At 41.1% G+C, this 63,236-nt stretch overlaps 2 protein-coding genes and 1 pseudogene across 4 annotated transcripts in view; 2 read left to right on the forward strand and 1 right to left on the reverse strand.

Annotated features, from left to right (window-relative positions):
- LOC129685406 (cytochrome P450 2J4-like) overlaps positions 1 to 8,144 on the forward strand; it is a 45,057-nt gene extending 36,913 nt beyond the window's left edge. Inside the window, exon 9 of the mRNA XM_055618950.1 lies at positions 7,265 to 8,144. Within this exon, the coding sequence (XP_055474925.1) occupies positions 7,265 to 7,443 (179 nt within the window). The 3' untranslated portion in view covers positions 7,444 to 8,144. The remainder of the gene's footprint in view (positions 1 to 7,264) is intronic.
- A 15,457-nt stretch (positions 8,145 to 23,601) lies between these two features.
- Positions 23,602 to 46,371, forward strand: LOC129685434 (cytochrome P450 2J3-like). 3 transcript variants are annotated; one of them, XM_055618975.1, is made up of 9 exons: positions 23,602 to 23,875; positions 27,372 to 27,534; positions 29,894 to 30,043; positions 30,407 to 30,567; positions 34,527 to 34,703; positions 37,125 to 37,266; positions 40,741 to 40,928; positions 41,017 to 41,155; positions 45,802 to 46,371. In XM_055618975.1, the coding sequence occupies exons 1-9, from the start codon at positions 23,666 to 23,668 to the stop codon at positions 45,978 to 45,980; spliced, it is 1,509 nt and encodes a 502-aa protein (XP_055474950.1). In that variant the 5' UTR covers positions 23,602 to 23,665; the 3' UTR covers positions 45,981 to 46,371. The 3 variants fall into 3 exon arrangements, with proteins under 3 accessions (XP_055474950.1, XP_055474951.1, XP_055474952.1); XM_055618976.1 differs by lacking the exon at positions 23,602 to 23,875 and adding an exon at positions 24,355 to 24,585; XM_055618977.1 differs by lacking the exon at positions 23,602 to 23,875 and adding an exon at positions 25,732 to 25,750.
- A 5,429-nt stretch (positions 46,372 to 51,800) lies between these two features.
- LOC129685412 (60S acidic ribosomal protein P0-like) lies at positions 51,801 to 53,358 on the reverse strand (annotated as a pseudogene).
- Positions 53,359 to 63,236: the final 9,878 nt, after the last annotated feature.

The raw sequence follows: 63,236 nt of genomic DNA on the forward strand, positions 1-63,236 counted from the left end.
AGACTCTTAGTCCCATAAATGTGTACTGAGCATATATCATGTCAAACACACACATGAGAGCAAGAGAGTAGTGTGGTAGAAGATGAGGCAGAGCTGCCCCTTGGAGCATGTGTCCCACTGCAGCCTTTTAAGTTGGAATCAGTGAGCACTGCACAGATGTGGACACAGACTTGGTAAATGGGCTGTAACTAGAGCTCAGTTTCCACCAGACTTTCTCACACTGTAGCTTGTGCGTTTCCTAACACTGTCATCAGACGGGGGCTAAATGCTTCACAGAAGCCACACTAAGAAATTCTGGGCTTCCCTGGTGTTGTCTGGCTTGAACTAATTTTGTTCTCTTGTCCTTTGCTTGTGTTCCCCTGTCACCTTTGTTGACTTTTCACAATTCACCTTAATAGGTAAGCTGACAGAATACAGAACATCTGTCCAGTCTTCCTGTTCACAAAAAAAAAAAAAATTTTAAAGATTTGAATTACAGCTAAAATCTCAGCAATGGATTTTGTTTATTCTAATTATTTTTAGTTATTGATTTAGATACTGAAAGTCTAGAAATATGACTCTTTTTACATTCCATATAAGTGATTTTTGTGTTGTTTTCTAATGCTGCAGTGAAAGAAATGTTAGTATATTACAATGGCTTTCAAAGGAAGATGATCCTCTAGGCCAAGTGAAGCCTGCATAGATCTATTCCTTTCATATTGCTAAATCTTTTCCCCATGGTGGCTTCATGGCTCATCTTACTTAAAGTGCCTATTCATATCAACTGTAACATAAAAAATGCTGGACAGAAAGACTCACTAGTCTTTACTACTGACAATTGTATTATTCCCTATTAGATGGTTCTTTAGCAGACAACTTACCTCAGACAATCACCAAGGTAATGGAGTTGTTAGCAACCTAAAAGGAAAGAAAGATTAGTATCTACCTAATCTTACAAGTAGACTCCACTTAAGCGGAGAGCTCTTCCTTATTCAAGACCATGTACCCAAACAATTGGTGGATAGAACACATCAGGCTTAAGTTTTCATTCCTATTTTGCTTCTTTCTCTATTACATATACATGATACCTGACCTCCAAGTAAGAGGCCCTTACACTTTGATTTCATGAGATCATGTCCTATCTATGTGTTAGTCAGAATCTTGCTGCATAAAAAGTGTTCAAAATGATATTGTTTAATTTTTTAAAAACATATTACCTACTGAGGTTTCCAAGTCATATCAGTGGCCTAGCTAATCTTGGTTAACCTAACATACTTTATATCCTGGCCATTCAAATGCTGTTGCTAATGATCCCTCAAGACAGAGTGAAAGCACACAGGCCTGGTAATATCTACACTTAAAATTGTCACTCCATGACTTCTGGTAACCTATAAAAAAAATAGGGCACTCGGTTGCCAGCCTAGAACTACACATCCTGCTTTAGTCCATGATGATCAGATAGGATACAAGAGATTATTTCAAAATGCTTGTATCTGTTGAGGCTTGCTTTGTGACCAACTCTATGGTCTATTTTGGAGAAGGTTCCATGAGGTGCTGAGAAGAAGGTAAAGTCTTTTGTGTTTGGGTGAAAGGTTCTGTAATTGTCTGTTAGGTCCATTTGATTCAAGACCTCTGTTAGAGATATTGTTTCTTTGTTTAATTTCTGTTTTGTTGACCTGTCCTTTGTTGAGAGTGGAGTGTTGAAGCCCCCCGCTATTAATGTGTGGGGATCTATGTGTGGTTTAAGTTTTATTAATTTTTTTTCAAATGTGTGTGCCCTTGTATTTGGGTCATAGATGTTCAGGATTGTGATTTCTTCCTGGTAGAATTTTCCCTTGATGAGTATGAAGTGTCCTTCTCCATGTCTTTTTATTAATCTTGGTTGAAAGTCTATTTGAACACCATGGACTAAAGCTGTACCTCAACAACAACAGAAATAGCAAAATGCCTACACACATATGGAAACTGAACAACTCGCTACTCAATGACAGCTGGATCAGGGAAGAAATAAAAGAAATTTAAAGTCTTCCAGAATTCAATGAAAATGAAGAGACAACATACCCAAACTTATGGGACACAATGAAAGCAGTGCTAAGAGGAAAGTTCATATCACTAACTGCCTTCAAGAAGAAATTCAAAACATCTCATTCCAGCAACTTGATGGCTCACCTAAAAGCCTTAGAAAAAAAAAGAAGCAGACACACCAAAAAGGAGTAGTTGGCTGGAAATAGTCAAACTCAGGGCTGAAATCAATAAATTAGAAACAAATAAAACAATTCAAAGAATCACTGAAACCAAGAACTGGTTCATTAAGAAAATCAACAAGATAGACAAACCCTTAGCCAAACTAACTAAAAAGCGGAAAGACACACAGGGTATATACTCACTCGTAAGTGGATATTGGACATATAATATAGGATAAAAATACTAAAATCTGTACACCTAAAGGCCATAGAAGAAGACAATGCAGCCACTCCTGATGAGACCTAATTGACTAGGATCAGAAGGAAGGAAAAGAAGACCTCTCCTATCAATGGACTTGGGGAGAGGCATGCATGCAAAGGGTAGAGGAAGGTAATGATTGGGACAGAAGGAGGTAGGGAATCACAGGGGGGATACAAAGTGAATAAAGTGTAATTAATAAAGAATTTTTAAAAAGAAGCTAATCAAGAAGGAGGACTCTAGGTAAGATGCTCAGTCTTCATTCAGAAAGGCAAATGAACATGGACATCAGAAGAGGGGGGAAACAGGAAACAAGATAGGAGCCTACAAGAGAGGGCCTCTGAAAGTCTCTACCCTGAAGAATATCAAAGCAAATGCTGAGACTCATAGCCAAACTTTGGGCAGAGTGCAGGAAATCTTATGAAAGAAGGGGGAGATAGAAAGACCTGGAGGGGACAGGAGCTCCACAAGGAGCTCCACAAGGAGCAACAGACCAAAACAAAACCAAAACACAGGGGTGTTTTCTGAGACTGATACACCAACCAAGGACTACGAATGGAGATAACCTATAACCCCTACACTGATGTAACCCATATCAGCTCAGTCTTCAAGTGGGTTCCCTAGTAATGGGACCAGGGACTGTCTCTGACATAAACTAATTGGCCTTCTCTTTGATCACCTCCCCTTCAGGGAAGTACAGCCTTACCAGGCCACAGAGGAAGGCAATGCAGCCACTCCTGATGAGGCCTGATAGACTAGAATCAGATGGAAAAGGTGGAGGACCTACTCTATCAGTGGACTTGGCAAGGGGCATGGGTGGAGATGAGGGAAGAAGGGTGGGATTGGAAGTAAAAGAGGGAGGGATTTACAGGTAGGATACAAAGGGAATAAATTGTAATTAATAAAATTAAAAACAAAATATTTTAATTAAAAAAAAAAACAAGACCAGCCCTAGATCTGGAGGACAGTAAGTCCTACAGTCTTTGGAATATTTGTGAAGTCCTAGTGCAAATACCAAATACCAAGGTAAGAGCAGTCAACTGTTTTGCTCTAGCATTTCTTCTTGACAAAGGTAAATGGAATTCAGTTACTTGGAGATGCCCAATGGAACCAGAAGGGGTAAACCTAAAAACCTGTTGGGTTGACAAAACAGAAGTCTGGATTTTATATACAGCCATATCTTTGCATGTATGTGCTTTCCTTTACCATTTCTAGAACTTTCTAAAGACAACTTCCCTGGAGCTGTGACATTAAATAGCCTCTCTTCTCTTGAAAAAGATAACCAGATGTACTATCGTTATTTATATGTTATCACAGAAGAGAGACAACAAAGTCATACGTTCACATGTTGTGCTGACTTATGCCTTCCTGTATTAGAGCCAAAATTAACAGATAGCTTCATATCTATTGAGATAATTATATTAGGATGAGTAACATATGAAATAGGAATGTTTTTAAAATTTACAAGTGGTGTCATAGAACATAAAAGCAGGGATGGTGAAGACCATTGGAGATAGCCTGTATCAGCCCTCTTAATTTGCTCAGTAGGTCATTTTTCTGATATGGGGGAAAGGGAAGAGGTCCCAGTAGCCTTTAGCCCAGGCTGTGTTTGTTAGCTTACCCTCCTTCATACAATATCTGAGATGAACAACTTCATCTTTTTGTCTTTTTAATTTTAATTTTAATTTATTAATTATAGTTTATTTACTTTGTATCCCAGCTGTCGCCCCCTCCCAGCCTACCCTCCATCCCTCTTCTTCTCAACTTCTTAAGAGTAATTTTTTGTTTGGCTCATGGTTTCACTGGTCTTAGTCTGTGGTCAGCTGGCCCTGGGTCCTGCACTTGGATCTATCAAATGACAAAGAGCATTTGTTAGGTGTGTATGGCTAAAGACCACGGTCACATCTCGGTTGCCAGAAAGCAAGGACAGGATGCTACCAGACTGTGGATATCCCATTAAGTCATGGCTTTAATAACCTACCTTATGTGCACACCTACTTGATTACCTACCACATAGTCAACTACACATATTCAACTAAACTACCCATATTCAATTCACATAGGCTAGGTGAACATTGTGGTGTTATTCGAGTTTCCCAGTTGAATGACTGCATTCTCCAGAGAAATACCAGATATGAGCAGTGAAAGTGCATGTTTGAAGAGATGTGCCCTCTACCGATACAATAAGAGACACATTAGTGAAGGGTACAGCTTGTGCTCTCTCAGGGTTTGGGGCTGGGAGCTTAAAGTGTATGTTTTACCTTACCAGTTATTCCAGAATTACTTATTCCTTGAAATCCTCTGTCTTAGTTTGTATCCATTGCTCTGATAAAAAACCATGACCAAAAAGTAACCTAAAGAAGAAAGGGTTTATTGAGTTTGTAATTCCAGTTTACAGTCCATCACTGAAGGAAAGCAAGCTGGGAACTCAAAACAGGAACTGGAGACAGAAACTAATGCACAAACCACCGAGGCACTAAGTTCACTGACTAGTTCCCATGACTTACTCAGCCTGCTTTCTTATAACACCTAGGACCATTTGTTTAAGAGTGACACTTTCCACCATGACTTGTGCCATTAGTGGAGAGAAATGAGAAAAGAGGCGGGATACGAAATGAAAAAACAGAAAAAAAAATTCTTCTCTAGCATGAGCTCTGACACCAACATTGATCAGGATGATCAAGGAACAGACACTGTCAACAGCATGTGTGAATATTACTCTTTTTATTTACACAGTCATCGCTGTATAATGACAAAATGTCCTTCAGCTAGTTGGAGAGTAAGAGGAGTGGGTAACCAGTGCTCCCCAGCTCCCCCCCCAAAAAAAATCCTGCAATCCTTGAAATAAGAGGAACATATAATGCAGCCTGTACCTGAAAACCTGAAAGTCTCCTGCAGAGTTGGAGAGATCCCAGGTTCACAGACTAAAGAAGGTGGAGTGGGTTGGTCTTGAGTAGACACAGCAACACAGTCACAGGCTCGGGAAGAGGCAGCCTTGTCAGGCGACAAGTGCTGCCCAACTGGATGCTACCATGTGTCCATGTGTACTCAGGACAGGTCTTTCTTCTCACTTCAACGACCTACAGGACAATCATTTCTGAAAGGACCTAGCAGATAGACCTCAGTTTTCTCGCCATCACTCTCTGGTAATTAAGCATTCAAATATAGGAGCCTATGAGGGCCATTCTTACCTAAACCACCCGGTAAGCAAGATTACCCATCACACAGGCCTTCACACAAGTGTCTTCAACATGTTCCATGCTGAACAAGTTTCCACCTGCCCATCCATGCACAGGAAGAAACAGAATATTTCATGTAATTGTCAAATAAGGAAGGCTTAGCATCACGACAGTCATAGAGAAGGTTGCAGACAGGTTACACCATGAACTCTGGGTGCTAACTTTACATATCATGGTATGTGGACTCTTAGAGGAAAATCCTTATTATTTAATGAGTTGCAAGCCATGTTATTCATGACAGGTTAACAGGAGGAGCATGAGGATAACAGAGAACTGAAATACAATAGCGAAAAACACAGGTGTAAAGTAAGATGCTGGCATCATCCTAACACATTTATGTTTACTGTGCACCTCTTCAGGTCTGCTTTCATTTTATCTCCCCAACGACGTGTACTAGTCAGACAATGTAGTGGAAACATACATCCATCAGAAAATTGCAGAATGTTTAATTTCACTGAAAACCAATGCAGCTTCTTATACATTAGCCTGCAGAGACTGGTGCATGCTATCATTCTTGCTACTATAATCATGTTGGAAATCCCATGTAGAAAATATGTTCAAATATTAATAAATAGCTTTGTCTGAATGCACATCTGGGCATTCTTGTTGTTCTTTTCACAAATTTCTTTTTCTTGACTTTTTAAAATCTTTCTTCAGCCAAGAAAAGCATTATTTTGAAAGAAAGAAAACACTTGGCAGCAGAGTGAACATCTCACTTGGTAAAGTGCTTGCCTCGGGAGCATAGAACATAATTTGAACTCACATCAAAAACCTTGAGCATGAGGGCATGTGTTTATAATCTTAGCACGTGAAGGGAGAGCCTCTTGGGCCTCAGTTGTCAGACTGACTTGACAAGTTCTGAAGAGTTAAGGCCCTACCTATCAATGGTGGGGGACATGGCACTCAGGGATCAACACCCATGGCTGTCCTCTGGCATCCACACACATGTACACACATGTACACACTTGATGAGCACACATATGCACAAACACGTCCTCACACAGAAAGGCTTAAAGATGGGCTAGAGATTGGACGCAGTGGTGCGGTGCTGTGGAGATACTTGATGAGGGCGGTCATGGAGGAAAGGCACAGTGGGGTGATGGGGTTGCCCTGTCTCATCAGATACCACCCAGATATGTGAACCCAGATATTCAATAGAGAGAGTGACAAGTAGATGGACACAACAATAAATATAGACACAAATACCTGTGTTTACGCAAACCCTTGGATGAATACTCAGAGGGCATGTGTGTATGGTATGAGGTGTCCTAGAGCAATGGCTCCCAGGCTTGTGAGAACGCTTCCTGCCCAGGTCTTACTTCTGCATATCAATATTCAATGCAAGGAAACAGGATACCTGGGGCAATGACAATTTTCTGTGCTGACAAAATGAAAACACACATCTGAGATATGCTGTTGTGCCAAATGTCGGTAATGCCGGATTGAATGGGGCTCTAATGGCCAAATCACAAAGTTGCTGGTGATAATCAGCTGGTCACAAGTTCCAGGGTCAGCTCAGCAGTTGCAGTAGGAAATTGGGGACACCAGCCCTAAGATGCACCAAAGTCAGCTGAGGAAGTGACTCTTCTGTTTTTGTCCTGCAGGAAAGAGAACCTGCCTGGGAGAACAACTGGCCAGGTCTGAGTTGTTCATTTTCTTCACCGCTCTTATGCAAAAATTCACCTTCAAGCCCCCAGTCAATGAGAAGCTGAGTACAAACTTCAGAATGGGCATCACCCTTTCCCCAGTCAGTCACCGCATCTGTGCCGTCCCTAGACAATGATGCTGGAGACGGAAAGAAAAGGGAGAGAAGAAACGACATGCACTTTAAAGCCACTGATGCCTACACACACGGGAGGAAACAAGATGAAGACGTCAGAGGAAAGATAGGAGGAATTAGAGTAAGGAAACTAAATCAAATGCCTGCTTGCTGGACCCCCAAGTTGGCTCTGGTTATGTCATTTATGAACTCATTAGAATTGCTCAAGTGAGTAACTATTATTTCCATTTTAACCTGCATTAAAAATCCTATTTAACTTATAAGTCACATAACAAAAGGTGTGTCTTCAAGTCTCTTCAGCCCTCCTTTTGTAAACATGCAGTTACTTCTGGCCTGTAGAAATGGTTCATTTGGAAATGGTACAAAGAGAGCAATTGTGATGCTGTTGATCTGGTTGTATACACGACTCATCTTAAATGGAATAAGAGGTAGTTTACTCTGGATCCATTTTTTTTTGAGTGATCATGGCCCAGCAATACGGGTTCAGGTTACCATGAATTCCATGTTCCAACACTAAAGCAGTTTTACAGTTTTACAGAACAAAAAAGTCATGAATCAAGTTGAAAATCCATTGGTGGGTACATCAGAGAAGTACTTACAGGAAGGTGGGGGAAGTTTCTCCATAGACCTCAGGTACCTTGGACGTGTAACATCCCAACCTTTCTTGAAAGTACTGAACTTCTAATGGGTCAACCAGCCTTTGCAGATACAGCTTCTTTTAAAATAAATAAATATATATATTAAACAGTATATATATTTATATATATATACTTTATTTATTTTTTTATTATTAGTAACATTTTATTAACTCTGTATCCCAGCTGTATCCCATTCCTTCATTTCCTCCCAAACCCTCCCTTCCTCCCTCAACTCCTCCCTGCCCCTTTCCAAGTCTGCTGATTGGGGAGGACCTCCTCCCCTTTCATCTGACCCTGTTTTATTGGGTATCTTCAAAACTGGCTGCAAATTCCTCCTCTGTGGTCTAGCAGTACTGCTCCTCCCTTCGGGGGTGGGGAGGTCAAAGAGCCTGCCATTTAGTTCCTGTCAGAAATAGTCCGTGTTCCCCTTACTATGGGAAATCAGTTGGTTACTGAGCTACCACAGGCTTCATCCGAGCAGAGGTTCTAGGTTATATCCATACATGGTCCGTGGTTGAGTGTCAGTCTCACAAAAGACCCCTGTGCCCAGATATATTTGGTCCTTGTGGAACTCATATTCTTTCCACTTCATACAAACTCCCCCTTCTTTCATATGATTCCCTGTACTCTGCCGAAGGTTTGGTTATGAGTCTTAGTATCTGCTTTGATACACTGCTAGGTAGTCTTTCAGAGGCCCTCTGGGGTAGGTTCCTGTCCTGTTACTTGTTTTCTCCTACGTCCAATGCACTTCTCATTTGTCTTTCTAAGTGAGGATTGATCATCTTACCACGGGTCCTCTTTCTTGTTTATCTTCTTTAGGTGTATAGATTTCATTATGTTTATCATATCTTATAGGTCTATATGAGTGAGTATATACCATGTGTGTCTTTCTCCTTCTGGGATACCTCAGTCAGAATGATCTTTTCTAGATCCCACTATTTGCCTGCAAATTTTATGATTTCCTCGTTTTTGATTGCTGAGTAGCATTCTATTGTGTAAAAATAACACAATTTCTGTATCCATTCCTCCGTTGAGGGACATCTGGGTTGTTTCCAGATTCTGGCTATTACAAATAAAGCTGCTACAAACATGGTTGAGCAAATGTCCTTGTTGTGTACTTGAGCAAATTTTGGGTATATGCCTAGGAGTGGTATAGCTGGATCTTGAGGAACCACTATTCCTAATTGTCTAAGAAAGCGCCAGATTGACTTCCAAAGTGGTTGTACCAGTTTACATTCCCACCAGCAATAGAGGAGGATTCCCCTTTCTCCACAACCTCTCCATCATGTGTTGCCACTTGAGTTATTCATCTTAGCCATTCTGATGGATATAAGGTGAAATCTCAGGGTGGTTTTGATTTGCATCCCTTGATGGCTAGGGATGTTGAACATCTTTTTAAGTGTTTCTTTGCTATTCTAAATTCCTCAACAGAGAATTCTCTGTTTAGCTTCGTACCCCATTTTTTAATTGGATTACTTAATTTGTTGCTTTTTAACTTCTTTAGTTCTTTATATATTCTGGATATTAGCCCTCTGTCAGACATAAGGTTGGTGAAGATCCTTTCCCAATCTGTAGGTAGTCATTTTGTTCTGACCACAGTATCCTTTGCTTTACAGAAGCATTTTGGTTTCATGAGGTCCCATTTATTGATTGTTGCTCTTAGAGCCTGTGCTGTTGGTGTCCTGTTCAGGAAGGAGATTTTGTTCACAATGCACATACTAGGCCAATGACAGGTCAATATGGCTACCACCATCACACTGCAGGTATCCAGGTGATGAAAGTACACCCTTTCCTTGGTCTGGTTTGTCCAATATGTTCTTGGACCTAATTTTCCTGATATGATGTTAATATGCCATGAGCCCCCTTAGTGCCAATTCACCTCAACAAAATCACGGGGTGACATTCTTTTTACATACAAAATGTTTGGGTAGTGACAGACCGATGGTATTGTTCGTGTGCACCATCAAAGTCATCCTTCACCTTCAAAATAGAGTTTAAACCCTTGTGAAATGAAATGAACAACAAACACCAAAAGAAAAAAAAAACATTGCTTTACATGATATGGAGTATGAGATCAATGCACAACCTAATCATAATCCACTAAATACAATAAATGTAAAAATGTTGGGGCCTCCCTTTCCCTGCACTTACTTTGTAACTTAGTCCTCCGCTACAACTGTTCTAGTTTGCCTTTTATTGCTGTGATAAACACCATGACCAAAAGACACTTGTAAAGGGTTTATTTCAGCTGACAGTGGTAGTCCATCATGAAAGGAAACTACGGACGGGCACTGAAACAGAAGCCACGGAGAAACCCTACTTACTGACTCGCTCAGCCTGCTTTCTAATACAGCTCAGAACCACCTGCTCAGGGGAGGTACACCCTCCACCCTGATGGACTGGGTCCTCCCACATCAGTCACTGTAATCAAGAAAATGTCCACAGGCTTGTCTACAGACAAACTTGATGGGGGCATTATCTCAACTGAGGTTTCTTTTTCCCAGACGCCCCTAGGTTGTGTTTGACAAACAAACAAACAAACAAAAAACCCTAATCAACAGAGTTGCCATGCGATAAATTTGAGAAAACTAATGCAAGGAATGACTGTGTATGTTTTTTGTTTGCTCTTTTCCGGGGAAGAATGTAGTAACAGGTTTGTTTGGTTTTTTTTTTTTTTAACCCAGTTATGTTATATGAATTTTATTATTTTTTTTTTAATCCCAAGTGTGGCATATGGGCTGCTTTAGTTTGTCCACAGCCATTAATCATGATTGTCTTGTGCCCTAGCAGGGATGTGATTTGTGCCAGCTGCAAACAGTTTAATTCTGACAACATGTGGAAGGTATAAATGCCAGCACCTCAAGAGGGCCTGTGGTGGCTGGTGCATCCTGCTGCTGCATTTGCTATTGCTGGTTTGCTGGACTGCTGCATATCCTGACTATGAAGATTAGACTTGCCTTAAGGAACTACATCCCTAAACAGGAGGAACTAGTCTAAAGAGATATATGCTGACCCTTCCCCTCTAATTTTCTTTCTCTTCTATCTAGTGTTGGGGGAGGGGGTTGGAAGGGAACCCCAATAAATAGAACCCCAATAAATAAAATAGTTAAAAAATAAAAAACAAAAGTTGGGACCTCAACCTGACACCAGAAAGCCATGGGACCTAGAACAAAGTATCATGTAACTGGAATGAACCAGAATCTTTGGGAAGAAAATTACTGTGAATCCTAATAGAAATTTCCACCTATAAAATGCCTCCTTTTTTCACAGTTCATTGGATATGCTATAAAGAATAAGTCTCTTTTTTCCATTCAAGAATTTTACAAACATTGTTTGAATGCAATTTATTAGCATCATTTCTCACTTATTATGGACACTGTTGTACTTCTGTCCTCTTCTGCTCTATCCCTTGGGCACAAACATATCTTAAGATGTGAATCTTCTCAACACTACTCTCCTACAAACAGACATAGACCTACCGTGCTTCAGTGAACATTTAAAATAAGGCAAGACTGTCAGGGTCTTGGAATAAAGAAGGTAACATGTCTGGCTGAATACAGATTGGTTTCTTGAACAAGGCAGATTTCCAGACCTGAGGTGAAGCTAGCCTAGTTAACTATGTAACAAAGATGGCTTCCTGAGACCATGAGCTGGGAAGTCAGGGCAAGGTACTCCAGAGGTCTTTTCCTGGTATACAGCCTTTGTCTCTGAGAGTTCATCCAAGACTGAAGGATCAATTTATGAGCTGTGTACCAAAACCAAAAGGTGGGAAATATCATAATGGCATGCTCATAGACTCTCACAGCTTTCTCGCACAATCAAGAATAGTGCAGTGTCTTCTAGAGAGAAGAACTTACCCACCACTCCAAGACTTTCACAGACTTCTTGTGATATGCAGCTTTGATTCATTATGTGCCCCTAAACCTTGTCATTCCAGAGATGCTGCAAATACATGAAAGTCTCTCACCTGGTGAAAGGATTCATGCCCCTAGTCTACACCTATTCTACTCTTCACACGGACTGGGAGAAGAAAAGGTGCCTCTTGACATTTAAGGCACTTACCTGAGGCTTAGCCCACAAGAACCCTCCCTGACTCATATAATCACTAGAAGCTTGCCGACCACCAGATATATGAGGGTCAAATTTACTCTAGAGGTATGTTTTTGTTGGTTTGTTTGTTTGTTTGTTTGTTTGTTTGTTTGTTTTTGGATGATGAGTTCTGCACAGGCTAGCTAAGATTAACCACACAAAATGCAGGAAGACCCATCAAAGTTACAAGTTATTAAAGTCATTGTCACTAATGAGGGATGACAAAATATAAGGAGGAATTTAGTTCTCTCTCAATAAGAGAGATTAGTCCAAAGGCTTCTCCTTTCTATTGCTCATGAGGAAAGGATGGATGAGGGGAACTCTTCGGAGTGTGCTCTGGAGAGAAAGACTAAGTGTTATTGAACTTGTGGGTCACTACCTGGGCTCCGAGTCTGGCCTGAGCATTCTTCCTAAACAAGCCAACAAACCAAGCTAAATTAAAGGTGGGGAACAAAAAAAGGGATATTTACTTCATGTGACCATAACAAAGAGATCCAGAAACTCTCCTAAGTCATCTTCAGAGCCTTTTAGTGAGATTAAAGTTTCACTGGAGAGCCAAGGACATGTACACATAGGCTGTTTCAGTCAGTCTGGTCCTGCCCATCACGGACACAGCACTTTAGTCTCGTCCTGTTAAACAATCTGACAAGTTTTTAAAATTGTGTGAAATTTTTCTCCAACAGACAAGTTTCTCCTCTGGCTAGGGACTTTTTCCTTTTCCCAGCATGAGAGACAGAGGTGTCTTTTCAGATTATCTTCATTTCTGTCGGGTCTACTATAAAAGAAGATAGGGAAGATGTTCCAATATATGTTCCTTTGGTTACACAGAGGAGTAACATAACACCCCCAGACAGTATGAACTTGACCAAAACCTTAAAAGAATAAATGCTGTTTTCCTGCACTGGAGCCTGACCTAGTATCAGACTGGAAGTTAAACAGTGCCCTCTAGCGGAAAATATCAGTCACAGTATTATCTTTTTCTGTAGCGTTCATTAAGGTTTCAGATTATGTGCCTCCACTTGGAGACAGGCAGACTGTGGGCATAGGCTTTCAAAAGTGGGTCCTCAGCACCAAGCTAGTCAGAGATTTTTTTCAAATTATACCCGTGTAAAACAGATACTTCCATTAATTTTTTTTTCCTCCTTTACCGTGAGTGTCAACTACCACATACTCTTGACTCTATAATCTTTTAAAATAATCTTCAGAAGGGAGCATCGCGCCTGCTCCAGTCGCCTGTCGCTGGCTGCGCGGGCCGGGAGGCAGCTCCAAGGGGACGAGTAGGGGTGAGTGGGACCCGGGTGTGGGCGGGCAAGGGGGAAGGAACCCGCAGGGCGTGGGGACTGTGGCCTCCATGTCCCCTGTTGTCACTGGGCGGGCGGGCGTTCCCACAGCTTCCTTTCTGTGACTTGCTGTAGCCCCTGCTCGCAGGAACTTGTTTTCTGACCCCACTTTGCCCTCTCCGATTCTGCCACGCTCTGTGTCTTCTGAAATCTAACCCCGGGGGTGATGCTTCTGGCAAGGAAGAAACCTTATTCTGCTTTGAGATCCGGCTCGGAGGTGTTCTGCCTCCCAGATACAAACAACAGAAATAAAAGCCTAAACTCCAACAAGCATGGGATCATCTTGAACTAGGGAAAAAAGAGAAAGAGAGAGAGGAGGAGGAGGAGGAGAAGTAGAACAACAAGACCAAAAAAAAACAAAAAACAAAAAACAAAACAAAACAAACAAACAAAACCTGATTAAAAGCCCAGATGCTGCCCCCTGCCGCGAACAGCTCAGGAAGTGCAGGCCACCGTTGTGCTTGCTGCAGAAATGCTTTCTGAACGGAAGGTAGCGCTGGGAGAGGATGGGAGTCGGTGAATGTACAGCTGCATGGAGAGAGCCCCGGTCGAAAAGAGGAAAGCCCGCCCGAAGAGGGCCCACGGAGAGCAGCACTAGGGCCCCTGGGACCCCTTCACTGTGACCTTCAAGAGGAGCCACTGACAGAGCTGCCCTTCTCCTGTACCCTGGTGGCCAGAACATTTACCACCAGCTCTGTGGGACAACAGGTGGAGGGGACAGTGGAACCGGTAGTGATGGTTGAGGTCCATTCTCACTGGTTGGAGTCTACACCGTACCAGTTTCTTAGTATCCACACGTCACACTGTGTGCCGACTATATTCTCTTCAGAGAGAGAGAAACTGAAAGGGGCCATGTTAGTATATCAAGGGCTCTGAGAAGCTCTGCAGCCGATTGCTTAGAGACTATTAACTCAATATCTCCTCAATTAAAAAAAAAAAGTCAGGTGTTCCTTCAAAATCAAGTGTTCTATCTCTAAACATACTCTTAAAGTAAAAACTGTGTCTCCTGTCAACTCCTCTTCCCAACGCATAATCAGGCATATGGCAAGATTCATCTGGACAAACCTGTATTGGTTGCAGAAGAACAGATGAATAAGGAATGGTTATTAATGGAGCTAAGGAAATTGCGTGATAAATTGTAATTGGTCTGTGAACTTGGAACCCTCGGACTTTTCCATTTTCGGTGGCAATTTTATCAGATGATCAGCCTTGTAGACAGTTCAGTGTAAGATGCGGTTCCCCTGTGCTCTGTGATTAAGCCCAATAAACACATTGATTTGACAAGTTGAGCATTGCTAGAGCAGTACTCTGTCCTTTGATTAATGCCCTGTCTGAAGTGAATAGGCCTTTGTCTACATCTGCTCAGGAATAGTTAGTGTAATATCTTAGTGATTTGTGCTTCAATAATAAAAAAAAAAATAGAGATGGTGTTATCTTTATTACATGCTGATCATGATGCCTCTGGGTGAATGCCCAGAAATGGGACAGCAAAATTACATGGACGTTCTATTTTTAGGTGTTTTTTTTTTTTATCTCCTATACTTATGTCCAAATAGAGTAAATTAGTTGTTTACATTCATTTTCACTAAAAATACTTGAAGTTTCTATAACTTGTGGTGGCAAGAATAAAGATCATCTAAAGAAACAACTGTGTGCCCACCATTAGATTGGTTATTAAACTATTGCAAGAATTGTTCCCAGGGACAATTGGTGTTTCTCTAGGAAAGTCATGCTGGGAAAAGAAAAAGGATGAAGACTGGTGGCCAGAAGGGGAACTTAGATCCTGACACCTTCTCAGATACCTTGTAGGAGCCTGGAGCTTTTCACCAGGAGAGACTGGGACCCAGACAATTATACTTAATGATAGTGGGTATTAAACCTTGACCAGGCCTGCGTAGTTGTGAACACTTCTTGTCTTCCATTTAAACTCTCCACCTGAGGTTAGGACCAAAGGTGGACTTGGATAATCACTGGACCGCTTTACTCCTCCTCTCAGCATGGTTACATTGCATACATCTCCTCTTTCTACATGTCTTTTTAATTGTCCTATTGAGGATAGGTGACTAAGTCTAGATTTGTAAGGCTGCCAGAGCCTGAGGCTCCAGTGCTGAGAGATTCAGTAACAGTTTTTTACTAGCATAGGTTGCTCTTGGTTTAGAGATGATAGACATTCTGACTTGGGTGAGATGGCATCTCAATGGAGTTGTCATTTGTATTTCCTGATACTAAACATGTTGAACTTTTTCATGTAGTTATTAAGCATTTGTATTTCTTCTTCTGAGACACATCTGTTCAGCTTTTGCCCAAATTATTGGGTTGTTTATTTGTTAGTACTTCTATAGTCTGGTCATCAATTGCTGACTAAATAAATAGCAGACAAAGATTTTTCTTTCCTATTCTATAGGCTGGCCCTTCACTGGTTTCTTATCTCTTTTGTTGTACATGCCACCAGCATGTATGGCAGTAACAAATATATTCAAAATAGGCCTCTCTCTGGCTATCAGACAATTGAAACCATGAACCCCATGACATTAGAATTACCTCCAGGAATCTCCTGCTACATAAGACAATTCTGAAGTCCTGGGATTTGCCAGGTGAGAAATTTACCTTCCAGAGTAGGCTCTTGTCTCCTGGAGAGAGATTTACAACTTGTCAGTTGAACTTACTGAGAGACTTGGATTTGAGACAATGATGGGTGGGACCACATCTTGGCTAGACGCTTACTTTGCCATATCTCTTGACTTATATTTAAACTTTAGTGTCATTTCAGGACATCAATAATAGCCATGGGGAAGGAATTGGCTAGATATATTTGTTTTTCTTTTAGTTGTGACCACATTAAATAAGTTTCTTGTTTTCTATTTGTGTTATTAATTGGCTGGTTTAACTGGCTTATCCAGAAGGGGTGCCTAGCCCTAGCATATTGCAGTACATACTGTCATTTTTCTGTAGCAGTATGGATTTACTTCTGGGTCCTCTGTTCTATCCTATGTCCTACGTATGTATTTTTGTGCCAGTACCTTGACTATTTTGTTACACTAGCTCAGCCGTACAATTGTACTATGATCCTTCAGCAAGTGTTCTTCTGTTGGAGACTGGTTTGCTGAAGCCTTTGTGCTTCCATAGGATTTTATAATTCTTTCTATATCCATATGGATAGCATTGTAATTTTCAAGAAAATCCCATACATTGATTTTGGTAATATAATCAATTTCAAATTACGAATTATTCTAGTTCATGAACATGGAGAATCTTTCCATTGTCTAGTTTCTTCTTTAAATTTTTTTCTTCTTTGCTTTGATGCACTGTTATTCCAAGGGACAAGTTTTTTTTTCTGATGTTATTATGGCTAGAATTATTTATTTAAGATTAACACCAGCCTTCCTATACTGAAGCAGTTGCCTTTTAGGTACAAGCAACCCCTTGGGCTTTCTCCCTTCACAGGTTGGTGCTTCCTAGGTGGGGTATTGCTCTTGTGCAGCCTTCCCATTGTTTCAGTGCAGAGCAGCAGGCCTCTCTGTCAGACCACTAACCTTCTTACCTATTGCAGCCTTCCTTTCAGTACGGCATTGACTTTACCACTAATGTTCTTCTGCTCTCCCAACTAGATTTTGTACTTATTTCTGGCCTCCTTCCTCCTTTTCAGTGTTGACCTGCGTTGTCAGCAATAAACATGCCACAGACTCAATATTGTGCTCTTTTGAATTTTTTTTCAGAGTAACCCATGCTTTCAAATTTAGCTTCACACGAGTTCTTATGACAAGGACAGAGGGCAGCCATATTCTTTGATAAACTATCACACAAATGGCCTCTAGCCCAGTTGTGGTTACAGACCTTGCTTCCCCTTGAAACCACATAAACGACATGAGCAGCACCCCCACGGTCTATCATACTCAATACTGCTGTCTTCTAAGCTCCTACTAGAATGGCTTGCTAAGCTCTGGTACAGTAATGAATCATTTGGCTAGCTGCAAGTTCCAGTATCTTCCATACTTCTCTAAACTGAAATGCATGTCCTGTTTAACAAAAGAACAGTCCAAGTATAAATATTAGTTACTTCCCCTTGCAGTAATAGAACTTCATGACCAAAGGCAACTTAATGATGAAGGAGTTTGTTTCACCTACATGTACAGAGAGACAGCCCAATATTGCAGGAGATACCTGGCAGCAGAGACCAGAGCAAGACACTGAAAAATCATAGTTCCATCAACATAAAGGAAGCAAAGAGAAATGTAAAACTGAAGTGGGCCAAGGCTATAAACACTCAAAGCCCATTCCCAGAGACACTCCTTTCCCAACAAGCCTCTACCTCATAAAGGTTTCATAACTTCTCCAGTCACTACCATCAGCAGAGACCAGGTGTTTAAATATGTAAGCCTAGGGGGATTTTCCTCATTTAAACCACCACAGACACCGATAGTGTCCAAATATTTTCAACCTGCCATATTGTAATGATATTTCTGTCCTGTATGCTTCTTCATATGCTAGCTGTCTGGGAGCACCCTTGGGGACTCCTGATCTGAATACAGTCTAAGAGTTGAGAGGTAAGGTACCATCGCCAGCTGGAGAATGGACTCTGCCTTGCTCAATATCCAGGTGTTTATACCACTGTGCAACCCTCCATTCAGGTTTTCTCAGCCACTATTGCTGGCCCAGTTGGTGACAATGATCTATGCCAGACAAATTTAGCCTTCATCCTCAGGTCCATCTATGGAAGTTCCCTGATCCTTTTGAATTGAGGCTCTGATTGGTTAGGAGTTTCTGGTTCTCTGTAAAAATCCTAAATGCTCTTAACCTCTGAGTCACTATTAATCCCTCAAATTACCTTAAAAATACTTGCTTATAAGAGGTCATTTCAATCACTTGTGAGGAAAAATAAGTTTTCTTCAATGCAGTCTCACTGGGTATATAAATCACTCTTAAGAACAGGTTCCATGCCCGGCAGTAGAAACCCAACACAAAATGAGCTCAATGTTGTTTTTCTAGAACTTTTTCTCTTATAATGCTTTTTTTTTTTTTTTTGCAGCTTTTTGTTTTACTTTGCTTTGTTTTATTGGTCTTTTGCTTGTATATTATTTTGGTTTCTGATTTTGTGTGTGGGTTGCTTTAGGGAGTGTGTGTGTTTCTTGTACTTTTTTCACTTTTTTAAAACAATTCTGGTTTGTTTGCTTTTTATATTTGTCTGTTTTCTTAAGACAGGAAAAAAGTCATGGAGTCAGGTAGGTGAGGAGGTGGGAAGAATTTGGAAGGAGATGGGAGAGGAGAAACTATCATCATTTTCAGAAAAATGCAGAAATAAAGTGACTGGAGTGTTGTTCATTTAGGATCTCTGGGGAGGGGGGTTGCTTTCGCCCATTCTGTTTTAGAAACCCTTCAGAGTTTACAAGACCTAATCTACTGTAATTCTCCCTAGGCATACCAAGATAGGAAAAAAAGAATATTTCCTACAGTTACATGACAATCGAGACTTCCTCTGTGTGCGTGTTAACAAATATTCCTATAAAGAAATTTCCTCTCTGTATCTTCTGCAAGGCTGTTTAACTGATTAGAACTGTAATAACTGTGGAGAGGTTGAAGTGCTGCAGGCCCAGGGCCAGATACACACTATCTTGAGCTATCTTTAGAACCTTTAATAGTCGTAATCTACTTTTTTATATAACCTAAAGTGAAACCTTTGAAATGTGTTAATTTAACAGACCACTGACTTAAACCAACCAAAAGACTGAGATTGTCATCAGGTAGTAATAGCCTCTAAGCCTCTAAGAGATGTTTCTGAGGTGTTCTTCAATGTATTTGAAGAGCCCCATGATTTATGATTTCCTTCGTTCTGTTATTACTATACCACTTCATGAAATTGTTAACACCCTTGAACATGGAATTTAGGGTAAACTGAATCTGTGTTCCTGGGCCTTGGATACTCATTCTTATGTCCAGAATAAACCACATCCTACTCCTTTGAGGTAAATTTTGTGTTTTATGTCAACAGTTTTGGTCCCCAAATGTGGGCCACTTCTAAAAAATAAATCACTTTCCACTGGAAAAGCCAGATACCAACATGGATCCCCTGTATCCAAAGAACCAGTATTATCTCTTCAGGTGGATTTTGGTGAATACTTCCTGTGGTTCAGATCTCCCTTGATTTGGTCAACAGTCAAAGAAATGTAACTATTTTAGATTTATACCTCACCTATTATCCCCTGACCTTGCCTCATCATTCTTTACTCCAAGCAGAGAAAAATCCATTTCTAAAGAGAAGATGCCTATGGCCTAGTTTAAGATAAAAACAAGAAGAGGACATCCCGGAAGTTCCATTTGGAAACCCTAGTTTCTCTCTGAGGAGTTCTCGAGGCTGTTTTTGATGACAATGTGCAGCTGTGTCTCTGTACCAACTAAGGTTTCTAGGAGCTCATGTCAGAATTCACCTTGAAGCATTGTTGGTGATGTTGTCCGATCACCACTCAGCTTATCTTTATCTTTCTTGCCGCACATGGCTTACAAGTGACCTTAGGTTCCCACTGAGTGTTGAAATGTACAACTGCCACCAAATGTAGAAATACTCTAAACTCATCCAAACCCTATTCCTGCATAGACGAAGTAATATGTGACTTTTCTAGGGAGCGTCATCATAAAAGTTATTCTCCCAAATGTCCTAAGCCACTTTCTAGCCTACAGGAGTGCATCCTGAGACAGAAGGGGCTGCTTGAAAAAGCAGTACATTCTGGATTCGAATCACATTAGGAATAGTTGTGTCTCCCTTAAATTATTCAAGTGACTTTCTGCTCCTTCCCTTCCCTCCATGTCTTCTCTATTTTATGTCAAGTTTTTTATCTCTTTTTTTAAATTTCAGTTTAATTACTTTACATCCCAAAGTTGCACCCTCCCTCCTCTCCTCCCAGTTCTCCCTTTTCCTCCTTCCCCCACCTCTCTTGCTCTCTCTTCAGAAAAAGGGAGCCCCTCTCCCCTGATCTCAACCCTCCAGATGAAGATAAGATTTTTATAAAGTTAATTGCTTAGAAATGGCACTCTGCCAGCTCTCCTACCCCCCCCCCCACACACACACACAATGTTCTGAGGAAGGAGCTAACTCCTGCAACTTTTAAGGCTAAAATAGGTGAATTTACATTCAATGCATTTTAATTTCTGGAGAAGCTGAAAGCCCAGCTGTCTTTTGACTTCATACTAGATGAGCGTTAGCATCTTAGCACCTTAGAGACAAAGCCTAAATTCCCTAGATTAACAGTGGATGGAATCAGTTCTGATCTACAGGGCACTAAGGAAGTCTAGAGGGGAAAGTAGCCACTAAGCATTAGTGATGACCAAAAGCCAGGTAAACATGGAACAGATCATCTGTGTGTAGTCCAGGATAAGAGACAGGGGAGACTGGTATGAGGCAAGTGGCTGTAGCTGGCCTATGATGCTATGTCTATTTATTTCCCCTCCTTTCGTTTAGATATACACAAGCAAGCGTGAGAAATGGAGTTTAGCCCCCACTACAAGTAAAAGAGTAAATGTTTTTGACCTAAATTAACATTGAGAGTGGTAGCTTTATCTGTAATGACGTTTAATTCACAGATAGTCAGCTATAAAGATTTAAAAAAAGGATGGTGCCTTAAGTCCACCTGATAAACTTGACCTTTTGGATTTTTTGCTCAGCCTTACTCATATCATAAGGAGATAATGATACATAAGCATTCAATGTAGTTCTACTGGGCACAACTAGATTGCACATAATTATGTCTTGTCTGTCTATGATAATTATTTCCACATTTTTTGTCCCACAGGAAAACTAAGTGACAAAACTTGTGACCACTTCAATTTTTTTATTTATTTAGATTGAATACTAAAATCATAACATATATATAAGATGCCCAATTAAAATGTACAGTTTATACTTATAAATGTGTTTGGATTATTTTATTAAATTGCTTGATAAATACATATTGTATATAAACATGGGTAGGCTAAAGTTCTTAAAACCTATTAAAATGGCATGTGCAGGTCTGTTAAGTGCTTTGTTGTTGTTGTTAATTTGGCTAATTGTTTTTCAACAGTCTTTATCTTTACAAGAACACCATCTTTTTCTTTCTATGTTTCTTTGTATTGTATTTTTTCCTTCATTTTACTGGATTTTATTAGAGTTCCTTACACAAGTACTGTGTTTACATTATTTCTTCCACTTTCTTCCTGTTCAACTCCTCCTGTGTCCCCTCTCTCAAATGTATGGCATCTTCTTTGTTATTGTTACATCTATGTATCTCTGTGTGCATATGCATGCACTGTGTATAAATACAGCCTCATAAGTATTTGATATTTGTCTCAATTCTGGTCTAGAAGATTATCTAAATACCCCTACTGTTAGAGGGATGAACTAGCTTTGAGGAGACAATTGCTGCTCTTCTAAAATGCAGCTCTTTCTCCTCACAGATTATTGCCATCATTTAGGTTTAATTTGTTTACTAGTTTGTGGGTACCTCAGTTTCCCTGGTAACATCCCAAAGAGAGTTACCATCTGGTGTGGAGTAATACACTATAGAGAATTGGCCTAGGGAATACTTTATCGTCTTGTAGAAGTTTCGCAATAATATCCTGTAGGGTTACCTTTTCTTGGGGAGGAAAACAAATGCCTCTTCATCCCAGCTGGCCACCAACAACAGACAAGACTACAATTTCACCAGAGCCCAGCTGTTGAGACCAATTGGGCTTTCTTATAAAGCACAAGTGAGGGCTTCTTACAGTATTGTGGGTGGCCCTAACCACACTGTCCCACCCCCATATCACGGATGGTGACCCCATGAAAACTGCGTCATGCAGCATTTCTTTCAATTAATTTTCTCTTTCCTTTCCTATATATAGTTAATCTTCTCTCATAGTTACTTGAAGATAGAAATTCTCCTGTCGGTCCCTAGGGAGTTATCAAGAGGATTTTTCTTGTCCTCAGTCAGACTTTTCTTGTCCTCAGTCAGACTTCTGTTTCCAGATTCAAGGACAACTTTCAAGAATTTCCCAAACTGCACATTCATGCCTTCTCTGCTAGAATATTGGCTGAACATCTTCTAAATGTTTCCAGTAATTGGCAAACTATAGTCATAGTTTAATGACACAACCTCTTTCAACCCAAGCCTTTTAAATCTTGGCCTAGCCTCTCAGGAGATCACAGGGAAATTCTTTAACCCTAAGGCAGTACTGTCAATAGAACTGGGGTTTGGGTTCTTAGTCTGTCCTGCCACTTAAATGCAAACAAAGGTTGTGATTCTGACTTCACCTGGATAAAAAGGAAAGCATCTTTTAATTCCAACACTGAAAACTATGAATTGTTCTCATGAAACGACATTACAGAATACATGAGCTGGTAGTAATAGGGTGAGTGTCATTAATTGTACATGAGTTTGGGACAAACCGGTACTTATCAAGAGTGTTGCTTCTTCATTGGTAGGATGGGGGTCTCATACTGGAATCAACCTTTACAACTTTAGAAATCTCTGAATTTACAAGCTTTTGTTTTGTTTTGTTTTGTTTTGTTGTTGTTGCTGTTGTTTTGCGAGCTTTTGCTTGTTTTGTTTTATTTTGACACTCATTTCAGTAGCCTGGCTCTCTACAAGAGGCACATAGATCTTTCCTTAAGGCTTTCCGGTTGTTTTTTGTTGTTGTTTTTGTTTTGTTTGTTTGTTTGTTTTTCATCCCTATCATTGTTCTTATCTTCTCTTTCCTTTCAAAGAAAAGATATTTTTGTTCTGTTTTTAAGGGACTAAGAGTTTATTTGTATCCCAAGGTGTTTCCTCCGTTTGATTCTATGTTATAGTCAATGTTCGCCAACTGAAACAAGTTCATGCCAAAACCTCCCTGTAATTTCTGTGGCCCAGCTCACTAGGAAGGGGAAAAGGGGAGGCAGGGGTTGTTGGCCAGAGTAGAGAGGTTCCAGGGGATCAGGGAGTGTCCTGTGCTAACAGGAAGGAGAGGCTAAGACCTTTGTTCAGAGAGGGTGGGCCAGGGTGTCTGTGCTATCTGGGTCCTAGAGCCTTAGAGGGAAATGAAGGGGTGTGGCTGGAGGTGGGGGTGGAGACAGAATAGATGTAGCTCAGAGCCTTGCAAGGAAGGATAGGATCCCTAAACCTCAGCTCAGACTCTCAGTCCTCTGAAAAGCCTGCTCAGGTACCAGCCATGCTGGCAGCAGCGGGCTCCCTGGTGGCCACGATCTGGGCAGCGCTCCATCTCCGGACTCTGTTGCTGGCTGCTGTCACCTTCCTGTTCCTGGCCGATTACCTCAAAAGCCGGCGCCCCAAGAACTACCCTCCAGGGCCGCCTCGCCTGCCCTTCGTGGGCTGCTTTTTCCAGTTGGACTTTAAGGAGCCACATCTTGCAGTTCAGCGGGTAGGAAGGGGTGAAGGTTCCTGGCTTTACCGGCCCTAATCCTATGCTGCTGGATCTGGGACTTCCGGGAACAAGGGCCCTAGTGGTCTGGGCTCTACAGCACTTGCTAACCCCAGGCAAAAAAGTTAGCTTCTAAATATGCTCCTTTAAGAAATACACAGCGAAGGCGCTTCCCGTGGCTACAGACCATTGAAAGCGTGGTCTGTTTTTAAATTTTGTATACTTATAATACTAGAAATGCATTCATCTCATAGCATATACTTGGGAATTTTTTTATTATTTAAGGAAGAACACTTATGTTTACTATTTATATGTAAGCAGTTAAACCCGATGTTTTATTGTTTTGTCTGTTTTGCTCGGTTTTTCATTCCTTCATTTGTTTGTTTCCTGTCTTCCCATGAGCTTCTTGGATACTTTCAAGTAATTGCCTTTTTATTCATCTTCCTTCTTCCGTTATCTCTCTCTTACCATCTTCCCAGCAGCTGCTCTGTGTTATGCAATACGAACACGAAGCTTATGAGAGTTTGCTAACACTGTTTTCCACTTAAGACTACCAAAGCAGAGGATGCCCTGTCTCCCTTCTATGATACAGCTGTCTGACATGTTGTCCCCACTACCCTGACCCCTCAGTCTCAACAGCGTGGGTTGGTAAGAAGGAAGACAGTTACAAACTGCCTGCGTCTAACACAGCCACACTTCACTACAGGAAGGTAAATGCCAGCTGTCTTCTCATAATTATCCCCTAGGGAAGGTATGTCCTCATTACTGCAAAAGAAGGGTAGGAACCCGAGTTCTCGCAGGCTTCTTGGGGGATTCTCTTCAGAGCAGTTCAGCTGTAGGAGTCACAAATTAAGCTCACAGACTCAGCCCAGGAGAGACACAGAGGTAGAACAAGTGACAAGATGGCATGCATGAACCCCATCACCACAGCCCCTTGTTAAAAAAGCGGATTTTGAACCCCTCTTCATAGTGTATGAGCCCAGAACACAGAAGCAGAAAGTTAAAAAGACCTCTGGCCTGTTGAGACTCGCTTTCCCTCGCTTGTAGCAAAAGCACACAAAGTTTGGTGTGACTTTTGCTTCTGGCAAATGCTGTCATAAATTGTAAGAATAATTTTTTAAAAAAGCATGTTTTTATTTGGTTTTGTCTGGGTTGAAGTACTGGATCTTTGATGTCTTATGTGACCATGGAGCTTGACTGATGTGTCTGGTATCACAGCAATAGCTCATCATGAAACAGACTGGGAACATCATCCTATTCCAGTCATTTTTTTTCATCCCAATGTTTTATATTTTCTATTGGTTTGCAAATTAATGTCAGAGTGCAAACAAAGTTAAATGGTACAATTTAGGCGTACTTAAATTTTAATTCTTGCTGTTAGGAAACAGTTCCCACAAGCTGACCTATGGCCTTTCCTTTGCGTCTTGTGTTGCCCTTGGTTCAGATTCCACGGTAGGCACTCGTGGAGTCACATTAGCTTCATCTGCTAGCATTCCATTTTCTACCGAGTAAAGCGGCTGAGGAAAGGAGTGGCCTGATTTTCCTGTGTTGTTTAGTGAGATAATGACAAAAGAAGAACTTGATCACTACATGATTTGACTCAATATTTATTGTCTGCATATATTCTAAGTAGAATAAAATGGTGTTTAATAACTTACTAGAGATTTTTGTTCATAGACGCATTCACTCAATGGGCACTAAATAAATGCTTTAACATGACAGGCACAACACAGGACAGTCTATGGTCAAATGAGTCCTGGTAATCAATTGTGATATCTTATGAAATCTAGATTGATGGGCAGCTCTGGGCCTCTTCTTTGATAAAATGATGCCATCTATTGTGCTGTGCTGTTATCCATACAAGGATCCTAAAAGGTATGTTCCATTGTACATTGGGGTCCCATTGTTATAGCAGGCTTAAAGTATGTTTAACAGGAGTCTAATTGAGTAAAGGGATAAGGCATGTTAAATCAATTAAAAGGACATCATTTAAAGTAGAATGAGGACAGTGAAGAAGCTGGGCTTCTCATTAGGCATGTGCAAACTAAACTTCTTCCATGTCATAGTTTCTTAGCTTCCTCTGTAGTAGAATTATTACTTAAACAAGAAGAAATTTATCAGATTTCAATGGACATGTGATACACAAGTGAGATATTAATAGGTACTTCAAGCCTGCTATAACAATGGGACCCAATATACAATGGAACATACCTTTTAGGATCCTTGTATGGATAAACTTAATAAATTCTAAACCACTGTCTTATATGAAAAGTACTCACTTCTCTCTCTCTTTTTTTTGCATTTTTATTTAAAATATTTATTTCTTTATTTTTTAAAATATATAAATTTACTTTTTATACTTTATTCACTTTTATATCTCGATTGTAGCCTCCTCCCTCATCTTCTCCCAGGACCACCCTCTCTCACTCTTCCTCCTTATCCCCCTTCCCTAGTCCACAGAAGGAGGAATCCTCCTCGCCTACCACTTGATCCTAGCCTATCAAGTCTCATCATAACTGCCTGCAGCGCTGACACTCATTTCATTCTCTTTCTTTTTCTTTTATTCATCTTTAAAAGTATTTCTGAGAACGCAGTCAGATTTTTTAACATCGAACAGGATTTTGTACCTGAATACGGAATAAGCCCATCAGCCCTTTCTCCGGGCTCTGCCCCTCTATTTCTTCGATATTTCCATTACTAGAGCCATCTTCTAAATCATAGGTTAATATTTAAATAGCCACAGTTATGTTGCTGTTCCTTGTGTTAGCATGATTATTTACACAAACAAACCATCAGCAGATATTATTATTTCCTGTGAATTCCACACTTGTAAGCCAGAGAATTAGCTCAGTGGGTAAAGGCAGCTGCTGCCAAACATGTTCATCTGAACTCAATCACCTGGACCCACATGGCAAGAGGGGAGAACAGGCTCCCAAAAGTAGTTGTCCTCTGACCTCTGCACACGCAACAACCACCCCTTCTCTCTCTCTCTCTCTCTCTCTCTCTCTCTCTCTCTCTCTCTCTCACAGACACAAACACACATTAGATAGATGATAGATACATAGACACATAGATGATAGATAAATATATAAATGTGCAGATTTTTTTTCTAATTCTGCGCTTGCTACATTGGACTTGCACAGAAATACTTTGGTCTTTGGCAGGTGGCATTTGCTGTGCTCTCGTGCTTCAGTTAGAGAATCTGCCTATTTATTGATATGTCCTCAAGCCTTCTTCTGGGTGTGCATGGTAGATATACCCTCCCCTCATATCAGTTCATGTTAGTGAATTTGTATAAGGTAAATTCCATTCTTGAAGTGAGTTTGAGTTTAGTATAGTAGCAGAGGAAAAAAATCAAAAACACTTTCACAAACCAAGATATATCCAGGGAAATAAGAACCTGTTAGTATAACTTGCATTGGCTACACACATGACTGTCATCCATGGATACAGAGCTATAAGTACACTCATCTCTAAATATTGAAATACTTTTCAGTTTGTGAAGAAGTATGGGAACGTTATCAGTCTGGATTTTGGAGTCATGTCTTCAGTGCTTATAAGCAGCTTGCCTTTAATCAAAGAAGCCTTTACTAACCTGGATGAAAACCTTATAAATCGCCCTATATTACCACTACAAAAACATATCTTTAATGGAAATGGTAAGTCTTTTGTGTGTTGTAAGATATGTATTATAATTTTAGTGAAATATGAAGACACATATATGCCTTAGTTATCCAACACTCCCATAAACCAATCCCTTCATGAAAGGCCATTTTTAATGGGAGCTGGATGCCACATTTCTTGAATGAAAGCACCCATCAGATGTCCTGGTAGAGACTGGGAAAAACTACCTGTTTTGCAAAAACAACTCTAGATGCCTTGATGGCAAGGAACCATAGCACCCAGAGCTTCCACCAGACACACTGGGTTCTCACTCTGTTTTCCCACTACAGCCTTCAACCCAAGGGAAACGGATGTCAGTCAGCTTCTCCCTTCTTCTGTATCTTTCTTATAGCTCCTTATACATTGTTAAAATCATGAGGACCTCTTGGCTCCTAGACATGGTATAATTTATTAGCATGGATACTTTATACTATCATCAAATAAAGTTGACAACAGAATGTGAAATTTATTAATCTAATAAAACAGTTTTTAGATGCTAATTACTCTTTGAAAGAATACATTAATTGATTCTACATCAACTCACTGTGTTGTCCACCATGATAAGCATAGCGCTAGACATACGCCTCAGGATTACTATTGCTATGATGAAATACTGTGACAAAAAAAAAAAAAAAACTTGAGAGAAAAATGTTTATTGGGTTTATGCTTCCATATTATTGTTCAACATCAATAGAAGTCATGGCAGGAAGTCAAATAGGACAAGAACCTGAAGTCAGGAGCCGATGCAATGGCCACGGGGAAATACTGCTTACTGGCTCGCCCCTCATTACTTGTGTAGACTTCTTTCTTATAGAGCCCAGGGCCGCTGGCCTAGGGTTGGCACCTTTCACCTTGGCTGGGCCCTCCCACACCAAACACTAATTAAGACAATGCTCCACGGCTTGCCTACAGCCCTGTCTTATGGTGGCATTTTCTCAATTTTGGTATTAGATAGATAGACGATAGATAAATATATAAATGTAAAAAGATTATTTCCTTATTCTGTGCTTGCTACAGCAGACTTGCACAGAAATACCTTGGTCTTTGGCAGGTGACATTTGCTGTGTTCTCTGCCTTCTGTAGACTTCAGCATTAGAACAGGTATCTGAACGTACTTCTTTAGAATTCCAATCTATAGCGAAGACTGAGACATCCAGCTTCATAGACTGAACAATCACAGCACTATTGCCATTTTCATCAGGAGATAGTCTAGTTAACGTTGTCTAATAAATCCCTCTTTAATATATCTAGATTCATTCTATCAGTTCTTGTCCTTTAGAGCAATGGTTCTCAACCTGTGTGTCGCAACCTCCTTGAGGGTGGAATGGCTTTTTCAGAGGAGTCACCTAAGCTCATCAGAAATATCAAATATTTATAGTATGATTAATAACAGTAACAAAATTACAGTTATAAGGTAACAATGGAAATAATTTTTTGGTTGGGTGTCACTACAACATGAGGAACTAAGTTAAAGGGTCACAGCGTTAGGAAGGTTGAGAACCATTGATTTAGAACCCAACTCATACAGATTACGGTCCCAGGAGTGGTTCCTGGCATTCAGCTTAACATAGATAACAAGACTTATATTGTTATGCAGTTCGCTTAGATCCAGCACAACTCATAGGCCAAGTCAAGGCATATGACAAAACATTTTGTAATCAAGTCACTAGTGATCAATCAATCAATCAATCAGAACAGACTCAGGAGCTGAACTGCCCCCCACCCCCTAAATAGTACAGAGCTTTTAAACTTGAAAACTACAAACATCTGTGCCAAGTTACAGTTACGTTTTCTCACCAATCAGGATTAGAGGATAGAAGACTTCCTTAGGAACATGTCTGTTCCCATATTCTGTTCCCATTGTTTGAGTTATTCAACTGTGATGGATCGATTTGCCTAGCATTTGTGTCTCAACTTGCCAACCAGGATACCAACCAGGGAGGTCTTGGGAACTTTTAAGTTTATTTGATCCCTATTCAAAATGGAAGTTTTATTCAAAGTGGCTTCAGTTTGCTTCCTTCTTACAAAATTTCTACTAATCAAAAAAATGTGGACCTATTCAACATAAAGGGTAGGTGTTTTGGTTCGGGGGAGACTTGAGATTGATCACCAAGTTAGCAACCTAGTAACCACATTACCTTCAAAGCTTTACTTGAAGTGCTTACTAAACTGTGTGATGTTGCAAGCTACCCCGAAATGCTACCCGTCATGTTCCTTGCTTTATGATATTCTCTCTAGACAACTGTCAAGTCCCTAAATGGCCTTTCTCCTTACCATTGCAGATATACCCATAAGGTTTATGAGATAATTGTAAAACAGAATCACAATGCCAAATTCTGAATCTCTTCTTTCCAGGATTGATCTTTTCCAGTGGCCGGATATGGAAGGAGCAAAGAAGGTTTGCCCTAATGACTCTGAGGAACTTTGGGTTAGGAAAGAAGAGCTTAGAACAGCGCATACAGGAGGAGGCTCACCACCTTGTGGAGGTCATGGGAGAGGAGGGAGGTGAGCATTTCATAGGCCAAGTACAGGGGGCTGTGTGACCCTTTCATCCACTGAACAGATTCCTACTAAGTGTCTGAGTGCTCGTCCTGGACCTGCACTGTGCAGGACACTGAGGATTGAACAGCGAACATCTAGCCATGACCCAGGAGTCCCGCAGCTAAGCATACAAATGGCTCACTAAACACAGTGCTGAACCCAAATCCTGGTAGTCAGTCTGACTTCCCAGGCATTAGCACATGAGAGACCCCATGTATATGTTCTGGCCAGGGCTTCTCACTTGGTTCTCTATTGTGTGTGTTTCTCTGTCATATGGAATTAACATCCAATATCTATGAAAGATGTAACTTTTTTATGCACCTTCAGGACAGCCTTTTGACCCTCACTTCAGTATCAACAATGCAGTTTCCAACATCATTTGCTCCATCACCTTTGGGGAACGATTTGAGTATGATGACAGTCAGTTTCAGAAGCTGCTGAAGTTACTGGATGATGCCATGTATTTGGGTTCCTCAGTAATGGTCAATGTAAGCATTCTGGATTGATTGGGGTTGATTCAAGTACAGGTAGGGTCTTTCTTTTTGTTTCCAGGACTTTTTGAAGCTAAAATATGTCTTGAAATTAGGTTTGACACAAATTTATTTCAAATTTATGTGTTGATTTGGAAATTTTAGGTAAGAAAATTTACTGTGTACTACAAAATGTTTATAATATTCTAACGAAGAAGCAACACTTACATGATACCCATTTATGTCTAAATGGTGCTCTTTTTTAGTGGATGAAAATATTCTTGTTGCTTTTGCTTTTATTTCTCCTAGGCATGTCCCTTCAAAGCTTCCATGCATACTCCAAGTATACTTTCTGGCTATCCTGTTTGTATGCTCCTCTTGGTTAACCCTTTGTCATTGTTTGTTAACTTTTCTCATTGTTTAGACAGTTAGTTGTTTCTCAGTTAAGGTTGTTATTAATAACACTTTTGTGAATACCTCAAGTTGTTCTTGTGGCTACATCCATTCATTATTCTCATATTTTCATGTAAACATTAAAAACTGGTTCCTGTTCACTTGAAACTGTCAATATTGTAATACCATAACATGTAGCTTTTCAGGGTTCTTCTTTATCCCCATGTTGGTGGACACCAGGCCCCTATGTTTATTCCTGCATAAAATTCCTCTAAGAATTGTTTTAGCTGTCTCTCAAATGGTCTGGTAGGCTGAGCTTTCATCCTCATTTGATTCTAGAAGCTTGGCAATTTTCTCCATGTTTTTTTTTTTTCAGTGAGCCACTGTCTATTCCAGAATCTATTTTTCAGTCTCTGTGTATTTGTGTAGTTTCTGTAGTGTGTCTTGCTATTGAGATTTAGTTTTATTACACTATGGGTATTTGGATATAATAGATTATTTCATTCTTTTGTATTTGGTAAGAGGTGGGTGTTTATTCTAGAGAAAGGTCCATGTGCTGTGTATGGGACAGTTGAGCTCTGAAGTTTCTCTGTTGGTTTTAACTTGGAATGACCTCTGCAGGCATGGTGATGCACACATCACCATAATTATCGTATGAAGATTTGTCTGAACATTCATTGTTGCTTCTCTTATGAAACTGAAAGCCTCACATTTTGGTGCATATGTATTTTCAATTGTACTAATTAAAAATGTGTTCCTTTATAATTATGTAGTGGCCTCAGTATGTATTCTAGATAAGTTTTGCTTTAACATCAGAATAGAGAGTCCACCTTGTTTTCAGTGTCTGTTTGCTTCATGGACTGTTTGTAATCCTGGGCTCTTAGTCTGTGGGTATCTTTTCAGTAATGTGTGTTTTTTGGAGGTAATACTATGTGGAATCTAGTTTTTCATCTAGTCAGTCAATCCACCTGTATCTATTTATTGATGGGTTTAGACCATAAACATGTAAGGTTATTATGGACAGACGTAACTAGTTATGATAATTTTGTCAGGGTTTTTTTTTTCCTGGTTGGTTGGATTATTTGGTTTTTGCTTTCCTTCAATTAATATTAAGCATTTGTTTGTCTACTGTGTTAGACATGCTGTATTCCTTCCTAGCCCTTGTTTATTCAGCTCTTTCCTGTTTACTGAGCTCTCATAATTGAGAGTCATCTTTCTTCCTCCTCTGTGTGCAGCACTCTTTTAAGTATCTTCTTCCATGCTTTCTTGGTGTTAATAACTTGATTTACTCTATGTTTGTTTTGAAAGTGTTCCTTAGTCCTCACCAGTTTTAAAACAGACCCACTAAATGTGCAATACATGACCTTTCTTTAGTTATGAACTTTCTGTAGTTATGACTTTTCATAGTTTGAAATATATCATTCCCAGATTTTCAGGCTTTGAGGGTTGCTGGTGAGAAATCTGAGGTTAGTCTCCTGTTTCAGTCTTTGCATATCAGTGGGACTATTTCTATTAGAACTTAATTTCTAAAATTTAATTATAGATGTGTGCACACACATGCACGCACAGGAGCATGAGGCATGGCAGTGAGCGTGAAGTCAAAGGAGATTTTTGAGACTCAATTCTATTCTTTAGCTGTGAGATCCAATGCTTAAACTTGGGGTGTCAGGCTTGTGCATCAAGCACACTTGCCTGCAGAGCCATCCCCGAGGATGGACCCCTTAAAACTTTCAATACACTTTCTTTCCATTACAGTTTTCATTTACCAAGAGATGTTCTTATCTGGCCATATTTATTTGAAGATCTAAATGCCTCTTGTATTTGAATGTCTTTTTGTTTCTTTGACTTGGGACTTCTGGTGTGATTTCATTGAATTTACCATCCCTTTCCTTTTTAGCCCAGCTTCTGAAGTAAAATCCTGCAAACTCCTGGGCTTGGTCTCTTGAATATGTCATAGTTCTTGTTCATTTTGAGAATGGATATTATTTCAATTTTAATTACTGCTGTTGGAATGTAGAGTTTCATCAGCAGTGTTCTTCCTTCCAGATCTGCTCTTTGGTGGAGACTGTTGTTGGTGTTTTCCACTGTGGTCTTGGTTTTTTTGTTTGTTTTTTGTTTTGTTTTTTCATTTTTGATTCAACTTTTAAATTCTCAACATTTTTATTTGTTTGTGTTTTTTTTCAATTTTCTTCTGTATTTTCACCTATTCTGCCCATTTTTCATCTTTATGCTACCTTCCTCCTCCTTTTGCCTGTTTCCTCCACTCAGCCAACTTTCACTTATGGGTTCAAACTGAACTCCTCCACCTGTTTGTATCCCCCTTTCAGTCTCTGATCATTTTGATCAGAAAACACTTTGATCAGAAAAACTTCACCCAACATTTAACATATTTCAGGGTCTTTGAATTGAATTATGAGTTCTACAGGTGTCATCTTGCCTTTTTTTTTTTCTTGGATTTCTTTGCTTTAATTTCTGCATCTTGGTTGGAATAGCTTTCTGGATTCCTTGAAATGACCTTCTTATTGAGCAGCCTGTTCTTGAAGCTAGTGTCACTTTGTGAGTGAAAAAAAAACTGCTTCAGAAGCAATATTAAACTCTATAGATATAAAAAAAAATCCACTTAAAATCAGTGATGGTTCACTAACATGTCACTGTTGAAATGATAGTCTGAAGGCTACTGTTCAGTTTTCAATGAAGATGAAATTATTTAAGGTAAGTGTAGAAACAGTAAATAAGTAAAATAAAAGAAGGAGATTAGGAAAAAGAGAAAAGAAATGAAACAAGAGTTAATAATGAGGGAGTGAAGAGAAATGTTATGAGAGAAGAGTACAAGAGATTTTTTTAATGGGGAGGAGGCATCAAAACTGTAACAGGGGGCCCTCTGCTGGTCATACTTGGCTTTGCATTTTGTGATCAGGCCTCCTCTCACAAGATCAAGACTTCCTAGATTAATTATGTCACCTGGTGAGACTCTCCTGGGAGTGTATGGCGATTGGAGAAAGCAAGAGGACCTGCCTTCACACATTCAAGACCTGCTGATTACTGAGCACCAAACTGCAGGAATGCCCGTGTAGGTGTCATATACAGCCCTGGCAGGTCAGAGTTCCTGAACAACAGGTTAGCTCCATAATTTGACCCAGCCCATGGTCTCAGACTCAGAATTATCAAACTCCGGGGTAAATTTAGGTTGATAAGGTCAATTTGCAGCCACTGCGTGTGGAGCTATCTGCTTTCTGTGTGTTTCAGCCTGGTCTTACTTCCTGCCACCTTCATCCTTTGGCCCTTCAGTATCTTTGATGGCATTAGGATCAGAATTGGAACAGCTACTGAATGTTCTAAAGAACTGAAATAACTACAGTGTGTGTCCTAGAGTGGGAAACACTTGGACCAGTGAGAAGTGGTCCGGGAATGATACATTTTGCATGGGAGGGTTGAAATGCTTGTCAGTAGGTGTGAAGAAAAACAGTCATCCAGATGTTCTCATAGCTCCACTATCGAAAATGAACATGTAAAGTCAAGATGGTCCTGAATCATAGAAAGTGACTTTCTGGTGTCTCCATGAGCTTCTTCTTCTCCCTAATCAGCTCTACAACATCTTCCCATGGATAATAAAATATCTCCCAGGACAACACCAAACACTGTTGGCTACCTGGAAAGACCTAAAATCGTATATTTCTGATATAATTGGCAATCACCGCAAAGACTGGAACCCTGATGAACCGAGAGACTTCATTGATGCTTTCCTCAATGAAATGACAAAGGTGAGGAGAATGCTGCCCTGTATCTTCTTACTAAAATAGTGCTGGAGGATAGATTCCAACTGATTCAGCAACAGGTTAGCACAACCTAGCACATACTCAGCCATTCTCTTGCAATTCAACATAATCCCTGTAATCCTGTCTGCCAAGAAAGCAGCTTTAGGAGACAATAAAAATTTCATCGCCTTGGATCTCCCACATCGATGTTTGTTCCTGAGGCTCCTCGCTTCAACTTAAATGTCAAGATTGCAACATCTTCTTTTCTTTCTGATCCCTTTACATCTTATTTCTCTGGTTACAACTCTGTAGGCTCCTCTTATAAGGATAACCTTTCCTAAAATTAATCACATCCACAGGTAACATGCCATGGTTACAAGGATGAAAATATGAACATCTTCGTAGATCATTACTTAACATACCCTTGGAAGTAGACATGGTAGTATAATCTTGGGATTGTTGAGGCTTTTCGAAATAAAGGGTTTGCTACCATTTGGCTTCAGTTCCTCTCTTCATTTCCTTCCTCTGTCTTCTTCCTATATCTGAGGAAGATATGCACAAAAATAAAAGTAGCAGTTAAATTTCAGAACTTTATTTTGCTATGAGTGGGTGCAAGGTTGGTTAACCTCCCCAATCTGGACCTCACTGTAACAGACAAACTTCAGCTAAGTAAGTGGTAAGTGTAATTTCCATATCTAGATGAGGAATCTCTTTTCTTCAGCTCAGCACTACGCAATAATAGACAAAGGCAAGACTCTGAGTGGACATATTAGTTAACTTGGCATTCCTCTGATGACAATATGTGGCAGCAACAACTTAATAAAGCAAAAATATGTGTTGGCAAAGTTTCAGATTTCAGTATATCATGGTGAATGGCAAAGCAGCTAAGTTCATGGGGCAGAAGGGTACGGCATAGGCTTTCACATCACAGGGGATCAGAAAGCAGAAACAAGGAAGTAACCATGGGATTTGTGTAACTGTAAGAGTTACCCTTACTTCCCATGAGTTACCCTTACTTCCCACCTAGGTCCTTCAGCTAGATGCTCTATTCCTATTTCTGAGAATGTCCCAAATACTATCAGTGCAGGGAACCAAGTATTTAAAACACTTGCCTGTGGAGGACGATCTTGAATTCAAGACATATACTGTAAAAACGTAAGCCTTTGATCCCAGTAGACCTCTGGCTAATACATATCACTGAATCTATCATAGAAGCTTCAACTCACTGGATTATGAGCTCCTCCTCTGCCCTGGTAAATATTTATGTATTTATCTTTCCATCTTCTCTGTTATTTTATCTTCCTGGCCTAATACTGATAGAAGCAATGTCTCATGCCCAGATAAGAAGGCAAATAATTTACCATATGAAGTACAGATATGATCCACCCGACACTGAGAGCAGTATTAGCAAACTGATACTTCTGGAGGAAGTGAGTAAAGGAGATGCTGTTGTTGGGAGCCGTGACTCCAAGCGGCCGGCTTTGATATTTAAATCTCGGTGGAGAGATGGCTTTTAGCAGGCCTTTACTAATGGCAGAGAACTTGCAAGTCCATCTCCTTTTGTTTGTGACAGCAGGTGGGATAGCTTGTGAGGGTCACACCTCTTCCTCTAGCTCCTTGTGCAAATTAACCTATTGTTCTGAGATGTTTCTACTCTGGCTCAGAAACTCTACAATAAAAAGACAGGCCTACAGTTACGGCGGCAAGAGAAGGCTGGAGACAGAAAAGAAGGCTGGAGACAGAGGAGGCAGGCAGAGACTTGAGGCTTTCTGCTGGCACTGCTTGCTGCAGCAGTCTGCTTTTTGCCATGGCTGTCGAGTCTGGACCTTTAAAAAGTTTCCTGTGTGCTGTGTGTTTATTTTATTAATTTTAATCCTCACGCCCAACTCAAGAACCGTTCTACCCTGCCCAGCTGGCTCCGGCATGCTGTGTCATAAGGAATGATTGACAGAATCAGTGGAGTTCTAACTGCAAAATGATCCAGGTTGGAGAATCATTGAACACATATAATTAATATTAATCCTTCTGGTATCAACAAAGTCACCAAACACTGGCTTTTAGCCTGTTGCATTCCCCACAGGTGACAATGGTGTGTTAAGATGCATGTGTTGTTCTCATTATGTACACTGATGTAGAAGAACACAAAGTGCCCTAGGCCATGCAGATATTTGGTGACATGGCAAACACTAGAAGCCAAATAAGCTTTTTTAGAACATTCTCTTCCTACTGTACAAAGACTTTTCCAAATGTTTAGTAATAAGAAAATGACTGTTTTGATTTTCATCCAGCCAAGAGCTTCCAGCACTTGAGGATCAAAGAGACCACCATTCTGAATGACTAGATCCAGTCCATTCCTCAGGGTGAGGACCAGGGTTGTAAGACAATGACAAATCCTCTGAATAAACAAATACACGCTGTCTTTTCCAGCACCCAGACAAGACTACTACAAGTTTCAATGAAGAAACCCTCATCTGCAGCACTCTGGATCTGTTCCTTGCGGGAACAGAGACAACATCCACGACACTGCGCTGGGCAATGCTCTACATGGCCCTCTACCCAGAAGTCCAAGGTGAGCCTGTGGTGACTGCATCTAACCAAAGGAGAAGGGGGTGAGGAGAAGTGGAATGTGATGGAGTGAAAAGAGACGTGAGGCAATGTACCCTAGGGAAAGGGCACATCCTGCACATGTTCTGTTAGGGTCATGATGGCTCCGAGAGTGCAGATATCAGAGAGTCTGTACCCTCAAGAATGTTGAAGTTTAGGAGAAGAGAGAAATGTCACTTTACATTGTGGTAGGTTCCAACAAGAATGACATTACCAAACAACAACGATCACCCATGCCCTCCTTCCTTTTTAGCAATCTTACCCTGTTGGAGTACTGTCCTAATTCTTTGTTCCGGGAGCTGATGTCTTGTGATATGCACCTTTCTGCCAGTCCAGGGATCTGCCTGCCTCTGCCTCACAAGTGCTAGGATAACAAATAAGTGCGGACTGTCACACCTTAAGTTTGTTCTGTGATGCCAGCTCACGTTCTTATGCTTGCATGGCAATAAATTTACTAAGATATATATGAGTGTGTGTGCATATATATATGACTGTATCTCTATTATATATATCAATCTGGGTTACTACTTAAAATGTCTTTCTTGCTAAGAGTACATTTTTAACAAACCTTAAAGCCTATTGAGTTATGATTCAGGCTTGCCTTCTAAAACAAAGATTCCAAGATCTCGGTAGATTTCTTGCCAAGGACTGGCCCAGTCGGGCTCCCATCATCCACGGGAGAACAAGGCTTTGGACAGGAAGACACGGTTTCGGTGATGAATTGACAGATAGAGACACCTTGATGGTTTTGACTCTGCTGCAACTTTACTGAAATCAAGCTAGTAGTTTTATACAAAAGGCATCCTAAAATTGGCATACTTCCCAGAACATTCAGACTTTTTACCAAGAGTACAAAGTTTACATTTTAACCGGAAATGTAGTCAAACATAAAGCAGTGCCCACAATAAATCTTGACCTAAAAACTTTTTGATCAGAGCAAACAAAGAAAAAGAAACCTCAAATGCAGTTTCATTATTGCTAACCAGTGAAGAGGAAAGTCAGGAGCTAAGTCAGATACCTGCCAAAGTCTTTCCCTGTATCAAAATCTAACTACACCTTTGTTAACCATCCTCCCATATGTCCTGCTAAAGATTTATGATCTTCCTTAGAAACAAGGCACTGAAGGGAGGGGAAACTCTCGTCAACTGCACCTCTCATGCTATTTTTTCTTAAGAAGGAGCCTATTATTTTTTTCACTATTCTTAATGCCTATTAATACTAAATCTAATTCATTACTTTTCTTAAACTTATTATTTTTATTAAAGCCTTTAACAATCTACTAATAATAAATTTCTTTATAAAGTTAGTTGTGCTGTTTTAGGAGTCACAGAGAAAGATCAAAGAATTCATTATTCCAGCCCCAGAGCCACAACTGAAAAAGCGTAGAAATCTCAGAACACGTCTCTTTTCCAAGTGGGATGAGTCTAGCAGGGACCTTCCAGGGGGCGAATTTCCGGAGAAAGTGTATCCCCCGCCCTGTAGCTTATGCTACTATGGCGACACTGGCGTGGGTGTTGGCAATTTCTAAAAGCTTTTAAAATGTATTTATTTATTTTACGTGTGTATGTGTACAGTTGCATGCTTCGCTTTCCATGTGTACGTATGTAGATCAAAAATAATTCTGGAAGTTGGTCTTTCCTATCATGTAGGCTCCTGAGCCCAATCACGTATCATCAGGTTTGGCCATATGTGCTAACCCATCTCGCCATCGGTATATTAATTGATAGAAATTTAATTCATGGTCATTTTGTAGTATTAACAGCAGTCAACAGAAGGAAACATACAGGACACTCGTGGACCATGAGTAAAGTTCAGTACAGAAATTCAGCCCTAAGGAAAAACGTCCTGATGCATGCATGAATATAGCAGACAAAAAAAAAAAAAAAAAACCTGTGTATTCAACTATACAAGTTCTCTAGAATAGTTAAATTTGTGGACATAGATAGACTACAAGAGGAATAAACCAAAACTTGTGAAGACAGTTTATTTTGCAAGATGAAATAAATGTCCCTGCTATTACTTTTACAGCCATATAGATATATTTAATATTATTTTTCCTGCACACCTAAAAATAATAAGAAGAGCTATGGTTAGTGGCCTACATCCTTAATGTGGGACTGAGACTGAGACAAGAGTGTTAAAAAACCCATTATGGCCAAAGATTTGCTCTATCTCAAAATCATCATAGTTCTGATTTGATTTACATTATGTGAAGTTTATTTCCAAATAACTTTTTATGTGTGCAGTAGTGCCAATGTTAGATATTTATGTATCTCTCTCAGGAGAAAGAGCCAGGCTGGACCTTAATAATGACCTAGAGTTCCAAATCCTTTTCAGCTTATAGCTGTATTGAGCGCAGGTGAGGAGGATTGCCAGCTTCTAAAGTGGCTCTCATCAGTGGCTCCCTTTGCACCTGCAGGAAGGGAACTGGGGAAGGAACCAGACATTGTCTCTACAAGTCTTGTTCCAATGCTGAAATATCACATCTATTTTTGTTTTATTTGCAAAACTTGGTCACATTTCCTCTTTAAGGAATCTGGGAAATGACAATTTTGGCCAGAAAAACATACAAACAGCTGAATCTCTACACTCAAAAAAAAAAAAAAAGTGGCAAAGATACTGAGAGGAAATATCTATCATTTATTATTATTATTATTATTATTATTATTATTATTATTATTATTATTATATTAGTTCATATAAATCTCAAAATACTGTTTTGATAAGGACGATTTATTCTCAATGATCAAATGAGGAAACTGAAGCTCGAAGAATTTCAGTAGCTTCTCCATCCATGTTCCCTAGAAATGCTTTGTTATCCACTGCCCACGACGACATATCTCCTTGAGAAATAAGTCTGCAGGTGTGCTGTGTCTCAAGTTGGTGTCCTTCCTATAAATTCATTGGAACTTAATCAGTGGTGGCATGATGGTAAGAGGTGATTAGCCATTATGAAGAGAATGTATTTTTAAAAAAGAGGAACCAGGGAGGTTCTTCCCACCTTGTGGCATGAGGATACAAGAAAGCTTTCCTAACTATGAGAAAGGATATTGGTCCTTGCCAGATAAGAAATCTATTGATGTCCTGATCTTAGAATTCAAAATTCTACAAGCAGAAAAAAATAGAAGTATATTGTTGATAATCTATTCAGTAAAAAGTAATTATTTCTAAAAATCTGAATAGATGCAATGAGCTATGGTGATCCTGGATATTCAGTTCAGAATATGTGGAAATAAATGCTTATGATGTAGGCTTGAATAAAGTTATAGTTTGTAGTTTTTTAAATCAAGCTCTTTGGTGGGGGGGATGGGAAGAAAACTTTCTTACAGTCAGGATGATAGAGGAAATAAAAAGAAAGTAAGTTTTGAAGACAATTTGTAGATCTTTAAAGGAAAGCATTGAAATTTAAAACTTAATGGAGTCTCCCATTTCCTTGAAGAAAAAGTACAGGCTGAGATTGACAGAGTGATTGGCCAAGGAAGATTGCCCTGCCTGGTTGACCGGGACACCATGCCCTACACCAATGCTGTTGTCCATGAGGTGCAGAGAATGGGCAATATCGTTCCTTTGAATGTTCCCAGGGAAGTGGCAGTTGACACTACACTGGCCAGATTCCGCTTGCCGAAAGTAAGTAGGCTCAAGTCTGGGAATTTAATACCCACCAGCCCTCTGTGTGTGTCTGTTCCATATATTGAGTCTTTGTTATTTCTCCTAGGGCTCCATGGTCCTGACCAATTTTACTGCACTGCACATGGACCCCAAAGAGTGGGCAACCCCCGATGTCTTCAATCCAGAGCACTTTTTGGAGAATGGACAGTTTAAGAAGAGAGAATCTTTTCTGCCATTCTCAATGGGTGAGTTGTGATGAGCAGGAGACAGTTCAGAGCTCCATCTCATCCCTTCCCTCCTTCCAGGGGTCTTCACAGACCAGCATGCCCAGTATGACTCCATTTGAGGTTGGTTTCAGCCCAGCACCCCCACTCATACATTGTAAATCCCCCTTCCTTCTGATGGAGATTTCAATTCCTCTTGTTCTGTTTTCTACAATGCTGACAACAGAGATCCAACCCCTGCCTCTTGCTGACCAGCAAAGCTGAGCACTTGCCATTCATTGTAAGCATTTTGACTGCCAAGTGTTCTTTTAAAGGGCTGCCTCCTTACAGGGAAGTCAGCTGAGTTTTTACAGGTTTTACTTTGTTAAATAGATTTAGCTGTCATTTACTTAAGTGAACCGGCTTCTGCCCTATAAACAGGCCTGATCTTTTTAAATTGAAATTCCCTTCAGTCCCCAAATAGGTCTTATCTTTTTATATTAAAATTCCCTTTGTTAATTGTAATTAGTTCTTACATCTGCTACACCACCTACAAACAGGAAAGGGAATGAATGCAGTGATGATTCTTTCTCCCTGGTGTTTTTCACCAGGCAAGTTACTAAAGACTGTAGTAGAGTATTATTGTGCAATCAATAACCAAATGTTCTGCTATCTTCTAAATATTGGCTTATATATGTTGCATATTTTTTTCAGGTAATTTTGCAATTCCTTAATTCCACAAATATGTTCTAAGCATATATTATCTGTCAAACATCCAACCTGAGAGCATGACAGTAATAGGACAGATAAGGAAGCAAAGCTGCTCCTTGGAGCATGTGTCCCACTAAAGCATTTCCGGTGGGAATTAGCATGGCAAAGATTAAGGCCTAGGCAAATGTGCTCTACCTGGAGCTCAGTGTCCACCAGATTTTCTCACGCTGAAGCTTGTGTTTTACAACACTGCCTCCAGAAGGCGACTAAATGCTACACAGAAGCCACACAGGAATGCTTGACAGGTTTGCTTGATTACCTAAGGCAGAGTCACTTCTCACAACACTGAGGCTCAAGAAGGAAAAGCTGAGTTTGCCCTCTTGAAAGTGTAGATCCAGAGTCAGTGTTTCTCAGTGCTAGGCAGCCCTGGGTGTGTCTGGAAGAGACTGGTTCTGACCTCTTTCTCTTTCCACCCGGGCTTGTCTGTGCCTTTGTTCACTGTTCACAACTCAAGTTAATAGAAAAACTAATAGGACACAGGGACTCTGACCAGTCTCCCTGTTTATAAAAAAACTGAGAAATTGTGAATTATAGTACAAAATCTCACTTACATATTTCACTTATTCTAACTATTCTAAGCTAATGAATCAGATCCATGAAATATGACCTTTCTTTCATTTTGAATAAATGCTTTGTGTGATAATTCCTGGAACTATGGTGAGAAGAATGTGAGCAGATTGGTCCCCGCCCATGGCTTTCACAGGAAGGTGTTTCTCCAGGCCCATTGTTGCCCATGTCCATGCCTTCTCTTCAACTATAGTGCAAAATTCTTTTCCCATAGGGGCCATATACCTCAACCAGTTAAACTGTTCTCCCATCTGCACCAGTTGTAAACAAAAGTGGCAGCATAGAGAGACTCATTGATAATGTTATCAAGAATGTTATTACTTACTCTAAATTATGGACCTCATAAGCCGGCCAGTTGTGTCAAATAATCCCCACAACAATATTTTTATTAATAATCAGTGTTTATTTTCTTCCCTTAAGCCAATTCTAAACAAGGATAGCTAAAAGAGAGTTCTTTCTTATTCAAAACCACATGCCCCAAGAATTAACCCAACAGTGTCCAAGGCTTATGTTTTCACTTGTAGTTTAGTTCTCTTTGCATTATAGCCAGATTGAAACTTGCTGCCACAGTTATGGGCCCACTCATTTTTTTAAGGATTACCAAGTTCATGTCCTATATATCAATTAGCATTTTGCTGTGTAACAAGCAATCACTAACTATATTAATTAGTAAAACCCCAATGCTCTCACAGTATTCCATGTGATGTCAGTGGCCTAGATAATCTTGGATATCTTTCTTTACATCTTATCCTGGATGCTAGAGACAGAACAGAAGCACAAAGGCCTGATGAGTCCAAGCTGGGAACTGTCACTCCATGACTGTACAGTCTGTTTATCTGGCTTACCTCATAGCCAGGTCTTTTGTATTACATTCTGCATATTATTATTCGATGAAAAGAGCCAGGAGTTCTTGAAAATGACAAAATTCAGTTCTGGAGAAGGAAAACTATAAGTATGAAACACACTGTTATCCAAAAATCAGAAAAAAAAAAAAAAAGGCCACTTTAAATGGCCAACTCAGGAATGTTTGGGGCTTTAAAACAAGTACTGGTTAACAATGGGTTGCAATACTTACTGATATTCATGAGTGTTTACATATAGAGGTGGTCAGCAGCATTGGAATGTCAACACAGGACCTAAAGAGGTATCTCAGTGGTTAAGAGATATTGGCTGCTCTTCCAGAGGACCAAGGTCCAAATCCTAGTACCCTCACAGCAGCTTACAACCATCTGAAGTCTCAGTATCTGGGGATCTGACATCCTCTTCTGGCCTCAGTGGGCACTACTCAGATGCGGTGCAAGGACATACATGCAGACAAAACACCCACACCATATGCATACAATAAAAATTCATTTTTTTAAAGAATAGGAATATATAAATGAGAAATGTGGTAGAATTTCTAATGTCACAATTTGGCATCCAGATACAAAATTTGGAAAAGAAACACCAATGGAAACATGCAAATGAACAGTCTCAAAATATTTTCACTTATAAAAACTGAAAAGAAAAAGAAAACTGAAAAGAACAATGTAGACACTACTGCCGTCAAATATTCCCCAATAATAAAATCTGAAAACCAGTTGCCTGCAGAGAGGTCAGATGAGAACACAGTATAACATCAGTGGCAAACTCCCATGGCAGATGCCCATGGCCCCATCTGCCTAGAGGAAGATAAGGATATGCTTAGGAAAATGCTTTTTATAATCTTTTTAAAAAGCCAAAAACTTGAAGTTTCGCAGAGGTTGAGGAATTGTGTCAATGTGAGGAGGGCAAGAGAGACACCAAAGAGAAGTCTAGCTTGTGACATCAAGGGTGTCATGACACAGCTTGAAGCCTAGTGGATCTGTTAACCGGTATACCATAAAGATCCCTATGACTGAGGATAATATATAACCAGAATCCTAAGCCAGAAAATGATTTGGAGCATGAGGTGGGTCACACCAAAGTTTTCTCCAGAAGTTAAACAAAATATAATAAAGACAGATGGTTAATTTTGTATTTCCTCTGATAATGCAGGGAAGAGGAGTGATATACAGCTCCTTGGCATGTCTTCAGGCTTGTGCACATGAGCGCTGATATTATTAAAGAAAATAGACAAGAATCATGAGTACCCAGACCACCTTAGGCTTTGTCACACTGAATCTGACTGATCATTTTCTCAGTTCTGCTCACACAGAACATTGGTTTTCTGAAAACAGCCACTCATAGGGGTAGGAGCAATCTGCATTGCTAAGCAAATCTCCACTGCCCATGGAGGCAGTGAGGAGCAGTCTCCACTTTTTTTTTTTTTTTTCACGGTATGGACCTGTCAGGGCAGAGATTCTAGAGGGGAAGCTAAGCAGTTTGGCCTCTGTGAGATAGCAGCTCTTGCTTAGAGGTCAGAATTCTCATGCTGGGTATTGCTGCTCCCGAAAGCTGCAATGGAATGACTGAAGGCTTCTGGGTGACACTCCAGGGTTCTGTAGGAGGATCACTGCCTATTATCAGTTTGATAACCATACCCTACATCCTTTTGCCCTGGCATCTTCATCCTTGAATGGGATGATGGCCAGGTTTAGATGTGCACTTATTAAATGACAGGCATGCCTGTCTGTAAAGTTGAGCAGGAATATGACTCAATGTCTAAAACAGGAGACAAAATTAATGCAAAGATGCCAAACATAATTCTGTGTCCAGTTGTCAGTTATAGATGTAAAAACCCAATGAACTAACTAGATCCCTTGCAAGGGCAGCCTGCATGTCCCTGACTTTCATATTAGGAACTCATCTCTGACTCTTGCTTATATTTTGGAATCTTCTTTCATTTTTCTAACATTTGTTTTATTTTATTTTATTTTATTTTCATATGTGGGTATGTGTCTCTGCATATGTATATACATGTATGTGAGAGATAGCGCCCATGGAGGCCAGAAGGGGGCATTGAGTCTCTTGAACCTGAAGTGCAGGTTTCTGTGAGTCTCGTGATGTAGGTGGTGAGATTTGAACCACAGTCCTCTGGTAGAGTAGTAAATAACCTTAAGCATTAGCTAGCTCTTTTTCATAAGGATTATATAACCTTCCATGACTTTGCTGCCTAGCCATTGTGTGGTCTATCATTTATGCTTGTCAAATGAATTTGAAAAGCCTTGGGACTAGTCGCTCAGCCAGGCCTCAGGCCTCTCCCTTCTGTCGTCCCACAGAAAGACATTTGACCTGTGATCTACATTCAGTCACTGAGACACATCAATAAAGAGCTAGACACACAGAGCAGAGACCTTTCAGGATTTGCAAGAGGAAACTGAATACTCCAGTGTCTGCAAGCATGAATGCTAGCTGTGAAAGTATCTCATCTTCTGTTTTATCTCCTGCAGGAAAGCGAGCTTGCCTTGGAGAACAATTGGCCAGGTCTGAGCTCTTTATTTTCTTCACTGCCCTTGTGCAAAAATTTACCTTCAAGCCTCCAGCCAATGAGAAGCTGACCCTGAAGTTCAGATTTGGCATCACTATTTCCCCAGTCAGCCACCACATCTGTGCTGTCCCTAGACTGTAATGTCAGAGAAGGAAAGAGGAAGGAGAGCATGAAGACCTGAGGAATGCACTGAGCCATTGGGGCTGCTCATATATGCAGGGAGAGAAAGAAGGTGGCTGAGGAAAGATGGGAGGACTAGGCTAAGGTCAGGAGATCCGTATCCTGAACTGCTGTGGCCTCCAGATTGGTAGTAGCTTGATCACTTATGTGCTCAATGATAAAGCTTTTCATCTACGAGTTGCAAATAGAATGATGCTTCTTCCTGTAAAGAAAGTGCTTATAAACACAAAATGATGGGATAAAAACAGCATGGAAATGGCCACGTCATAAAATTGTACCTTCAATTTTCTTTCTGTCTACTTCATAAATGTTCATTTGCTTCTGGATATTAAATTGGTTCATTTGAAAGTGATCTTGCCTCCCTCTCATAGCTTATGGAAGCCCGCTGGGAACAGAACTTCTGACATACAACTGTCTGGAAGGCTGTGGTGTGAGGTCATTTTCCTAGCTAAAAGAGGAATCTCTAAAACTAAAGAGAACACAAGGCTCTTCTTAAAATTAGAGGTCTTCATGCCCAAAATGAGACAAAAGTTTGCTTGGGCAAAAAGCATGCCTGTGTACACAAAGTGAAAACACGTTTCCTGATATGATTCAAATATACTCATGTGCCCTGATAGTCCCAGTTCAGTCCAATAAATTTGTAGGGTGTTTTTTTTTTCTACAGTCCAGGATAAGTCATTTATCAGTCATTGTTCCGTGAATGGTGCCAGACAGTTGGTCTTGTTCATATGTTCACACAGGTGCACATTGATGTCTATACTAAAATTGGATCAAAAACTTACTTGCAAAATGAAAGGTGTCAGGCAAGTCACAGGGTGTGGAGTAACTGAGAGCAGGACCAGCCCGATCTCAACATACTAACTAGTTTTATTTACAGGGTCAAGTATTATGCTAGCACAATAAGTCAGAAATATTGGAAATAGTAGCTTATGACTCCTAAAGGAAATGTCTATCCATGCATGCACGGCACATGTCTCCTTTTGTTTGTTTGTTTGTTTGTTTGTTTGTTTGTTTGTTTGTTTCCAATGTTCACAGAAAATTATATAATGGGAGTCTCCACCCCAATTCAAAAATTATACAAAGATTTTGCAATTGCAATTTACAGCCATTATTCCTTACTGATTCTGGATGTTCCGGTACTCCTTCCCATATCCATGGTGCCGCTAGTAATCCTTCCCATTTTTATTTTTGCCTGATACGAAAAGTACAAGTCATACCACTGGAACGGAAGTTGTTTTATTAAAAAGCATCTCAGAGTGTGAATCTTCACTCAACACCTTGCTTCAAAGAGGCATAGGAGTGGGTGTGCCACAGTGAACACTGAAAACCAGGCAGGACACTGAGGGACCCATAACAGAGAAGAAGGATGCAAAAATGCCCTGAGTCATAAGGAATTATATCTGCCTTTAAAAAGCTGGACAGAATGTCCTGGGGGTGGAGGAGGGATGTTGAGGATAGATAGGAGATGTTATTTGCCTAAGTAACTAAGTAGCAAAGATGGCTTCCTGGGAGAGGAAGCAGTTTAGTCAGAATAGAAAGGACCAGAATGTCCAATTATTGTCCCTTTGTTTAAATCCAAGCCTGCGAATCCAAATTTTATGGTAAGCATCAGAGAGGGAAGTGAAAAAAATATCAAGATGAAGGGCTTGTGGACAGCAACATGGGTCATGTGACTTCATGAAGCCATTTAAACCTATAATCCTGTTTTCTTCCTTTAAAATGAGGGGTTAAAAAGATGGCTCAGAGATTGAAAGCACTTGCTGCTCTTCCAGGGAACCCAGGTCTGATTCCTATCAACCAACTACAACCATTTATAAACACTGGTTCCCAGGAATCTGACAACCTTTCCTTGTCTCCACAGGTACCAGTCACATACATAGCACACAGATGTTCAGGCAAAACATCAATACCCACTTTTAGTTTAAAAAAATAAAAATAAAATGGGGTATGAGATACTATGCCATCTGATGGAAAGGATAGAATTCAGAACTGACAAATTTTACTGGGTAGTGCTGACAAAATTTACTGACAAATTTTACTTAGGACCCCATAAGGAAAACAAGACAAGGGGAACAAATAAGCCACAGGAAGTCCAGCTCAGGAAGGCAGTACTTTTACGGGGGCTATGAAAAGAGCATAGATGAGTCAAAGGCATCTGAACCAAAAAGCCCCCTGCTTAATTCACAGGCAGCTATACAACTGAAGAGTCTCTCCCCCATTTCCAGCCCCAGCAACTGTTTACTGTTTGTGTACGCCTAAGAGAGCCTTCTCAGTTCCCTAAAGCCATGTTAACAGCCCTCCCAAGGGTTATCACTGCTGTGATGAAAAGCCATGACATTTGGAAGGATGACCCTGTGAACGCTTAGTCACCAGTAAGTGGAACCCTTTTGAGAAGGATTAGGTGTACTTCACTGGAATAACTACGGTCTCGTTGGAGGAAATGTGTCACTGAGGGTGGGTCAGGCCCAGTGTATGCATCTCTCTCTGCCTGTGGATCAGGATGTAAAGCTCTCAGCTACTCCTCCAGCACCACGCATGAGTTCCTGCCTGACACCACATTCCCTGGCATGATAATAACAGACTAACCCTGTGAAACTGCAAGAAAGCCCCCAATTAAAAGTTTTCCTTTATAAGAGTTATCACGGTATCTCTTCGTAGCAACAGAACACTAAGACAAGGAGGAAAACGTTTATTTGGCTACATGCCCAGAGTCACTGTCTATTGAAGGAAAATAGGCAAGAACTGACACTGGCAAAAAAAAAACCTAGAGCCAAGAGCTGATGCAAAGGAGCATTTTACTAGCTAGGTCTTCATGGCCTGCTCAGCCAGATTTCCTGTAGAACCCAGGGCTACTAGCGCAGGGCTGATACCACCCACAATGGGCTGGACCCTCCCTCACCAATTACTAATTAAGAAAATTCCTTACCAGCTTACCAACAACCTGATCTGATGGAGGCATTTTCTCAAATTGTGGTTCCCCCCTCTCATATGACTCTAGCTGTGTCAAGTTGACATAAAAACTTCTCAACACACTAACATAAAACATTTAAGCTATAACCTTTTCTTTCCTGTTTATCCCCAAGATCAACATCACAACATAAAACATTTACAAACATAAAAAGCCCCACAGCCTTTGCAAATTCAAATACTTTAAAAGTCATCTTTTTAAAATTCCAAACCCTCTTCTGAAATCTAAAATATCTTTAAATTTTCAATGTCTCTCAATGGTAGGTTCCTGTAAAATAAAAAATAAGCACCTTTTTACTTCAAGAGGGAAGAACCAGGGCACAATCTCAATCTGAATAAAGAAAAATCAAAATACAACTGTGTAAATAACCCAGTGTCCAATGTCTGGAATCCACTCACAGTCTTCTAGGCTCCTTGAAAGAGCTTGTACATCCATTCATAGCACACAAAGCTTATCTTCTAGGCTTAGGCTGCCTCCAGTCCACAGCCACTGCTGTTCTTGGTGATCATCCCATGGCATTGGCATCTCCAACCTGCTTGGGCCTCCTACTGCAACTGGCGTGCATTTGGCCAATAGCCTCTCATGAGCTTGCTTCACGCTGCCAAGCTTCAAAATGTCAGCATGGCTCTTTTTGTGTGTGGGGTGGGGGGACTGTTTCTACATTTGTAATTCTTCTTTTTATTAACCAATTCAATTTACATTTGTCATAGACCCCTCCCTCCTCTCCTCCTAATCCCACCCTTCTCCCACTTTCCTCCTTCCCTATTCCTCAGAAGAGGGGAGCCCCTCAACCCAGACACCCCAGCTTACCTATTCACATGAGAACTGAGTTCATCTTCCTCCCTTGTGGCCTGATAGGGCAGTGTCATCAGGGGAAGTAATGAAAAATCAGGCAACATAGTCCATGTCAGAGATATCCTCCACTCCCCTAACTAGTAGACTTATATGAGGCCTAAGAGGCCCATCGGCTACTTTTAAGTAGGGGACCTAGGTGCTGACTGTGCATTGTCTTGGTTGGTGCTTCAGACTCCCTGAGCTGCCCTGGGCCCTGGTTGATAGACTCCGATGGTCTTCTTCTGGAGCTTTTGTGACTTCTAGGTCCATTTATCTTTCTCCCCTCTTTTCCAGTAGATTCCCTAAGCTAAGACTCCTAGTAGCATGGGCCATGGAGACTGAAGAGGACACCCTTTTTCTAGACAAAACTCCTAATAGATTGAGGAGATCACCAACTCACCCCCAAAAACCACATTCCAAAACTTACCCTACCTACAAGACCTGCAGGGACAAGGATAGAACAGGTAGAACAGAGATTGAGGAAATGTCCAACAAATGTTGGACCCAACCCTAAAACTCAACCCATGAAAGAGAGCCAACCCCTATCACTATTAATAATACTCTGATATGTTTGCAGACAGGAGCCTACCAGATTTGTCCTCTTAAAGGCTCCACCTAGCAATGGCTTGAAACATATACTGAGACTCACTGCCAAACATTCAGCCTGGCTTTTTTAATCCTGCTCCTTCAACTGCTACTAAGGCTGCACTTTCACCAATGATCTCTCCTGGCACCTTACAGTTCCAGGGCTCAGCTGCTCTCCATGATCCCTTCTGGCCTTCAAAACCAGTAACCTGGGAGAAGCTTACCAAGTCGGGCTGCCAACACCAGGTACAACCTGGGCCACCTCTGAAGCACAGCATCTGTGCTCTGACTCTAAGGAAATGCTCCCCAGATGATTTCACCTCAGTAGTCCCTTCTTAACCACTTCTAAGTTCTCAGCTTCAGCAGACCAGCTTAGATTGTCCCAGCAAAACACGGGTTTCATTTCAGTGGTATTGATCTCTTGTTTTAAAAGGTTGATCCTTCAGCCCCAGATGATTTAGACACCAGATTCTTAATTCTAAGTAGTGAGGGCCCTAACGAAGTTTTTAAACTTCCCTCTGAACTTCACAAGCCAGGCCTCCACCAGCATTATTTTCCAAGCTTTTCTAGTACGGCCCACTGAGTTAACACTCAATCTCTTTTTCTATCCCAAAGTTCCAAAATACTTCCACAATCCTCCCTCAAAACACCATCAAGCCTGCCACAGCAACACCCCACTCTTGATATTAATTTCTGTCTTAGGCTGCTTTTGTGATGAAATGCCATGACCAAAGGCAACCTGAAGAGGAAAAGGTTTATTTGGCTTACATTTCCTGAGTCACAGTCCAAAGAGAAAAGCAAGGCAGGAATTAAAATCATGCAGGAATCAGGTGGCAGGAGCTTATGCAAAGTTTATGAATAATTACTGTTTAGTGGCTTACTCTTAAAAGAACAGCCTTGTTCTCCTATCAAAGCAACCCAAAAAGGTGCTGAAAGTACTTAACAGATTTTATTCCAGAGAAATTCAAAAATACAACTTAATATTGAACTGTGCTCAATTCCAAACACAGCCTGGGCAGACTCCTAGGGATTTATAGAGGAATAGTGTGAGGGAATTGTTAAGTGCAAAATCATCAAAAGGAAACATCTGCTCTGACCAAATCAACAGAATCCATGTTGAAAGCAGAGCCAGGTAAGCAGACACCAAGCACCAAGCATAGGAATGAGATGCGAGGAGATCCTTCACACCCAAGGAAGGAAAGCTCAAGATAGGCCACAAAGACAGACTTTTGCTTGCAGGATCTCTTTGTTCTTTTTCACAGTGTGGATAAGTTGCATAAATCTTCTTTTTCTTTTTTTTTTCTTTTTTTTTTCTTTTTTTTTTTAAGATAAGTAAAACTTTATTTCCATGTTTTTCAAAATAAGCTAGTTCAACGGTTTGTTTTGGAAGATGATTAATCAAAGAGAGCAAATCCCATATCCTCATCTGATTCCTCCGACTTTTTCTTGGCTTCAGCCTTGGCTGGAGGTGCAGCAGCATTAGGAACAGCAGTGGTGGCTGCAGCCACAGGGGCAGCAGCCGCAAATGCAGATGGATCAGCCAAGAAGGCCTGGACCTTGTCAGCAAATGGGAAGGTGTAGTCAGTCTCCACAGACAAAGCCAGGACCTGCCTGTATCAAATGATGATAGAGTGTGGCACTGAGACAACAGTTGGGTAACCAATTTCCAGACAAACGATGGCAACATCCAGACACCCTCTAGGAAGTGAGCGTGCAGAGTCTGCTCTATGACATAAAGCACTTCCGGGTTATAGATGCTGCCATTGTCAAACACCTGCTGGATGATCAGCCCGAAGGAGAAGAGGGAGACGTTCAGCAACGTGGCCTCACTGGCTCCCACTTGCCTCCAGTTTTGATCACCTGCACATCGCTCAGACTTTCAGTGGTGCCTCCAGAGATTTTAGTGGCGATGCCCAAAGCCTGGAAGAATGAGGTCTTCTCAGGTCCCAGACCAGTGTTCTGAGCTGCACAGTGACCTCACAGGGGGCGATGGCACCAGCTCGAGCAGCATATCCCTAATCTCAGTGAGGTCCTCCTCGGTGAACACAAAGCCCACATTCCCCCAGATGTGAGGCAGCAGTTTCTCCAGAGCTGGGTTGTTCTTCAGGTGGCCCCGATGGCCTTGCGCATCATGGCGTGCTTGCCCATCAGCACACCTCAGTGGAGTGACATCGTCTTTAGATCCTCCGTGGCAATCCCTGACGCATGGCCGTGATGCTCAGGGAAGACAGGGTGACCTGGAAGTTCAACTACTTCCTTAAGCTCATCCAACTTTCAGATGATTACCCAAAATGCTTCATTGTGGGAGCAGACAATGTGGGCTCCAAGCAGATGCAGCAGATCCAAATGTGCCTCCTCGGGAAGGCCTAAATCTTTTTTTCTGATTTTTCTCTGTTCATTTGGCTGCTAATTGGCATATTGAGAAAAGGTGGCCAAATCTGGCTTGTTGGAGAAACAAAGGGTAACTGTAAGCCAAATAATTACGTCCTCCACAACTTCCTTTAACCTATCAAAACACCCAAAATATTCTCAGAGCCGAAAAGGAAACCTGAGTCTTATGGGCACTGCTTTCGCTGATGGCGCCTCTTCTGACACTTTTGTATTTACCCTCAACCTTCTCTTCTAAACAAATATATAAAGCTATTTCTTCCGTAATTCAACAAATCCAATTCAAAATGTTTTTCAAACTCATCCTGGACCTCTTGCTTCATAACTAATAACAACTTTGATTGGCATATTTATATACCCTTTTCTGATGACTATCATTAGACCTGGTTTATCCAGAAGACCCTCCAACAGGCTACATGGAGTCATATAAACAATGTCCTCTTGATGTGTGAATGCAAGAAAGCAGTGTCTGACCCGAGAAACGTCAACTGACCACTGAGTACAAAATGAAAATATTTCCTTAAGCCAGCAATGCTCCAGCTGAGAAGTACCTGGATTCGCCATCAATATCCATCATGCCCATGCCCTATATTTCTTTTCCTATAAAGTCATCCACATTTCTTTATTATAGAAATAAAATGTGATATGTTTGGCAGGGATAAATATATTCTGAGGAAATACTTGTAGGCTTCATATTGGCTATCAAGCTTCTGACAATGGGTCCCAAGAAATCAGAATTCCCCCTAGGAATCTGGTGCTGTAAGAATTGAAAGTCTAAAGCCTTAGCTACTTTTATTTGGGAAGAAATGTAAAACTTGTCAGACGGTTTCACAAGAGATGCAATAGTGGGGCATTGGTGTACAGGAACCATGCTTCATCTGTTGTGCAGCTTGGCTTATATTTAAGTCTGTACTTGTTTCAAGACCTTGGACATGGATTTCTGAGAAGGTGTCACTAGATTTCTCTGTTTCTCTTTCAAAAGTAGCCACATCAAATACATCTCCTTTTTCTGCTTTTTACTCTTAATTTGACTATTTTAGATGGCTCGTGAAGAGCAAGTCACCAGACCTGGCTGCTAAAGTCACAGACTGTGACCCAAAGTCTAGTATTAATAAACCTAGGGATGTTAAATCATAGAAACTGCAGCCTCATAAGTCAGGCCACCAACATGTCACCTGATCTCTGCTCTTGAAAAAAAGAACCACTACAGGGGAATGAGGCCACTGTGGGACCCTGCACCCTCTTCTCCCACACCTCTCACAAAAAGCCAAATCCTCCAGCATCTCCTGCTGTCCTGAATCAAAGGCAAACTGAATATGTGACATAGTATAGGCTTGTTCACTATGTCTGCCTCCTAGAATGGAACCTCCCCTCTCCTGAGAAACCCGCAAGAATGCACACTCTTTAGGCCATGTATGGTGTCCAATACCTTTATTTATATAGCACTCAGAAAAGTCAGGCAGATCTCTTTGAGTTCGGGATCAACCTCTTATATAGAGATCTAAGCTAATCAGAGCCTAATAGTGATACCCTGTCTCATAAAAATAATAAAAAAGAAATTAACGACTGCTTGACAGGTCTGAGGCTTTTATCAGAATGCAACCGTGTTGTGACATTAATAACTCCTTCAGTAAAGCTTCCACCTGAGGGTCAGTGTGTCTAAACGCTTCTCTCCAGAACCTACCACCTTTCCTCTCAGTCCCCAAAATCTATTACTTTCTAAATCACTTCTCTGAAAACTAATGCACTACACTGTGTCTTTAAGTTCTGTTTTCTCATAATCACCAATACCCCCATTTAAAAAAAAAAAAATCTTATGAGCATGTAAGAATTGTGTAAAATATTGGATATTTATTGTTTTCACATATACAAATGACATTCTTTTCTCACATCCATCACCAGTTCTGGTTTGCTTGCTAGTGCTGTATTAAAGACCACAAGCAAAGCAACTTAGTGGGGGAAGGGGGCTATTTCAGTTCCCACTTCTAGATTACAGTCTCCCATTGAGGGAAGCCAGAAACTCCATCCAGCAGGAACTGAAACAGAAACCATGCAATAAAGCTGCTTCCTGGCTTATTGGTCTTCTCCTCCCACCTACCCCACGGCCCTTTTCTCTCTGTCACTCTGCTGGGTTTATTATATAACTCAGGCATGTTAGGTGATCTAAAATGCTCCCCTCTCTTTTCTCTCTCTCCTCTCTCTGTCTGTCTACCTGTCTACCTCTCTGTCTCTTTCTCTCTTTCCTTTTCTTTCTGGCCTGCAGCTGGTATATTTTGCATGAGAGTGTTGAATTACCTACCAGTGGATGCGAAGGAAAACAACCATCTAGCTGTTCTCACAGTTCAGCTGTAGGAGATGAAGAGGAAAAGTCAAGACTGTCTTGACGGATAAAGAGTGATTCCACAGTTTGTCCATGAATGTCTTCTTCTCCTTAATACAACATCTTTTCATGGGTAATAAAACATGTTCCTAGATGACAGCAAACAATATTAAGCTACCTGGAGACAAATGAAATCATGTTTCTGATATAATTGACAGTCACCACAAAGCCTGGAACCCTGATAAGCCAAGAGTCATCATTGATGCTTTCTTTTGTCTCTGTCTTCTTTTTACAAAAAGAATGGTATAAAATAACTTCCAATTGATTGTGTGGAAATTTCCATGAGCTTAGGGGTTTACCATAGCAAAGATTTGTTGTCTCACAGTTCTTGATGATTCTGTATAACTGTCAGGCAAGCTTCTTTGGGGGACTCTAGACACTCCATTCCCATGACTCTCCAAGTTTCTAGAGGACTGTCCAAGTTTCTTTCCTCTGTTTTCATATTAAGGCTGTAGCATTTCTTACCTCTCTGCTCTTTGCTTCTATTTTGACATTTCTTTGGTTCTGACCCTTTATGGGCCTCTTATAAGGATAACTCAAGACAGGCCTCCCTTCTTGAATTAATCACAACTGCAGGGTCGGTTTTGGTTTATCAAGTAGCATACACAGTTTCCAGGGGTAAAGATACAGACATCTTTGTAGATCATTACATACATCCAATGGTAATAAAGAAGTGTGAGCAAAGTGTGAACAGAATGGAGACAATGACAAAAGTATGGCAGATCATTAACTTGAAATTATTGACTAGATTAGAAGTAAAGGATTTACTGCCATTTGGCCTGATGGCCTTATAATAACCCTTCTCTCCCTGTCTAGTCTTATCCCTGACTACCCTGTGTTCTGCCCAGTTCACGAACCCCAAGAGACCAGGAATAAACAGACTCTGCTGTAAATACATGAGGTTCTTTTTATTATAAATTACAAGCTGCAGCTTGGGCCCACACACCCACCGCCGAAGTGGTGGGAATGGAGCACGCTGTGCCCAGGTTAGTTGGGTGATTTAAAGATTCTGCTCCATCCCAGCATGCCCAAGGCAGGGGCGATTCCTGCCTGGCGCACCTATTGGTCAAAATGCTACATTTTGAATCGATTGGCTATAGGAAGGTTCCCAGACCATTAATGAGCAGGTGTCCCTCCCTAGGGGGATGGTCCAGTTTCCTAGCAACTGTATCTCTAGTGGGTGGGGAAAGAATGCAAGCAGTGAGGTGGCTCTTCCCCTCAGGGCATTACTAGACTTTTTTTACGGTACCTACTTTAGGTCTTAATAATAGCTGCTAATTTATCTTTTGGTCTTTCACCTGCATGATGCTCTGGTTGTATTAATCATATGCCCTCTTTTGGCTCTGTCTTTATTCTTGCCTCTAAGTCATGTTATCATACCTTCACTTTTTTGTTTTGTTTTGTTTTTGGTTGGTTGGTTTTGGTTTTGATTTTTTGGTTTGTTTGTATGTTTTTGTTTTTGTTTTTTTAAACAGGGTTGCTCTGTGTGTAGCCCTAGCTGTTCTAGAACTCACTTTGTAGACCATGTTAGCCTCAAACTCACAAAGATAAACCTGCCTCTGCCTCTCAAGTGCTGGGATTAAAGGTGTGTGCTCCACCACCACCAGGCATTCAAATTTAGGAGCCTGTGGGTGCCATTGTTAGTCAAACCACCATAGAGAGCTCAGTACATTGTTTATACTTCCCTTCAGATCATGGCTTCTCCAGTTGTTATTGTTCCTCTAGGTTCACTAAGAGCTTATCAATAGGGGAATACAATCATTTTTCATGACATGAAACATATTTTGGGTAACACTTTATTCAAAATTTACAAAATCAGTTTGGTAGATTTAACTCAAATATTTTTGCCCTGAAATGAAAACAGAATGGAGACAATGAGAATGTTTCTCACATAGTAATGAAATTGCTTCCAATGCAGTAAGGATGTAGTTGTTAAAACAAAAACAAACAAACAAAAAAAAAACATTCTTAACACTTTCTTGTGAATATGTTAGCATGAGAGTGTGTTGGGTGTGTGTGTGTGTGTGTGTACGCGTGTGGAGAGAGAGAGAGAGAGAGAGAGAGAGAGAGAGAGAGAGATCAGAGGATAACCTTCTTTCTGTATTGGCCACCTCTTTTTGCTTCATGCTCTTTCCATGGTGTGGAATTCACAAAGTAAACAAGACTGGCTGGCAACCTCCCCAGTGCTGCTGTAACAGGTACAAGTTGCAACACCTGGCATATTTACATAGGTTTCAGGAATCCACCTAAGACCTTGAAACTTGTGTGGCAATCACTTTAATGACTGAGTCATTTCCCATGCCCAAAGCTTAGTTCTTTATTTATTCAAAACATATCTATTTTGTAGATTCATGTTTACATGTTTTACATATTTAGAACACGTTTCTACCAGAAGGTACTATTTTTAAAATGTATAAAACCTACTGAGTTATGGATTAAGACTGACTTCTAGAACAGATGTTCTAGAACAACAGCAATTTAAAAATACATTTACCCAACTATTGTGTATTTGTGCATGTGTGCAAAAGTTTCTGTGCCCCTCTTCACATGTGAGATCAGAGGAAAACTTGTTACTGCCATAATTTGGGGTCTTGAGATTGAAATCAGGTTGTCAGACTGGGCAGCATACGTCTTTACCTGCTAAGCTAGCTCACACCCCACAGGGAGTTTGAAGAACCAAAATGACAGTCATATTTATTTTGCTATAGTTACAGTAGTCAATGAATGGAAGCCACAGAGTATTCGTAACCATAAATAAACAATGTGTGGAACATAGATGAGACAGAAAGGAAATTTGGTCCTAAGGAAAGAAATCCTGATGCACTCTACAGTATGCATGGACACTCAGAACATTATGCCAACCAAGCCAAGCTCAATACCACAACTCCTGTACTAGTCTTCTTAAAAAGATTATCTACAATGGTCAGATCTGTAGACACAAAGGTGTAATGTAGAGAAAGGTATTCCAGGACTTGTTTAGTGGATATGTACTTCATTTCACAAGCAGCAAAGTTCTGGCTACTATGTGTACAATTTGAACATGTTTTACACCATCAGTTTCTTCATTTGAAAGGACAGTGAGAGCTGTTATTACTGGCACACACTCTGAGTCACAGTACTTGCGGGACCGAGGTAGGGCTATTTCCCATTGAAGGTGATCTTGGCAAAGCTTAGGTTTATATAAGCAGAGGCTTCTCAGTATCTTCCTGTAATAATGTGACACACTGCATGCTCCAGTACCCTGTCCTTGCCTGCTAGAGCAGGAACTGGGACTAGGAACAAGCCAGGCTTACTAAGAAAATTCTACTTCACAATCACCAAGACACAGGATTTTAACTGTGACACTTTGAAGCAAGTAGATCACCGTCATGGTGAGGACAGTTTCTAAACCAGTAACCCCATGGCATGTTTCCAGTTTGTGTTCACAGCCTCATGACAGAGAGCTTTCTCACAGAGAGAGCAAGTCCAAAGTGAAGTATTAACTGTTAGACAGGTCAACAAAAGACAAACAGTAACATGGTGCTGCCTTGCTGTCTCAGACTCACATGATAACATGTAATGGTCACAAAAAACAATCATGTGTTGGAGACTCTCACCTCTCCCAAAACATCTTCCTCCCTTTTCAGAATAGCCATCAGTACCCATTTTATAGATTAGAATGTTGAGTTCCAGCAAAATTAAGTATGGGGAAAAAAACTGTTTCTAGTACAATCTAAGAAAAGTTGGGTTCTGGAACTAAATGTTCTGCTTGTTGCTACTGTCCAAGGATTCTTCCTCAGGGTTGACTGCTTCAATATTAAAATAATCTTCATTGCATTTTTTTTCATTGTATTAAATTCTCTCTCCTCATGGAATGAATTCTGGTCACATTCCTTTCCACTCTTCTCTCTTCAGAGTTTTCGTTCTCCTGGTTTTCTCCCCACTGGGCCCAGTGCTTATCAAATACCTTCCATTCTTTCTGATCACCATGACATCACCAGAAGTAGGACTTTCCATAGCTGTAACAAAATGCCTGAGGGTTCAGCTCAGTGTGGCAGTGAGGGTGTTGTAGAGCACATTCTTTCACATCATAAGAGACAGAAGGCTTTTTCCTTTTCCTTTTCTATGGATATAGGCCTTTGGCTTATGGACTGGTGCCACCCACAATCAAGACAGGTCTTTTCCTTCTAATTTCTTCTGGAAACGTTCTCAAAGATACTTCTAAACACGAGCTTTGCTAATCTCCCAGGCACTTCTCAGTGATTCAAGCTGACATTGGTCACCCCTCACAGGTAGCCTCTGAAGGGTCTATGTACTTGGTTGTTGTCTCCAGAACATGTTTTTCTCTGACTGATCAGAGCTAGAATTGAAAACACACCCAGGAAACACAAATAGAGCCATTCATTTCACTTTAGAAAATCAGGCCACCCTTCTTCTAACACTTCGTTGTCAAATGTTAGCAATTCTGAGTGCTGAGAAGCTTCCTAACATCAAGAGAGGCTAGGAGTCATGGCTATGTAGTCCTCCAGTTTAATGGGAACATCTTCAGATGGGCCAACATGGCTCCATTTCCTCTGCTTGCAACCCAGCATTCCCTGAACCTAGCACTGCTTTTAGACCCTACCTATCTCTCAACTCCATTAACTTATGCCGGGTGTTTCCATTTCTCCTATTTTGCTTTCCACAAGATTGTGAAGACAAACTCAGACTCTGCATTTCGCCCACAGACAAAGCTAGGCATCTGCCACCTTTACAGATATGTTTAAGCAATAGCCAACAGAAGTGAGCTACACACAGGCCTGACATCCCAAGGAGGCCTGTAGGGAGCCTCAGGAACATTCAGCGTAAAGCTCTCCCTGCCAATTCCCTACCCACCTGATCCACCTCAGGCACAACCTGCAAAGGCCTGTGAGACCCCAGGAAAATTCAGGTCCACTTGATGCAGAGATACTAGAGGTGAGCAGTGGGCTCTTCTCTGAGCTGCATTGCCAGGCCCAAAACTTTGCCTGCCTGCCTGAGGAGTCCTGCATCAGGAACAACCAGATGGCTAAAGGCCACTATAAGAACACAATCAGAGAGGAGCCAAGATGGCGGCACCAGGAGAACACCGTGTCTGAGAAGCAGGACAACACACTCTGAGCAGCGACCAGGAGACTGAACTCTGGGCCCTAAAAGAACAGCGATTGATCGTGTTTCCCAGGTGAGGGGAGGCTCCCACGGCGTGGGAATCGGTCGGGTCCACTCTCGGCTGCCCAGCCAGAACCAGGAAGAGAACCCGGCTAACGCAGGCTTTGGGTCTCCGGGCTGGTGCCGCAAGCCTGCTTGTCCCGATCAGTTTCCCAAGCTGATTGGTGGGCACATGGGTGCCTGAGGCTGGGAGTCCCAGTCGCAAAAAAAACCAACGGGGAAGGAAAGTTGCCAGACTGGTCACCGATCACCCAGTCTTTCCCTGGAAGGTCTCTCCGACCACGGCGGATACCTGCCGCCATCACAATTGAGCTCCTGCCGGGCACGGATCTCAGCTGCGCGCCCAGCTCAAAATCCCTACTCCCTCTTCGGAGGAGGCAGGAGGCATCCAGCAGAATCTGCCACAGACCACATTATCTGTACCCCAACCCGAGATCGGGGCTGAGAAAACCCAATCCTTTCGGGTACTCCCCCAAACGCCGCCATAACCCTGCCGCAGTGGAGTGGAAGGATAAAGAGGCACACAGCGGCTTCACAGTGCCGGAACTCCAGTGATGCCTGCCGCTCCTAGCAAACAAACTACAGCTCAGGATCTGGGACTGTGGTCATTCTACACGTCCTGAGATTATCCTGGGTCCAGCGCAATAAGGTCTAGCAGCAAGTTCTACCACCGGCACCCCCCCCCCCCCCGGCAGAGAAACACCGCCAGCTCAGGATCCGACTGAGAAGCCCCAACCCCTGCTGGCACTCCCCTGAGAGCACCTCCATAAGCTTGACCTAGCAGAGGAGAAGGTCAGAGGGAAAGGACAGAGAGGCAGCCTGCCAAGGGCACAGCACCCTCTCTCCAGCGGCCCCTAGCAGAGAAACCCAAGCTCTGGATCTGAGGACACTCAACCCTACCTGGTACTCTCTTGGGATCAGCAAACAGATTCTACCGCTAGGCTGCTTCTGGCAGGGAGATCTGGGCCCAGGATCTGGGATTGAGTACACTCACCCTAACTCTTTCCCACGCCACCCAGGGACCAGTCAACATAACCCCTCCTGGCAGAGGGAAAGGACAAAGAGGCAGCACACAGGAAAGGTGGACACCGAGTCCTGCGGCCACAGTGTCACAGAGCTGACTGTTAGCCTACCCGTGCACTTCCGCAGCAGGACCAAAACAGAGAGTAGTGAGCAAGGGGAACTCCTGTGCATTCCAACTGGTCCTGCAAGAGAGTGAGTGAGCCTTCTAGGGAGAGATTACGCCAGACCCAGGGCCTCTCCACAGAAGCAACCAGACGAGATCCCTGGCACCCACACTCCTAGTGTGGGCATCATAGGGATTCTTGGGATAACGACCCCAACAGTGAAGCCTCTGCCTTGTGGGTCCACCAGGGTAATCCTGCGTAATAGTGGCTTGCAGGCCACTGCAATAGTCAGAGAATCCGCGCATGCACACTGCGCCCGCTAAAAGCGCACGCGAATAGCGCCAGCGTCACATTCTTTACTTAGGCAAAACTGAAAACAAAGTGCACACTCCCAAAGCAGTGAACCTCTCTCATCTTCCTGAAAAAACAGTCCAGAAAACAGAAAGAGAGGATCATAGCCCAAACTACAATCTCGAGGAACAACCAGTGAGGATTATAAATAACCAGATGGCTAGAGGCAGACGTAAGAACACTCCCAACAAAAATCGGGACACAATGACCTCACCAGCAACCCCACAAAACAATGGACACTTCAATTCACTAGATATACAAGAAAATGACCTCAAAACTATGTTTCTCCAGCTACTAGAGGCCCATAGAGATGAAATAAACAAAGCCCTCAGAGAAATAACCAAAGAAATCGAGACTAACCAAGAGGAAACAAACCGTGCTCTCAGAGAAATGACCACGAAAATTGAGGCAAACAGAGAAGAAATGCACAAAGCTCTCAAAGAAACGTCCACACAAATGAAGGCAAATAAAGAAGAAATAAACAAAGCTCTCATAGAAATACAGGCAATTATACCCAAAGAAGTAGAGGCACAATTAGTGAGACATAGAGAGGAAACGGACAAAAAAATAGAAGCTATCATTGAAAAGCAGGAGTCCACATTCAAACAGATGAAGGAAATGGTGCAAGACATGAAAACAGAATTAGAATCAATAAAGAAAACACAAATAGAGAAAAACCAGGAGCTGGAGAACATAGAGAAAAGATCAGGCACTACAAAGGTAAGCATCACCAACAGAATACAAGAGATGGAAGAAAGAATCTCAGGAGCCAAAGATACACTTGCGGAAATTGACACGTCTCTCAAAGAAAAAATAAAATCAGAAAAGTTCCAAACACAAAACATCCAAGAAATCAAGGACACCATGAAAAGACAAAACCTAAGAATAATAGGAGTGGAAGAAAAAGAAGACATCAGGCTCAAAGGTCCGGAAAATATTTTCAAGAAAATTATAGAAGAAAACTTTCCCAACTTAAAGAAGGAGATGGCCATAAACATACAAGAGGACTACAGAACACCAAGTAGACTAGACCAGAAAAGAAATTCTTCACGTCACATCATAGTCAAAACACTGAATCTACAGAACAAAGAAAAAATTCTAAAAGCAGCAAGGGAAAAAGGCCAAGTAACATATGAAGGTAGACCTATCAGAATCACACCAGATTTCTCAACAGAAACTATGAAAGCCAGAAGGGCCTGGACAGAAATCATACAGTCCTTAAGGGACCACAGATTCCAACCCAGACTACTATACCCAGCAAAACTTTCAATCAACATAGACGGAGAATTCAAGATATTCCAAGACAAAACCAAATTTAAACAACATCTACATAGTAACCCAGCTTTACAGAAGATACTAAAAGGGAAACTCCAAACCAAAGAAAACAACTACATCGAAGGAATCAGAGGAAATAGATA

Source organism: Psammomys obesus, unplaced genomic scaffold, assembly GCF_907164565.1.
Source record: "Psammomys obesus unplaced genomic scaffold, mPsaObe1.curated_primary_1811, whole genome shotgun sequence".
NCBI classification, from domain to species: domain Eukaryota; kingdom Metazoa; phylum Chordata; class Mammalia; order Rodentia; family Muridae; genus Psammomys; species Psammomys obesus.

What these genes read in the sequence shown, in the direction of transcription:
- LOC129685434 (XM_055618975.1), top strand. Translation starts at nt 23,666, where the DNA reads ATGCTGGCAGCAGCGGGCTCCCTGGTGGCCACGATCTGGGCAGCGCTC. An exon ending in CACATCTTGCAGTTCAGCGG is followed by an intron (nt 23,876 to 27,371) that starts GTAGGAAGGGGT and finishes AATACTTTTCAG; the next exon opens with TTTGTGAAGAAGTATGGGAA. An exon ending in CCTCTACCCAGAAGTCCAAG is followed by an intron (nt 37,267 to 40,740) that starts GTGAGCCTGTGG and finishes ATTTCCTTGAAG; the next exon opens with AAAAAGTACAGGCTGAGATT.